The following is a 71,102-nucleotide window of genomic DNA, read 5'->3' as shown; positions in this document are numbered from 1 at the left end:
TTCATACAATAAACAGGATGTCTAAGTGTCTGGCAGTCACAGTACATCCTTATCATGAAAACATAGTGCAGAGTCAGAGCACTGGGCTCCCATTGAGAATATGCACGAGGTGGGAGTCGATTGAGTCATGTCATTTGGGCCCTGAAATATGAAGACAGCCCCTGTTATCTGGCAGTATCAGTGGCGTGCCTTAGGTGTTCCCTGGGTCACAGGAAAGAAACTGGCAGCGAGGAGAGAGAATCCACTTAGCTGGGAATAATTCATTCTCATTTCCAGACCAAGCCTGACAATTGAATTCATCCTCTGAAATTTGGGTAAATGGCATGGTTTTGTTTTCACTGTGGCCTTTGAGCCTGGCTAATGGAGGCTGGTTCTGTTACTTCAGCTGGCTGTCTTTCTATCAGCCAGCCCAGCCAGGTGAGCAATGACGAGCCAGCCAGTACCTGGTGAATCTTCCTTGTTCCTAGATGGTTTTCGTTGCCTGCCAGGTGGGAAACAGAGAACTGCCATTTTCTGCCTCTGTTCTGTCTCACCAGCACAGAACAGTCGATTTTCTGTGGGCAGGGCAACCGTACTACTTAGAAAAGGTTCAGTGCCGGTGATGGGGCCCAGAGGCTGAGGCCTTCCAGCCACGCTCATTAGAGGGCATACCCCTCACTGGCCTTCCTCTCAGCAGGTTCCAGTCTCTCTGCACTGTAGCTTGAATGGAGCCTGTAAACATGGGTGGCATTTACTATCAATGGGCATTTTCATTGCTGGCCATGCAAACAGGATACCACAAGGAAGCCTACAGTCCTGGCTGAGGTCCCTGGGTTTATGAGAAGGGCATTTTGCGGGGTAACTGTGTGTTAAGGATCCACTTTGGCTATCTCTTCCGGCAGGGTCAGTTGGAGGGAGACCTAATCACTCAGTAAACAGAGAGAAGAGCGATGCTTGTACCTAATAAGCCATTGCAAATGGGAAAACTGAGCTCCCACCCGACATGATTCTCTCCGGAAACAAATGGCTTAGATCCAAGAACAGCAACGGGTTTTTAGGATGCCGAGAGGTCTCTGGGTCCCAGGGCCAGCAGAAGCTTCTCTTTCTCCTGGAAGTAGCTTTAATGAGAGAGGAAATGACTCCTGTGAGCTGCCACAGTCAAGGCTTCCTCTTTTGTTTTAAGTAACAGAAGCTCCTGAGGCAAAGTATCATCCTTCTCTCTGGAGAGCAGACACAGCAATTAAAGGGGAGGGCCAGACAAGTGCTCAGAACTGAGGTACTAGGAACTGCTTCCTCAGCCTTCTGCCCCAAGGGGGCTCCCAACCCCCTTCAAGCTTCCTTCACCCTGCCCCAGACCCCTCACCACCCCTCAAGTGCTTCAGTCAGCCTGGTGGCAGAGAGGAGGTGGTGGTCACTGCCAAGGCTTGCTGCTTCCCTTTCTTTCATCTCTGCCCTGAGTCAAGCGCCCTGTGAGGTAACAGAAGAGTGTAGTTCAGCAGGCTAAGCTGCAGCCCAGGCTGGGAGCCCCAGTCATGACCCTGTCATCACAACAGGCTCCATTCCTCATCTTCTGCCCACTCTTGACGCTTTCTCTTACACGTGGGAAATAAAAACACTAGCCTGGCTCCCCAGGCTGTAAAAAGAAATGGCTAATATAAAAAAAGAGGAAATAAAAGAATAATAGGGCACTTTGTGGGTATGCCTCACACAAATACTAAACAAGGCTGGCATGGGTCCTGAGAACTGTGCTGAGGGACTGGGCACAGGGGATCCTGCCGTAGAACGTTGCCTCTCCTGAATATATAGTTGCCGTCTTGCCATTTCTCAGCTCTTTTCTAGGAAAAGAGACTTCAAAGATTTCCACCAGGTACCCACACAGCCAAAGTCTGGGCCACTTGCAGTCTCTCTCATTTTCAATTTGAATACATCAAAGAATCTAGGAAGACAAGTAACCCCCCCACATCCTCTCTATCTCATGAAGGTCTCCTTCTAGGAACAAAGAAATGAATAGGGCTTACTAATAATACGCCCCCACAATTCTCTGGCTTCTGATTGGAAGAATGGATCAAAATGTGATCATCAAAAAAAAAAAATCCATTCTATTTGCTCCTCTATCTCAATCGTTTCTCTTCTTGTTGTTCCTAGACATAAATTCCAAAGGCCAGAGACTGAAAATCCTTATCATTGCTGAGATATTTTTGCTGGTGTAACCTATGGATGCTTTGTATTTTTAGAAAGTCTTTTGGTAGAGACCTGTAATCCCAGATATTTGGGAGGCTAGAAATTTCAGGTCGGCCTGGTCAATATAGTAAGAGCCTGTCTTGGAGATAAGGCTCAGTGGTAGTGTTTGCCTAGTACGCGTGAGCTCGTGTGTTCATTCTCTGGTACTGATATGTGATATCTACCTATTGACCGATAGATACATTAATTGCTTTGGTGATGTCATCTCATTTGGTTTCAGGTTCCTTTGTAAATTTGGTTTGGGTTTGATTTTGTTTGCTGGTTTGTTTGCTTGACCCAGGGTCTCTCTGTGGCTTGGATTTCCTGCCTCTGTTTCCAGCGTGCAAAGATTACAGGCGTTTGCCACCATGTCCAGTATCCACTATGTTCTTATATGAACATCTAAAAATATTTCAAGATGGCCATCCCAGGACTTTGGAGATAAAGATAGGAGAGATGGAAGCTTGAAGTCAGTTTATCTCAAAAGAAAAGGTGTGTGTGTGGGGGGGGGGCATGTTTTAGAACCTGCACAAGCTGTTACTTTATAGCAGTCACAATGGCTACTATTTGATAGGACAGAAACTGTCAAGTGTTGGGGCGGCTGCGGAAAAACCAGAATCTCTGTGGGCTGTGGATGAGAAGGAAAAATGAGGACACAGCAGTTGTGGAAAACACCAGGGAGGCCCCTCAGAGAGTTCCGAAGAGGATTGTCATAGTACCTAGCAATTCTGTTTCAGGGTTTAGACCCAAGAGTTGAAAGCAGGAACTTGAGTTTTCTGCTTACCTATGCACACAACAGCATCACTATTCACAAAACACGAGAGGAAAACCCAGAATCCATACATAGATGGATAAAGAAGCGAGATGGTCTTGAAACAGGAAGAAAAGGCTGGGATATGGTATAACACGGATAAAAAGTCAACATTACACAAAGTCAAGTAAACCAGAGAAAAAGATGAATGTTGTATGCTTCTATTGAGGTGAAGTCGACTTTGTAGACCTCGCTGGGGACTGGGCGGGGGAATGGATAGAGACTTTCGTGTTGCCAAGGTGAGGATGTCTGGCAATGGGCAATTGGTGGCGTTGCTCAGCAATGCAAATGTGTGTGTTCCAACTGGACTGCCGTACATGCACTTATAAGAATAAGATGCCAAATTTTTATACCACATATATTTTATCACCATAACATTTACTACCTTTATAACATCCACCAAGGAGGAGAAAGAGATTTTCTAATGACCTCTGTAGACCCCAGAAGGTGGCCAGAGAACTTCTAGACTGCCCATCTATGTAGCTTTTTGTTTTTTGTTGTGTTTGGGGGTTTGTTTTGGTTTGTTTTTTGACTTGAGATGTGGAGAAAGTTTCTGTGTGAAGAAGTCTTGGAGTCTTGTGACCGGAGGATGGTGTGGGCCTGGTGGTCACCTCTTCTTCTCTCCCTGGTTTCTCAGCTGGTCAAGCTTTCTGTTGCCCACCTCCATGTTCTTCAAGATACCTTCCGGTGCACTCTGCCCTGACTAGGAGGACCCCATTTTGAACTTCCCATGATGCTCCACTCTCACATTGGCTAGGAATCCTTGGTGGGGTTGGGGGGATGGAAGGGGATATCCAGATGGCCTTTTCGTAGGGTATGTTCCCTCCAAATTGAGGCTTTCGCTTCAGAAGAGAAGGTAAGGCTCACAGGCATCAGTAAGTAAACCAGAGGTCACGTGTGGAGGAGATCAAAAACTTGGGAGGATTTTTGAGGTTCCCCTAAAACAATAAAAAAGGGAGCTAAACAGTTGCTAGGGCGGGACGGGGGGGGGGGGGGTTGTGCGGGTCTCTAACCAGCCAAACTTCAGAGAAAGAGACATTCCCACTGTGGAGAGAGCTGCAAGGTTGCAGCATTCAACTGTGTCCTGTTTGCGGGGTTGACTTGTTGTGAAGTCGCTTCACTGTCTCTTTTTTAACCCCCCCCCCACCACCCCGCACGCTCCTTGTAACTAGCCACTCATTTACCCCCCCCCCCCCTTGTAACTAGCCACTCATTTGTAACCCCATTAAGTAACCCTAACTTAAAAAAGAAACTCATTGATTCACCAAATTGGACATTGGGGCGGTCATTTTTTTGGTCTGTCGTGGGGTCCCTTTCTGGGGGTGAGCAGCACCTGTTGCAGCTCCCCAGGAAAAGCCTATCACACAACACTCCTTCAGCTACACTTCCCCGGGGCAGCGTCCTTCCTGGCTTGTATCCCTTGTGAGCCCACTCAACAGGGCAGCTCTACAGGATCCACCTTCCTTCCTGGAGACGGGCTTCAGCTCTTCCAGGGCCGCTGTCAGGTTGCATCTCTCGGCTGCATACTTTCCTTTGTATTGGCTGCTGTTAACTTTATTCACCCGCCTTCTGCTTCCTCCTGTCTGCAGAAGCTTTGACTTGGGACATTCATTTCCCAAAAGTGGTGCACCTCATCCAAATTCGTGAGATTTTCTATCCCAGGCCAAAATCAAAGCTCTGAAGACTTTAAGTGATACAGGGGTCCTATTCAGGCAGACGTGTCCAAGGGAAACCAGGCAAGCATTCCAACCTGGAGTGGAGAAGGCCCCAAGCAAGGAACCCACACCTGCTCCAGGACCCTGGGAAGGTGAGCTTCGGGGATGGGGGAGGACAAGTCTGGAGTTCCAGAGTCCGACAGAGTTACTTGGTAGGAGGAAGAGGAGAGGTGTTAAGGCCCCAGATTGCCCATAGAGTTAGGGATGGGACTCTCCCACGCCCAGCCTGGGGTCTTAACCTCCACCCACTTTCAACTTTTTGCTGCTCCCGTTAGATGGCGCTCAAGACTTTCTAACCATTTGTGAAAGTGCTCCTGGCCTGGAACAAAAAGAGCCGTTGGGAGTGAGAGTGTGTGGAGTGGGCGTGCGCAGGGAAGGGGGTGATGGCGGGGCGGGGAGGTGTGGGGGGGGCGGTGGACGGGACACAAGGCGCGGGCGTCGCCTGGCACCACGAGGAGCAGTCACGGGTCAGCTGGTCCCGGGAGGGGTGCATCCCAGGCCCGGCCCCCGCAGTGGGCCCAGAACTTTCACTGCTTCCTCTCCATTTCCCGCCTCAGGTTTTCTCCTGGGGCCGGTTGAGGAGTCAAGCAGACGAGTTTCGGCCTCGTGAAGCCCGGGGACCGCACATCACGCAGGCCCTCTGAGCTCCTGGAAGAAAGAGGCCCGGCACTGAGCAGTGGAGCTGGGGTTCGAATCAATCCTCCCCAGGCACACCCCACACAGGTTCTGAACCCTCAAGTCCCAGCTCTGCACGGCAGCCCAGGCTCTCTTTCAGAACTTGGAGCAGGTGCTCTCCAGTGATACGGTTTCTCCGTGTGAGGTTTTATAAGTTCGCTGAGTGCCTCTTTCCAACAAACAATACAGGGCAAACTAACTTTCTGGTCCTCGGGGCCGATGACGCCCGAATGAAGTTAAACCACCTTCCTTTTAAAATCATAAAATGAAAGAAAATAACGAAATGTTTTGGAAACCCCCAAAGCGTTCGATGTGACCCCTCATTTTCAAATAATTATGTAAGGAGTGATCATCTTTCCAAGCTCACACTCTACAAGAAATATCGTGACAGTAGGAGAGAGGGTCCTCTGGCCCTTCCTTTCTCTGTCTGTCGGAGCGCTAGGAGCAGAGCGCCTAGCTACCCCCAGGACTAGAGGGAGCGGACACCTTCCTTTGTGAGTTCCCTTGGCTGGGAACTTTCCCGCGCGGTGGGTTCGCCTTTAAGAAAGTAGCGATTGCTATGAATATTTAATGTGGAACTGAAGCCATCGGGCCGAGGGAGAGACCCCAGCCCAGGCTCTGCGGCCGGGGCGCACAGCTCGCTCATCGCCATCGGTCCCGCTAGGGTAAGATGCGGAGAACGAGGGTTTGCGGGAGGAAAAAGCTTAGCGGTGAGAAGACTGGGGACCAGGGGACCTTGCTCGGGTCCAGCAAGAGGGCTCGGGTCATTTCCATAAGAAAGCCGCAACCCAGCTGGAGGCTGAGGCTCTCCCGGGCCTCCCTGCCCCCACCGCCGGTGGCTGCCGGGCTCCGGCTCCTCTGGAGCACAGATCCGGACAAGCGCCGCGGGTGTGGGTTGACGTTGCTGAGAAGTGGCTTCCAGCACTGCCCAACTGGGGACCCGTTTCTAGTCTGGAGGGAGTGGACCGACCGCGAGGGGTGAGTCCAGTGCGCTGAGGAGCCAGCAAGGGGCTAGGAGAGGCTCCGGGAAGCTAGCCCGCACTGGGCACCCCTGGATCACCAAGTCCTGCAAAGGACTCTGAAGCGGGGTATGGGTGGGAGTGCTGGTGAGAAAGCCCCAGAACCCAGGATGTCTGCGGGGTGCTATTCCAAATCCCCAGAGCTTTCGCTTTCAGCGGGTGACCGACCCTCTTCCTGCGAAGGGGTGGAAAGTGAACTTGGTCAGACACTTGATCTCACTAGCGAGCCCGTTCCTTCTCTGTTTACACCGAGTTCTTCGCTGTTTTTTTAATGCACATGATGATAGCCACGATAACCATGAATCTTCAGTTCAGTCACACACACACACACACACACACACACACACAGTACTTTATGACCTCATCTAGAGAAATCAAAACCCAGATCTGTAGTGTTTATCCTTAAGTGTACAAAAAAGCAGAGGAGCGAATGTGTGGAGACAGATGTCTATCTGCACTTTGCCTTCTGCTGGGAAAGTCGCCTGAAAATGACTAGCTTCCTTTTACAGATCCTAAACCACCTGTATTTTGCCACAAAACTAAGTTGGGTCACTAATTAAAGCACCAGTTACATGATCAACGAGATACCAATTATGCCTATTAACGGCTTTATTACTTAGGATTATAGTCGAGAACTTCAAACTCGGACAATACAATCAGGTGATTTTTAAAATCGGCCTGCCTAAGATTTTTTACATCATCCTTCCCCTAAATCCCAGGAAGTTAGAAGGCTACATGATGTTTTAAGGAGTGTGTGTGTGTTTGTGTGTATTCCTTGTCAATGCTGAATTCCTTTCTTTCAGTAAAGTTCGTGGCTACTTTTGGCAAATAACGGAACCTTGATTTCAGATCCTGTCAAGTTATGCAGAGTGTCATTGACCATGGTGGTTACAACTGACTTGGTTTGGAAGTGGACTTGGTTGCAAGGTGAGGGTACACGCTCTTCCAGCATCCTGGTAGTGGTGAAAACCGGAGGTCATTTAAAAGAACAAGTTGTTTTAACTTCTCCTTCAGCTGGGGCACGGCCCTGCCTGGGTGGGGGTGGGGAGAACCGGAGAGCGTGAAAGAGACGGAGGAAACCAGCAGAAAATGAAGTACTGGTGTTATGTGTTTAGTGTTCTATTCGCCCGTGGGCTGGCAAGCTCGCGGGCCACTGGTGAGTCAGAAGAAAGGAGCAGGGTGGCTGTCTGAAGAGGGGCAAGCATCAGAGGAGTTTATCAGTTTCGGGGCTACTGTGTGTGGCCGGGCCTGCATTTTCCAGGAGGCCATCTGCCACTTCTCCCCGTCTCTTTGCCAGCCTCTTGTTATCCCCAAGTGGAGGTCCACGCTCGGTTGTGTGTGTGCAGGCGAGGCACGGAGCAAGGAGGGAATTAAATTGCCCTTCAAGGCCACAGTTAGAAAAGGGGGAGCAACTTAACATGGGTCCTTCTATCTCTCCGAAGCAGGCAAGCTGAGCGGTTGGAGGGGGCCAGTTTGTCCTTGTGTGTCGCCTCTGCTTGTAGTGTTCTCATCTTGGTTTCTAGAGCATTGGGAGTGTTCGGGGCAAAGAGATTGAAGTCTGTCTTGCTCAAGACATCTGCCCAGCACCTCAGCTCCTGGGTGCAAGCCCATAACACCAGGATGCATCTGGTTCTGATGTACCTGCCAGGTTGCCGGGGCGATATGGGCATAGATGCCTAGGCTGTGTGGCCCACCCTTGACCTGCTTGGGATTAACAGGTCCTCTCTCAGCAGCACTAAAGCTTTTGATTATTTTGGAGCTCTGGGTGGCCTCTTCCCTTACGTGAAGCCCGCGGACCTCCTCCTCATTTCTGTTATGTCAGAGTTAATTGCCGGCAGTGGGGTGTCGCTCATAGTGGGATGGCCAAGAAATACTGCAGGCAAGGACAGTGTCTTCAGCAGGCAACAGGTAAGAGGGTGGCATGGAATTCTCTTTTTCCTTTGGTATCCAGAGGGTTCTGAAACCTAAACTTCCTTTGAATGGGATGGTGTTTGGAATTTTCTCTCAGTGGTTCCCCAGGGACAATATATATATATATATATATATATATATATATATATATATATATATATATATATATATATATATATATATAATATATATATTGGTCCTAGCTTAGACTGTTAGTACCCTGAGTGGGGTCCTGAAAGTAAAACTAGTATTGCTTTACAGTGGGCAGCTCACCCCAGTGACACAGCTCATCAAGAGAGCATCCAGGTCAGCAGGAAATTCCCTCTTGTCCCTAAGTGTCCTGAGAACAAATTCCCTGCAGATGCCATGGGAGAGTGAACTGGAGGCTACAGCAGGACTCCTGGAGGGCTCTGGAGCTTCCCTACCAAGTCCATGGTGGAGTGGAGCAGGGCTTGGGGACAGGGAGGAAAAAAAACAGTCTAGTTTTGGACAAATTGAAGACCAGGAATGTCCTGAGGTCAGGAGATGGGAGTGATGTTAGCCCTTGGTCTGACGGGTCTGTGGTCTAATCCACTTGTCCCGAACATTCTAGGATTCCTTGATAGAGCAAAGACCAGAGCTCTCCCAAAGTGACCAGTAAAACTAGTCCTCACCTTGTATCGTCACCCACCACCACCTCCCAATCCAAAGAGGTCCACAGCACCAAAGCTGATAGGATCTGCCTCTCAGAATACCTGGTGGGAGAACCTGGGGTCATAGACAGGAAAGGAGGAGAGCTCCCATCTTTCAGATTAGGATTAGATTAAGGCCAGAAAACCTAATCCATCACTATAACATCCTCTGAGTTGGCCCTTGCACGTGGTTGTTCAGGATGCCGGGTAAGCTGGGGGAGGCTGACCCGTCCCCGGCAACCCAAGTCTATGAAACAAATGTTTTCTAGGAACAAAATTCTGTAGCTTTAAAGGTTTCCCTAGCTAGAGCCCATCTACTTTTATGGGGGGGGGGTCTCTCGCAGCAACCAGAATCGGTTTCACCTCTTTTCTCCTTTGTGGCATGAGGTTGCCCTTTAGGAGGGCTTATTGGATGCTGTCTGCAGCTAGCTCCCTGTTCCTGTCCTCACCTGGCTCTTTGTATGGAAACCCCACATGTAAGCTCTTTACAGTGGTTTTTTTTTCTTCTATTATTTTTGACTAGAAAATTTGACCAGACAGTCTCATGAACTACATTGGACTGATCTGCCAAAAATGCGTCTCATTTGTATTCGCATACAGCCAAGGGTGGGGTCTATGTCAGTCACTGCCTCCTGAAATCTCACCAAGACTTTCTCACTGGCAGAAATGTCTAGAAAATCCTGCTGAGGCCATTCCTGGGGTGGCTCAGCACTGCCCAGGCCTGTGAGAAAAGAAAGAAGGTGAGGAGTCTGGAGGGTTGGCTTCGGGAATGGGGTTCCTCTCTGTACCTCAGGGTAGGTGGGAGGTTCTGCTGGCCCGGAGGTCTGTGGCAATCTCTCTGGGCTTCTGTTTGGGTTGAATTAGGAAAGGGAACACCTTTTCTAGAAAGGGGAGGGACAATCACTGACTGTATTTCACACACACACACACACACACACACACACACACACACACACACACACACGTCAAATCTTTTCCTAGAGTTGTAACCTCACCACCTACCTTGTACCTGCTCCTGGCCTTGAACCCCAGCTCTGAATGTCTGCTTGTGGTGCACTGAGCTCCTCTGTAGTTCCTAAAGTGATGCGGGAGCCACCGCATGGAGGGGGGTATGGGAGCTGCACCTGGGCCTTACCTTTCATTGTGGGGATGTACAGCTATGATCTTTAAGGTAGTCTGTCATGACTGTTTCTCTTTTTCTCCCACTTGACCCATGTAGATTTCAATCCTGCCAGTCTCTCACTGCCAAAGCAATAGCCAAGTAATGGGCTTAATGGCTTGGAGATGCCTACCTAGTCTCTGCGGTTCACCTCATGGTATGAGAACATCTTTTCCACAGCAGCCTGCTCTTTCCCTGCAAAGGCCATACTGACTCAGACACCCACCTAACCCAAGGAGCCTTCTCCATTTGTGAGCCTTCTTCCTCTTACTCAGCAGGGAGGCTTCTTTAAGTCAAACTGCTACCCTCAACCTTACCAAGACAACCAAGAGCAAATTATGTTTCTCAGCAGGGCTTGGGCCTCAGCCTTGCTGAGCTGTCCGGGAGATCAGCTAGAAATAAGTCCCCAAAGACCCAGGCACAATCACGCACCCAAGTCCCTAGAGGCTTGTGGGATAACAGGACTCTTAGGCTGAGGCCCCAGGGCAGCCAGCCACACACCATTGACATCTTCTCCCTCTCTGAATGATCAATCTGCTCCATACCCTGGGACCTGGGGACATGCCTGCTAGGTGTGTGGTTTTTGAAAGAGCCTTGATAGTAAGCTTGCAGGAAGCCTTTGTTATGGCTTTGTTAGAGCAAGCCTTCAGCAGTTCTTACAGACCCTTCACTATCTGCCCTCCCTACCCCTGCAGAGGAGAATCTTCCTGGGGTCCATAGCATCCTACCAGATGCTTGCTCCTTACTTACAATCTCTAATCTCTCCCTCCAGGTCTGGGCAGACAAACATGATTTGTATGGCCTTTGTGATGGGGCTCTCCACCCCCATCCTTACAAATTAGGCATTTTGAAAGTGACCTCCCCATGCTGCTACACATTCCAGTCCAGTAGCAGTCCTAGCATGGCAGGGGCAACTGAGATTGACACCCACAGGGTTCAAAAGAGAGGAAGACACCTGACCTTCCCTGGTAAGGCTCATGGCAGAAAGAGCTCGCTGATTGAGGATGCCAAGCTCTGTTCTACCTGGCTTGCACTTGCCGAAGGGCAGTCAGCTTGCCATAAGTATAACCTCCCCCCCCCCCCCCCAGCCAGGGTACAGGTTTAAGCAGGATCCACGAAGGGTGCTCTGGTACACAGAGGGCAGCAATACAACTGTTTGCACACACACCAGCTTTGTGTGCAGTGTTCCTATCCAGCTACCCTCTACCCACCCCTACCCCAAACCTTCCTATTCCATTTGTTTTCCTGTTTCTTTTCCAGGCCTTTCTACCTGCACACACAGTCACTTGGAGAGAATCAAGTGTATGTACCTCTCCCTGCAGATGGTGTATCTGTAAGGTAAAGATCCCTCAAGTTGCCTTTTTTTTATTTATTTTTGACCCCAGTCAACCAGCTTGGGTTTTCTGGTAAGAGTCGGGGGAGATTCAAATGAAGTGGAAACCTTGTTCTCTGGGGGCTTTTGTTTCCCTCTGATGCCCTAGCTCACACTCCAGAACAAAGGGTTGAGGTAAGTGATTTCTCTTTTGGTCTCCTGGCCCCTCACTTCCATCGCTCCTCTGCAGGATTCCTCTTTGAGACCCCCAGGAGAGCCTGGGGGAGCAGGCCTACTCCTGCTGACCTTGCCAGCCCCTCCTTTTTAAGAAGCAGAAAGCCCATTTCAGATACTAGCTGCTTTGTGCCTTTGGGTGCCCACCACTTCCACTCCCCCAAGACTGCGCAGTTGAGGCTGACAGCTACACACACCTCTCTTGTTAAAAGCATTGAGGACAAGGGCTGGTGATTCATCTCAGAGGTAAAGCGTTTAAAGGAACCCCCTCCCCACACATACCTCGAAACTGGCTCCATCTTACCTAGCATTTGCAGGGCCCTGTGTTCTCATCACTGCAGAAAACAAAAAACACATGGGACAGCTATTAAATAGCTCTTGGAAGAGGTTAAAGGTCTTTCTCTCGGGGTTGAGAATTTTTAAAAGTCCTTTTGGGTAGAAATCTTCAGGGGATACAACATAGAAATTAGACTTGCTGGTGCAATTTTAAAATTTGAAAGACCTCTCTCCTTAAAAGTGTTCGTTGAAAATGGTTCTATTTTGTTTGCCGACTGGCCTTTTTGCCATTGTAAGTCAGGAGAGTCTTGAGGCCAAACCACTAAGACTTTTATTTTCCTTTTGCTATTTTTGGGGTGCCGGTCCACTTTCTGATGAGATCTATTGAATTTTTTTCTTTAACTGTGCAGGTGGGTTTTCAGACTTGAAAATGTAAATGAAAAGCTAACCCCTTCCCTGCCAGCCCATTTCAGGAGTCCTTAGAGCCTGCCAGCTTGGCTTCCGCTCAAAGAGGTGGGCCCTGTGTCTGACCTGGGTAGAATGAGATTTGACACTTTTCATTCTAGTGCTGACTCGGGAGCCTTTGGAAAGCAGTATCTGTTTTGTTTCAGTGTGCAAAGTTCAAACCAATGATGCGGGATCCACCTTCTGCTTTGAGCCTGTCCTGGAGGGCACAATTCATCCCCGAGCTCCTGGACGAGCTTCAACAGAATATCTCTTGTTCATAAAAAGAAAGAAAGAAAGAAAGAAAGAAAGAAAGAAAGAAAGAAAGAAAGAAAGAAAGAAAGAAAGAAAAAGAATTAAAAGATGCCTGTGTTTTCCTCATGCAGTGTCTGGTTCATCATTTGCCCTTGTAAGTTGTCTAGTATCAGGGACTTACAGAGCCACACTCACAGTTCAGATGTGTCCTGAACTGTTCTTACCAGAGGGTGGTGGTGGGGGGGGACACTACGAGCCTTGTGCCTCAACAAGTGACACCTCCACACTTGCTTCCCCATCACTGTAAGAAGGATTCAGCCTGAGTAGCGCACCGCACCCCATAGACAGTCCCTAAACTCTGGAAACCAGAGATCTTTTACTCCTCGTATTCATAGCCAACTCCAGTTATTTAAAGTTTCCTTGTGTCCCCTAAGCAAAGCACACATGCAGAGGGTCACATTACCTCACATTCCCCACTGGACCACTCCACTGACGCCCAACACACAACCAAAGAGTCAAAGAGAAAACCCCTTCTCTTGTATTTTAGAAGGTTATTTCATGGTGTTGAATGTGTCCACATACAGAAACTGTCCAGGTACTTGCTACTTTTTTTTTTCTTCAAGTAACAGGAAAACTGCCCCCTTCTTTTCAAAGAGCTAGCTAACAATGTTTCCAAAGTAGAAGGAAAAATCACGGGGGTCCATTAGTGACTTACATACAGAATATGGCTTGGGAAACTGTATTTGTAAGTAAACAAGTCATTGTTTATTATGTATTTTTAACTCAAAAGGGAAAAAAAGGAGCTGTATTGCCTTGTTAACACCCTAGAAGAGAGGGTAGCTCATTTGCCTTTGCTCCCCTTAAGTCTGGCTGCGTCCAGTCAGTTGTGAGGTTCCCAATTTCGTTTTGCCTGGATGACCTGGGGAGCGCCACATCTCAGGTTTCCCGTTTGCAAAATTTTGAGGACTGCAGGGGGCTGTTTCTCTGGGAATATTACCAGAGCCTTTGTGTGTGTGTGTGTGTGTGTGTGTGTTGAGGGTTTCGCATTTTTTACCACGGTTTTATCTAAAGCTAAGCTCCTCCACATTTTGTGAGTTTTGAAGCAGAGTCAGCATGCATCTTTCCTGGTGGGACATTGGGTACACACAAGCCGATTCTGTCAGCGCACATAAGACATTGGGTAAGGTAGGCCTAAGGATCCCCAGTGTCCGAGCTGAGACCCGGCGCTTTAGGTGATCTGGCAACAGCCCTGGCCACTAAGAGAAGCCAAGAAAAGCCAAGGCCTGTCCAAGCCTTCAGGGCTATTCAAGAACTCCACGCTGGGAAAGGCCTGTCAGGGCCCAAAACTTCCACAAAGCACACAGCCCTGATGCCCCACTGCGTCACAGTCCCAGCAGCCAAGACTCTCACACACTCCCAAACAACAAGGCCTGCCTGCACAAGGTCAGTCTGCTCTGACTGCTTCACCCTCCACTTTTGGAATGTTTCAAAAGAAGTCGTTCGGAACCCTCTTCTGAAGCAACACATCAGCATCACCCTTCACGGGCCGCATCCTTTGGGAGAGGCGCGAAGTTGCCCCTTGAATACAATAAACCTCAGACTCTAGTCCGAGGCCTGGACCACGATCTTTGAAGACCCATGGGGTCAAGAGTCTTTACTTTGTCCGGAGCCCCGGACTCCTGGGCTCCAGAGAAGCCAGGAGGAAAATTTCTGGGAAAGTCCTGGTCAGCAAGGCCCTAAACTCAACTCTCTGTCAGCGAGCAGGAGGCAGACTCAGGACCCCAGAACAGAAAATCTAAGAACAACTGGCGTTTCTCTTTTACTCCCCACCTGCCTGACAGAAAGTGACAGACCAGACCTCCAAACTTAGGCCGTCAGAGCCTTCAACAATTCCTCCAGCCTTTCAAGGAAACTTCCACAACTTTTCCTGCCTGCACTCTCTTTTTTCTCAGACTTCCTCTAGCCAACGGTGGGCATGTGGATTACTTTCTCAACTGTCACAGTCTCCAAGGTGTCCAAGGCCTGAGGATCCCCACAATAACAATAGTAGTACTGAGTTGGGGGAAGAACTCGAGAAAAGAGTAGAAACGTTGAAGAAAAGGGACATTTCAAGAGGTTTCACTTGACAATTATCAGTAACCTCGACAGACAACTCCATTTAAAAAGAAGAAGAAAATTTACTACTGTTCTTGAAAGCCGTTATTTTTTTACGCCGCTTTTAGGAAGATAGATGAACAAAACATCACGTTCCAAGCCATTTTGATCTGTAATTAAATGGCAGGATCGGTTTGTATTCTCCTACGGCTTTTACAGAAGTTGCAGTGATCCAAAGTCGGGTTGCTGTGTCAGAGTGGCATTTTTATTAATGAGAATACAAAAAGCTTGCATATTCTTAGCCCAGCTTGAATTTAGTTGCTAAGCAACCGGTGTATGGTAATTCATCCGCGAAATTTAAATCTTTGAGAAAGGATCCTGCGTTTTGCTGAATGGTCTCCACGAGGAAAACAACTTGTGGGACCCGCAGCAGCTGCCACCATTCGACTACTGGGGCCTTGCTGGGCCGAGCCTCCACCGGCTGCCCCCGCGGCCGCTGCCACCACCCCACCTCGGCTCCCAGCACGGCCCTCCCTCAGGGAGGGAAGCACTTTTGGCTGCCAACTGCCTAGAACCCTCCCTCTCGCCTCCGGTGCTCACTGGTTTTCACCTGAGGCCAACCTTCACCTGACAAAGTCGCCAGTGTCCCTAGGGTTTCCCAGTTCAGACCTGACTGAATTTTCCCATTTCTTCCCTTTGTGCGCATACACACACACACACACACACACACACACACACACACACACACACCACACAGGAGTGGCCAGGAGAATGCCTGTTGCCCTCTTCCCAGACCCCTCTGAGGTCACTGCCAGAGCCCCACTCTTCCTCGAGGAAAAGCGGGCTCATCAAGAAAGCAGCCCACAGCCCACCAGAAGGCCAGGCCGCCGCCACTGGCCGGCAGTGACATCATAGGCTCCTGCTCGCCAAGTTCGCGCCCACATTTTAGGATACAGGAACAAACACGGATGTGAAATCAAGAATGAAAGAGAGAGTAATCTAATTAATAGGCCATGAGCCAGGCTAACAAAATCAAAGAATCTGATTACACAAGTACCCCTCTTGCTATCTCCGCCTTCCCCCACCCCCTGCTCTTCCAGACTCCTCTCTATTTCCTTCCCTAGGCTGGAAAGTTCAGGAGGTAAACACAGAGCCCTCTGATTTCCTTATTGAAATCAAGATCAAGCCTATCCTGGGGCTCCAGCAGCCAGGAGGTCACATGGGCGACCTTCAGGCCCTGGGACTAGGAACCCCGAGGAATTGAAATGGCCAGCCAAGCAAAGCAAAGAGCTCTGGCTGGTCCAGCGAAGCAAGGGGCCCCCCAACTCTCTCACGCACCACTGCTAACAACAACACCTGCACTGATTACTTCTGTCTGTAGCGGGACCGGAGGAGGGGGGGCTTGACCCTCGGTCGTTTTAAAAGGGTCTAAACATTTTGGTTGTTGTTGTTAAGCCTGGCATTACCCTTTTCAGTCCGTCACCTGCTCTGGATCGCTGAAAGACTCGAACTCTCAGCTGCCTTTCTCCTTCCCACAACACAGAAGTCAAGCACAGCCAGGTGTTCGGGTTTGTCACCGAAACACAGCATCTGATCGGTACAGCCAACCTCGTGCACTTCGGGAAAGAACAAAGTTCTTTAATAGCTTCCCATTTTAAAAGGGTGGAAAAAAAGCAGGCCCGCATCCTAAATATCTAATTTCAAGCCTATATGTACTGCCAATACCTGTTGCATTTATTTTAGAGTTGATTAATTACCCTGGAACTTGGTCAAACTAAACTCCATGTGGAAAGAATGTTTCTTCCTTCAATTTAGTTCTGAAAGCTACAAGTTATTGATGGCTCTTACTCTATTTACATACAAATTGGTGCAAATGTGCCCATCTCTTTAAATGCATTTTGTATAGATATATAAAAGTGTCATTTTTGATTTAGCTTGAAGACGTTGATCATTTATTACAAAAATAAACGAATAAATACAACAATATATTGTTGCTTCCAACAGGATAAATACTTTACAAATATATAATTTAAAAAGCAAATTTAATTGTTAAAATTATTTAAAATATTACACTCATTGATAAAACTATGAAGAGTATATACTGCATTTGATATAAGAACCAATTATTCTCTGAATGTTGAAAACCATTCATACAAAACAGATCATGAGCAAACACCGGAGGCCACGGGGAAGCAGAGGGAATCTCTAAGAGCAATAATGGACAATTCTATTGAGAGAGAGAGAGAGAGAGAGAGAGAGAGAGAGAGAGAGAGAGAGAGAAATAATCCTTGGGTAATACTAAGGAGGGAGAAATGCAGAGCAATAACAGCAAAGTTACTTATATTTTTAAATACACCTTGAATTATTTATTGGAGAGAATTGTCAGGGGAAGGTGACTGGGTGGACGAGGTGATCAAGGCTTGGATCATGGCTCAAGAGCCCCAGAGCCACAGTCTACAGTGAACTACGAATGGGCCTAGTTTGAACCTAACCAGGTTGATGGGACAGAACTTTGCCACTTTCCTTTGGGTTGAAATGGGTGGAGGAGACAACGACAATGGAGGAAACAAATGGGAGGCCTAGGAAGCACAAGACATTTGTGCCGCAACGGAACACAATGACCAAATTCATTAAAAAGATCTGGTGATATATAACAATATTTTCATTATTTACATGTGTAACAATATGAGCCTTAGCACAAAACCTCTTGCTTTATATCTTTTCTGTCGTGTTTCAACCACGAATTTCATTTTGTAAATACATTCAAAGGGTTGACTTAAAAGAAAAACTGCAAGCATCAGCTTCTTTTACAAAATGCAAAACGACAAACAATTTGCCTTGCTTGCCCAGCTGCTTCACCCCTAAACCAAGGCTTCTTCCAAAATAATCAGCAAAGGTTCTTTTTCATAGAAAACAGTGTAAAAAGTCAAATTGTTAGCTCCCTTGTCTTCAGCTAAATCAAGTAAGTAGATACCTCCTAAAAATTTAAATAGACCCATTCCCCCTTCTAGTCAAGCACCGCTATTCCTGGAGGAAAACAATCAATCAAAACAAAACAAAACAAAACAAAAAGCACCCCCCACCCCAAAACCAACTCATGATTCCTCACATATGCCAGTGGTGTGCTCCACTCACAAACAACCTGCCCTGTCCACAGTTTCCCGCCAGGTCTTCTTGGCTTACTCTTACAGCCCCTCCAACAACAAGAGTAACAACACCAAAAGAAAAATGATGGTGAGCCTCACCCCACCCCCACACCAAGTTGTTCCCAGGGAAGGGCAATAACAATAGCAGGAGAAACAGAAAACAGCAACCCAGACAAAAGTAAAATGTAGTTTCTTATCTACAACCCCCTTATGCTGAATAAATATGGACTCTTTCAGATTTCACAAATCAGAATGATTGTGAGTTTTAGTGCAATTTAGTGTCAAAAATAATGCCACCTGATACATGGCCGTCTGGCTGGGACTTGGTTTGTGCTATAGGGTGTCTCTGGGAGAAATAGTTGTTCCTTACTCTTATAGTTTCCCAGGGTTTTTAGACCCCTAAATCTAAATTATGGGGGGAAGGTGAGCCTGTGAAGGGGACAAAATTAGGCCAAAAGTGAGTGGTAGCTGAGTAAGATCGGGGAAAACTCTTGTGTAAAAATCACTGCGTTCTCACTCAGTTTTTAAAGAAAAAAATACCATACAGGGAGTCAACCAACCAGAGCCTTTCTCATCTTTAGCACTCACAACCCGAGGCACTACGTTTTCATCTTTCCATGTTGTAAATATTGATACATTAACTTGATTAATGTGACCACTCTGCAGGGGCTGATCTAAAAAGTGACCCAAAAAGCTAAAGCCCTCAGCACTGGAAAAGGTGAAGAACCAAGTTTCCGGAGTACCAAACCACAGAAATGGGCAGCCTGGAGTCTGAGCTGGTGATCATCCAAGTACAGAGCTAAACAGGGCTCTCTGCAAGGTCTTCTTTCATGAAAGGAATAAGAAAGAAAAACTACCATAAACTTAGTAACCGAAATTTAATCACATATAGGTAGTAATGGGGAGTAATTGATATTAAAATACTTCAATGATTTATAAGCTATCCTTTGCAACTATTGATCTTCAGGAAAAAAAGAAACAGGGATATATTGGAGGGTAAGAAGATGAGAGAGGGAGAGAGAGAGAGAGAGAGAGAGAGAGAGAGAGAGAGAGAGAGAACTAAGAGGGGTTGTATTTACCATGATTGACCGGGTGGGTATATTTTCAGTGGTGATGTAGCTCAATTATGCAATTCAAAACAGGTACCTTCAAGAAAATGGCTGGTAGTTATAGATCGCCCAGCAAAAACACTAGAGACACTGAAGCTGAGGGTAAGGAAAATGCTGTGAAATTTATGGATCAACAAGGAGTGAACAACCTCTATTGCTAAAGCACAGATGTTTTCAGCAATCCTAGCCTGTTCTGGAGGTTTCCAAACACACCTTTGCGTGGGGGAAGCTCTGCTCCCCTGATGCTCTAAGACTTAAGGATCTCTATTAGTAAAAAAATATTTTCTAGAGAACTCTTCTTCCCACACAGTGTTGATGCATCAGACACAGACTATTTCATTCTAACAAATTTATTTTCTCAATCAGCTCTTACGGAATCACTACTCAAATTAAATTACAATCAAAGGATCACATCAAAAGATACCCTTATTACCTAACAACTGTCCATATTTTCATTTCATTTTGATTTGTGCTCGTCTGAAAAAAACACGTAATACAAGATCTGGGGAAAAATAAATTACCGTTTTGCAGCAGTTCATAAGTATTCTGAATAAAATATTAAAAGAAGTCATTTAATGAAAATATAAAGCAAATATTTTTAGATCAACAACGGATCTAACGATTCTATATTGCCGTCATTTGAAAAGTCTGTTTATTAAAACCTACCAAAAACACTGCTTGGAAATGGCAGTATTACATAATCACATCCGCAGCACCCATTCAATCAAAGTTGGCAACGGATTGAGGGCAGAAGTCAAGGGAAGTGCGGCGGCTGGTGCTCTCTTTCCACACCCTTTTATCGGAGTCAGTCCAGAAATAAAAAATAAAAAATGTTAATAAAAAAAATATTAGCGGTGGAATCTTTAGGCATGGTCCACCCCGAGTGGCAGTCGGCAAAGCCCGGGTTCGGTGGCGGTGGCCTGGCCTCTCTGGGCGGTCTCAAAGGCTGGGCCTTGGCCCCCGCTGCTGTGCCCTCCCCGCTGGCGACTGGAAGAGCCTGGCCTTCAGCCTCGCCCAGCCCGGGCTCTTTTGAGCTGCTTTTATTTCCAAGGTTACCGCGAGGATGCTTTCTTTTGGCTTTTCTATTCAGTCTGTGAACTTCAGAAATTGTGAATCTTCCCCCCCCCCCCCGCCCCAGACTCTGTTTCTCCTTCCTTCCCATTTCATAGTTGATTTATTTTTTCCCCAAAGACTTTAATATGGCCAAGAAAAACACTGTTCTGGAGTAGAGTCAGACCTGCACAAAACCTGGTGCATCTTTCTTTTCAGGTCGCTCCCAATAAAGTTTCCATGGATCTTTTAGGCAGCCCTTTAGGAAGAAGTGGAAGAAAGGGAGGGGGTTTCTCTCTTGTCTCAGAGGGGAGGACGAAGCAGGTGTTCTCCACCGACGCCATGAAGGACATCTCGGGGTGTACAGTACCTCAAGAGTGCAGTTTCGGTGGGTTAGGCATCTTCAACCTTCTTTCAAAATAGAAACAAAACACTACCAGAGTATAAACGAGATGTCCCGGTTGCCCCCTTTTCCTCTTCCGGTTTTGTTTGTTATATATGCATATAAAACAGTCTTGGTATTTATTATGCTTTAATTTTTTTTTTTTTTTGGTCCCTCCTTCCTTGGACTTCAAAAAGAGTCTCCTCGGTCGGTGTCTCCCTAGTCGTTCTCCCCTCCTCCTAGATCCCTGGCACTCCTGTCTTTGGGCGGAGGGGAGGCGGCCGAGACGCACTGGCCCAGGCCAGGTGCTGGGTCTGCGCGGCGGCAGCGGCAGCGGCGGCGGCGGCGGCGGCGGCGGCAACGGCAGCGGCAGCGGCGGTTCTTGGCGGCGGCTCGGAGACGGCGGCGGCGGCGACCGTGGCGGCGGTGCTGACAGCGGCTGCGGAGGTGGCGGCGGCGGCCCTCTTCGCGCTGCGCCCCCGGCCTTCACTGCACGCTGGTCTGCAGCCCGTGGTGCGGTGGCGGTGTGTCAGCGCTCACGGTACCCACCTGCGAGTAGACATCGTCCGGCGTCTGCTGCTGGATGCCCGGGGGCGTCATGCGTTTCTCTTTTTGGCGCCGGTTGCAGAACCAGACCCGCACGACCTCCTTTTCCAGCTGCAGGCTGTCGGCCAGGTTGGTGATTTCCTGTGCCGAGGGTTTAGGGCACTTGAGGAAGTGGCTCTCGAGCGCGCCTTTGACGCTCACCTCGATGGAGGTCCGCTTCTTGCGCTTGCGGCCCTGGGCTGCAATCTTGTCGATGCTCGTGGGACTGCCGGTGCTCGAGTCCGCCTCCTCCAGCCACTTGTTCAGCAGTGGCTTGAGCTTGCACATGTTCTTGAAACTGAGCTGCAGGGCCTCGAAGCGGCAGATGGTGGTCTGCGAGAACACGTTGCCGTAGAGCGTGCCCAGAGCCAGCCCCACGTCCGCCTGGGTGAAGCCCAGCTTGATGCGCCGCTGCTTGAACTGCTTGGCGAACTGCTCCAGGTCGTCAGACGTCGGCGTGTCCTCGTCCGAGTGCGGGTCGTGGCTGTTGAGTCCCGGTCCCGCGCCGCCGCCGCCGTGATGCGGGGGTCCTTGCGCGTGGTGCGGATGCGGCGGGTGCGGGTGAGCGTGGTGGTGATGATGGTGGTGATGCTCCGCCAGCTCGGGCGTGTCCCCGCGCACCAGCCCGGGATGAACCAGACTCTGGGCTCCACCACCCGCGCCTCCGCCGCCGCCGCCGGGACCCGGGGGCGCACTCAGCATGCCGTTCACCGTGAAGCCTCCGGGCTGGGAGTAGAGCAGACTCTGCGGCGGCGGTTGCTGGCCGCCCGCCATGGACGGGAGGTGAGCGGCTGCTGCTGCTGCCGCGGCGGCAGCGGCGGCGGCGGCGGCGGCCCCCCAGCCCCCAGGGTGGCCCTGGTGAGGGGGCGGCGGCGGGGGCCCGAGGTGCGGAGGCCCGCGGTGGTGCAGCGCGGTGCCGGCGTGCAGGTCTTCGCGTCCAGCGCCACCCTTCACGTCGGGGCCCTGTGGCGGCGGCGGTGGCGGCTGTGGAGGCTGCTGTGGGCTGCCGGCCATGCCCACCGCGCTGCCCGACCACGGCGAGCTGGCTTCCACGGCGGCGGCGGCGGCAGCGGCAGCGGCGGCGGCAGCGTGGGGCAGGGCGGTGACCCACTGGTGCGCGTGGCTCAGCATATGGCCGCCGTTGCTGGCGGCCATGGCCCCCTGCATGAAGTCGCTCTGGACCATCTTGACCGAGGACGGGTCCCCCCGGTAGGCGCCGGAGGTCACAGCGGCGCTCCCGGGCTGCATGCCACCGCCGCCGCCCCCCGCCCCGCCGCCGCCGCCACCGCCCCCTCCGCCACCGCCCGCCCCGGCCGCGTCCGAGTGCACAATGGAGCCGGCCGTGAGCAGGCTGTTCCCCGGCAGGTAGGGGTTAGAAGCCGCCGTGGCCATGCCGCTCCGCTCCCGCCACCCCACCGCCGCCACCACCGCCGCCGCCGCAGCAGCAGCCGCGGCCGCCGCCGCCGCCGCCGCCGCCGCGCCCCCCCGCCTCCCGCCTCCTCCCCCCGCTCCTCCTCCCCCGCCCCGGGTCCCCGCCGGCCCCGCCGCCTTCGCCGCCGCCTCCTCCTCCGCCGCCTCCGCCCCCGCCGCCGCCGCCGCCGCCGCGGCCCGGGGCTGCAGCTGCAAGGCCGCTCGGCAGGGCGCGGGGGTCGCGGGCGGGCCTCGGTTAGCAGCAGACGCTGCAGCAGCCGCAGCAGGAGCAGCGCCCTGGGGAGGGGGGATCGCTTCTCGGGGTGAGCTCCGTGGCCAGCCCCTTCAGGGGGGGTCGTGGTCTCCCCCCTGGCCGGGAGCAATCGGCTCGCTCCAGCAAGGCTTGCCCAGTGGGGCGGGGACCCGTACTTCGGGCGCTCTCTCCGGGCGCAGGGACTCCGGTTGTTCCTCCTGTCCTCGTCCTCGGGCGGGTGCGGACTCTGCCCCGGCGCGGGGCTCCGTACACCTGCTAAGCAAAGGTTTCACGCGAGACAACAAAGGACGAAACGGTTCCTTTCTTCTTCGGCCAAATTGTGGGTGGCCAGCAATCGGGCCGCTCCTTGCTGGTCCGCTGGCTTCTCTCCTCTTCAGCAAGACATTTCACTGTTTCCCCCTTAGCATAGTAAAACTTTTCCGGTCCTTACTGGCGTGGTGATACTGGCGGCTCGCGTCTGCGGAGTGGGGAGGCTGACTCCTGTTCTCCCCCTCTGGTCCTCTCCTTTCAAGTTTTGTTCTGTCCTAGAAAAACTTCTTGCGATGGTGCATTTCTCTGAAGTTGCTATTGCCGGAGCTCTTGGATGACTCTGAAACAAGAGTCCCTTTTCATTTTCCTCGCAACAGTCACGGTCTGGTGCGACATCTTTCCTTTTGGGCAGAAATTAGGAAACAAATATAACAAGGCAAAAATTGAACAGGAAAAAAAAAATGTCGAATTGCTCTGTTACCTTGTTGCTGAAGGTTGGGGTTGGTGTTTTATTTTTCCCCCGGCAGTTGTCTGGAGAAGGAGGAAGAAGAAGAGTGCATTGGTGGAGATGGAGATGTGTGTGTGCATACAGGGGATCCTTGATACACAACCAACTCCTGTGGGCACGTTGTACCGCTCCTAGAGTGCCCGACGGCGGGCGCGGGCGCGGGCGTGCCGGGGCAGAGTTGCAGCCGGAGCTAGCTCTGCGCCCGGGTTCTCTCTTTCTCCCTGTCTCACTTTCCCTCTCCCTCTCTCTCTCCCTCTCACGAGCGCCCGCTCTCGCTAGGATCTGACAGTTCTCTCCCTGTCCCTCCCTCTCAGAGCAGGGACTGTCGAATGTTTACCCTCCGCCGCAAGCGCGCACCCACCACCACACTTTCCCAAATACAAGGAAGTCGAGCACCAGGGCCCCCGCTGATTGGCTACCCGCTGGGTGATTGGCAGGCCTGGAATGACTGGCTTAGGACGCGCGGCCCCCCTTCCGGCCGTTCCGATTGGTTGCTTTTTAATTTAGGCAGAGCGTCGTAGAAGCTGGAAATCTGTCTTCCCCCAGCCTCCCTCCCCCGCGCCACTTTCCCCACCCCGCCCCTCCCCCGCCGCCCCTGCCCCCCCCCCCCATCCGCCACATCTTAACTCTTAGTGTCCGGCCCAAACGTCTGCGTTCCCTCCGCGACTCCCTGCCTTCGTGATTGGTCTGGGAGGTTGAGGAGAAAGGGAAGAGAAAAGGAGGAGGAGGCGGGGAAGAAGGGGATTTGAAGGAAAATGAAGAGGGGAAAAAAATCACGAAAAACAGCAGTCTATCCATTCTACCTAGACTGCGTTGTGTTGCACCCCCACCCCACGCCAGAGATTTGTAAAGCGCGCGCCACGGATGTACGGTTCAAGCTAATACCTATAGACAGATGTGTCCCCAATGGTTTCAAAGTTTCCTCTTCCCTTCCCGCGCGAGCCCCCATCTCCGTCTTGCCGGAGGTGGGAAAGGGAGGCTTGCTTCGCCCAGAGCTCCGGTCGCCAAGCTTCTTGGAAATCCGCCACTGCAACTTTGTGCAGCCGTCGCGCGCCGGCAGCGACCCTCTTTGTTTAAGTTCTCGGATGCCATCATCTGGGAAACCTGCAGCCCTGTACCAGCGCGGGGCCCGCGCGTGCGAGACGGACCGCTTGCTGCGGCTGCTCGCTCTCCCCCACCCCTCTCCCTCTTCTTCTCCCTCCTTTCCTCCCTCCCTCCCACCCTCCTCTGGGATTCTTGCAAGTAGCGTGCGTGCCCTTGTGAGTTTGGAGGGTGCCGGTCAACGAAGCCACTCGAGGTATTTGAAAGGCAATCAGACCGACCGTCCCCCTAGATTCATCGTAAGTGTATTCGACCCCAATGCCTTTAGATTGCTGTGACTGCCACAGCCTGCCCAGAGGGCTCGGGTCCGCTAGCCGCGCCCTCCCCCGTCACTCTACCGCTGACTGGTGTGTGTGTGTGTGTGTGTGTGTGTGTGTGTGTGTGTGTGTGTGTGTGTATTGGTGGGGTTTTTACTCGCTTGCTATTCTTGGGCATGGGGGTGCTTTATTTTCCTCTTTCTTTGGGTCTCAGGTTTGCGCGGTGGCTGTGACCGCTGGCGACAAGTGCTTTCTCAGCCGCAACCCAGCTGAAAGAGTTAAGGGGGCCGGGAGGAGGAGTGCGCCCGGTAGGCGGGAGAAGCGGGGTGGGGGGGGGGGGACGCGGCCAAGCGGAAACGCTGCACAGAGGAACCTCAGCGAACCAAGAAAAAAGAGAAAGTGGCAACGAAAACAAGGGCAAATTAAACCCTCCTTGGGGATTTCCAATGAACTAACCCAATTCGGACATTCAATAAATACACGACTCTTAATGAGGGTGCTTGTGTTTGCACCGGCACCCCCCAGCTGCAGGGCACCGGCCTGCACCCTGCACCCTGCAGCCTGCAGTCCCAGCCCGAGCTGCAGCCGAGAACGTAACCTGGCGGCCAGTGTGCTTCGAATATAAAGAACTGGCCTGCCTTCTCCCCCATGCATAATTCCTCTGCCGAGCTCACTTAGGTGAACTCAGTTACAGTGGAAGCTCTCCAGCTCAGCAGCAGCCTCTGCGTGATCTCGAGATTAACCGTAGACGCGAAGCATTTATGTAGGATTGGGTCCAGCTTTTGCTTGCCGGGTGAAAAGATACCATCTTAGGAACAGATCTAAAAGGCAGCAGTAACCAAAGCCCCAAACAGAACGGATTCCCTCCTCCTTCCCAAAAGGTTCCTTTTTATATTTATGTATGCGTATATGTATATATAAAAGATGGAACACAGATTTCATTGAATAAATCTGAGATCTCCAGGTGCAGACGTTTGAATGGTCGGTGCCAGCACCCCGTGTTTTCCTTTCCTGCCGATTTTGCTTGGATCCGGCTCAAAAACCGAAAGAGTCTCGTGGTTTTGTTTACACTGAATGGGGAGGATAGGAACAGAGCCATGGGGCCGCCTTTCATTAATATACAGTGAGGATTTTGTCTAAATTACTGCTATGAGTTTCACAGTACACGCTTTCAAAAGCCGTCTCAGGTGGCCTGACGAAACGGGATAGCGCCTCTGCAAACAGAGCCACTCTCCTTTTGCGAGGAGGGTGTGCGCATTCGGGAAGCCCCCCAAACGCTGTGCTCCTCAATAACAGAAACGCACTTCTGTTCCCAGGTCTGTCCCTTTTCCCTCCCTTCCATGTACTTAGTTCTCAAATCGCTCCCCAGCTTCCCCCCCCCCTCCCGCCCCACCCCATCCGCCCCCTCCCTCTGCCGAGTGTGATTGTTTTGTCTGGAAAAAAAATCCAAAGTATATAACAAGGGGAGAACAGTTAGTGCTGATTTTCATTTGCATACATTTTCATATATTTTGGTGAAAATAATAGACTAGTGAGAACTGGGCTTAGAGGAGTCAGTGTAAAGGGAAGGCTAAGGATGCGCCGGTTCTGGAGAGTAGAGAAAAACGCCTTCTCCTCTACCCCTCCAGGCACCTTATTTAAAAAAACAACAACCTTTTATTTAAAAGTCTAACCTTGGGAGTTTGCTGGGTAAGTGGTTTTTTTCCCCCCATTTTCTTCCTTTGCTTTCTCCTTTCCCTTTCCGTCCTTTCTGGTGTATTTATTTATGTTCTTGTAGGTTTGGAAGCTTTATTTTCATTGCTTGGGAGGAGAGAGGAAGGGAAAGTGTGTCGGAGGGAGTGAGCAAAAGGAATCTGACGTTGCTAAAATAATACAAAAAAGGTGGACTGGTTCCAGAGGCCCTCACAGCAAGAGCTTTACTCTTCTGGGTGAGAGTGAGAGAGAAAGTGCTATTGATTTTAATTGTTAATTATGGGAGGGGTAACCCCTCGAAAAGAGGTGCCTACTAAGCATGGAGTATATAAATATTTCTTGTTTGGAATTTCCCCCAGAGAATCAAGGATGCAGAGGGAGAAGCCTGGGATCTGTAGCTAGTGAGGGTGACTGAATTGTGAGTCTGTCCAGGTTAAGATGGGGAGCAGTTCGACCAAGTGGGGAGGAGGGCCTGGTAACCACTGGCTGTGGACTAGAGAGGAGAAAGCGGTGAGGGAGACTGTAGCTCTGGTTAAGGCTGAAACTGGGGAGCAGGCGGTGAGCTGCAGCTCCTGGCTCAGTAGTAAAGCCCATCAGAAAGAGGGTGATCAATCAAAACTAACCAGGACATCCCTGCTCTCCACTCCCCAAGGACGCTGGAGCTTCAGCATCCAAAGTGCCAGATTTCATATGTTTTCTATTTGTGACAGTCAGACCTAACCCTCCTTATCACTAACCCCGGGTTTTGGAAAATTCAAGGGTGTACTTACTTAGATAAATATGGCCGAAAGAAATAGCTATGCCAAGTTCAGGCCAGTGTGATTATCTGACTTTAGTAAAATAGTCTGGGTTTGATCGTTCGAAGGGCGGGGAGTGGCGAGGGGTGGGGGGTGGGGGAGTCAAATGTCTGGAATTATACTCACTTTTGTATACAGAACACCTTGCAATTTAGAATTGGTAATTTATTTGGAAACAGTTGATGCTAAATCAATGCAGTGGTTTGTAATGAGGGAGGCAGAGGTGTCAGTTGGGGAGGGGCTGAGAATCACTAGGTTTCCTCCCCTTGTTTACAGCCTTGCTTCTGACTGGGGTTAACTCCGTGTGCTCCATTGGACCAGATGCCGTATAGAGCTGCTCCCTGAAGATCATTTGTTTCCTTGATGGGGAACATTTCTGAGCAGAGCATATTGGTTGCCATAGAGAAAGAAATAAAAGGAAGAACACTAGTCACATTAAGCTATATGTTTGTGCACTGGGCTTTAGATAAAAGGACCTTGATTCAGCCAAAGAGGAGAAGGCAAACTAGAGATTTCTAGGACCACTAAAACTAGCTTTATTTTGTTTTGGACTTTTGCAGTTGAAACATATAAGCTAATTTTATTGGTTGTTGTTAATTTTATATGACACGGTTTACTGAACAAAATAAACTTTGCTTAGCACTACACTGTTGACTAGTCAGCAGGGGGCGCACTGACTCGTTGTAGCAGGCACTCAGGAAAATGTAGCCAGTTCAAAAGCAAATCTGCCCTTACGAACTTGCCAGAAGAACAAACACCCTTACCTTTCTATGCATGTTCAAGGGAAGAAGGGAAATGATTGCACCACACAGGATTTTGAAATACTAGGACATTGATCTCTCCTCACACCAGCCATGCCTGTAAATGGCCCAGGAAGACAGAGAGTGCAGAAACTGTTCCCCCTTTCTCTCCAGGGAAGTGTGACTAGGGCTTTTTTTTTTTTTTTTAATAAAATAGGCTGAAAAACAAAAGCAAAAGTAAAAATAAAAACAAAAAACACAGAAGAACTAAAGAACTCCTGTTGGTTATATTATAGGCAACTTAAGAAACTATCTTTCAGGTTGGTGATGATTATCTTTGTGGAGTCGGACTAGAAAACAAAATGAATTGTGAAGTGTTATATGTTGAATAATGGCTGTTTCAGCAGGACGCAGTCTCATAGTTGTGTATAACTCAGGGGCTTGGGGTTGGAGCAGGTGCCTGGGATCTTTCACTCCAGTTGATACCTAGTAGCCACTTTCGCTCTTACTGGTTTGAGAAGGATTTAACAGCCTTGAAAGGCTTTATAGAGAAAAGAAAATGCAAGCTAGACAGAGGGTAGGGGTAACTGTGGACTTGAACCTTTTTAGGACAGTTAAAGAGGAGAGTTAGATCCAAGGATTTTTTTGGGGGGGGAGGAGGGGGTGAGGGCTGCCAGCGAGAACTGCAGCAAAGGATGAAAAAGTCCTGTAGCAAAGTCGGAAACTTCCTAAACCAGTGAAGGGCAAATCCTAGCAGGTTCTGAGGATTTAGTCAGTTTGTCTCAAACAATAATTTTCCCAAGGCGATTTAGAGAGTTACTAAGACAGGTCTGGGTGACTGGGGTGGGGCGGGGGGGGGAGGCTTCCACAGAGCAGCTGAAGGCACCTGTGAACCGAGTGTCACAAAGCCTGACCTCTCTGATAGCTCTGCTACTGGGGGATGGGGGGTGTCACCACTGGCTTCTTTTCAACTCGGCTCCCAGTCAGCCAGGCTTCAAGTATAAGTTTTTTGTTTGTTTTTTTTTTTTTAAACTGATTTTGGTAGAAACTGTGACTTTGTCTAGGTTGGAAAGACTATATCCCCATAGTATATTTCTATAGTCTTTCATAGAAGCAAGAGAGACACTCACATAAAAAAGCATACGATTTTTCACCCTGGGCCCTTCCACATTCGAGAGTCAGGAAATGCACTGTCAGGTTGGCGCTAGGAAATCCAAGTGAAGAATTGAAGAAATTGTAATTTGAGCACAAACACTGCTTTCTTCCTCAGCTCTGCATTGAGGGACAAAAGACATCCAGGGGAGATCCACAGACTGGGACAGGTCCCAAAACATAGCTTGCTTTCCGTGCCCAGGGTTACTCAAGGAACTTAGGCTGTAAAAGCAGGGAAAGAAACTTTAAAAATGCATTCGTATTGTAAAACACTGGAGAAACCCTCACCATGTTTTTTTTTAAATAGGGAACATTCGTGTGTTACAGTTCTTTGGGGCTGTGATGGTCTAAGCAGCTGCTCCACCTTCCCTTTCTTGAAAATGTTCTTGAAAGAACCGAGAAGTGGGGGGAACCCTCATGGTTTCTAGAGATTGATATAACTTGCAGTGAAAGAAAATAAGAATTCCTGGACAAGCAACAAGTTAATTTGAGATGAGCTGTCACTTTACAGGGACCATGACAGAGGTCTGTAACGACTTGGGGATAGGCATAATCAAGGTGGGGATGACTTAAGATCCAAAGTTCTGGGCAAAATCTACAGGCTTAATTATTGGGGACTGTGAAATTGTTTTTTTGTCAAACAAGAGAATATAGACCATTACCTGGGTCAAATGTGCACAACATGAAATGGATATTTTTCCTCATTTGCTTCTATTTCACAATGATAAGGCAGTCCAGGAAAGCAGCAACATAAAAGCAGTTTCTCTTACCATTCACACTCTGAAATAGTCAGCTTACCCACAGTCTGTACTGTGTGGCCTATACAGAGGGAGAGGGCTCTGCAATAGTGACTTTTGGTTAGAAAATAGACTTTATTTGGCGGACAGTGGATGAGTTGCTTCTTGGTATTGCTGAGGTTTGGGAGTATGTACCCCCCCCCCCATCTCTTTGATAAACAACCAGTTCATCTCATCTGGAGGTTAGGTTTCTAACCTAACACTTAGGTTTCTTCAGGTTGGTTTGAAGGAGTAATTATGAATTCAAAGAAACTATGATGCTTTACTCTAAAGTAAGCAGCAGCAACCTTAAAACTACAGGGCATTTCTGATTGTGTGAAATAAATTGAGAAGGCACAATAACTTAGTTGGTGATCCTGTATGTGCTTTTGAAGCAACCCATTTTCAACTGTTTGCTCACTCGAGCTGTGTGCATGCATCTGTCAAGGCTGGTAATGCTCTCTTCCACTGGCTGGGGAAGCTGCAACTAATGGATTATTCTGGCCTGCCCTTCACCACCTTTCCTGTGCTCCCTGGCACCACGGACTTTTTCAGATTTCAACTCCTAGGATTAGGTAGCACAGAGCCAAGCTGATTGACTAGAGGTGATGGTGAAAATATGATTCATTAGCAACAAACACGGATATGTTCTAGCTTGAAAAATATTTCAAGGCAAGTGTGTGTGTGTGTGTGTGTGTGTGTGTGTGTGTGTGTGTGTGTGGTGTCTTATACAAAAACAAAGCCCAGAAATATGAACTCAGTTTTACTAAAGGGGGATCTGAAGTTTGTGTTCTTACATTGGCCCTAAAAGATTTGAGCTGCTCTCTGCCTGAGGCGCTGCTCCATCAAGTATTCGTCTAGTCTCACAGCATCTTCTCTGGCACCAAACCAGTAGTGCTGGGATGAAAGGAGAGGTGGTCTGGCATCCTAGAGAACAATTCTTCTCTCTCTCTCTCTCTCTCTCTCTCTCTCTCTCTCTCTCTCTCTCTCTCTATCTCTCGGTCTCTCATGACATTTGACCTTCGATACTGTCTGAGGAGCTGGGTGTGGGTGTAGATCTGGGCATTTAGACTGAAGTCTAGGCTGCTTTTTTTTTTTCCTCTTTCATCTCCAAGCAGTGCTTCCGTGGTTTCTTCCATCCTTGGATGCTGTAGCTTCCTTCCATTTCACAGTTCTGTTCCTTCTCTGGGGTCCTACCTAGCTCAGTGCTCAGTGCCTATCTGGGACTGTCCTTTATCGGTGTTTCTAAGAAAGTGTGGTTGTTGCTATTCACTTAAAAAAAAAAAAGAGGAAGAATGTAGTAGCAAATGTGTTCATTGAGAGTTGGTGCCTCCAATATCCCAAAGTGTGCAAGAATAGAATTTCAGCTGATAAACTAATTGATAGAAGTTTAGGTGGCAGAATGAAGTGACCTTGCTCACAATGGCTTCCTGCAGCTCAGGGTTACATCCAACTTAAAAGTTGTAGGTCCAGGATTTCTTTTAATACTCACTTCTCTGCCTAAATTTTCGGCCAGAATCCTAGTTAATAAAGCCCGAGGGGGAGAATCCCCGGCTCAGAGTGGCACTTGATAACCATTAAACGTTAATTTAAAATCAAACCAGAGCACAAAATTCACCGAGAAGTCACAGCTTGTGCTGTCAAATGGCGAGGACTGTGTTCCCTTTATTTTTTACTCTCCCCCATCAAAACCGATCAAGTAAAACTTTGCTTGGAGTAAACACCATTAAAGTCCTCTGAATTAAAAAATTGTACGATTTTATTGGTAGGGTCTTGGCAGCAATCCCCACTCAGGGTTGGAAGGCAAGATGAGAACTTTTTTTTTCCAGAAAGGTTTGCCTTAGAGACTTGAACTCCCATTTCCATGTGGACTGGGAGCCCCATTCCACAGGAAGGGGGTCCCCCCCACCAGCCATTTATGTGATTTGTGGGAACCGACAGGGACACTTGCCGAATTCAGCAGGAATCTGTTCGGCCTCAGGGCTAAGTCTGTCTTTCTTAGATCGTATTCTAACGGCATTTTTATTTTATTTAGGGTTCAGTTTGCATAATAAAATTAAAAGACTCCCATTACGTCCCCCTTTCTGCCTGCAAATGCCCAGAAACGTCTTTCAGAATGTTATTTGAACACAGAGAAGTCTGCAGAGGTCCTGTTATCATTGCTTTACTATGGAAAAGAAAAAGGGAAAAAAACCTAAGCCTCAAAGCGAGCAAGGGCCGAGGTAAAAGGAGTGAGGTGGAAAAAAAAAATGCTGGGGGAGATGGGAGAGGCTGGGGCGGGCAGAAGAGAATTGGGAGGCTGGCGAGGTTGCAGGACCAGAGACATAAACGCTGAGTCACCCAACAGGTCTTTGGACACACCGGAGAGAAACACAGAAGTCCAAAAAAGACTGGGTGCAAATCGCACCCGTCTTCGGGGCCTCCTTCCCCGCCTGGCCACAGGAGCGCTGCCTTGGAGCTTGGCACCGCCTGCCTGCCTTTGTCACCCGCTCAGAGCGCGGCCGCGAGCTCCCGCGGCGGGCTTTGTTCCCGCGGAGCCGGGCAGGACCCCTCGCACCGCCGCCTCCCCGCCCGCCCCCGAGCTTGCGACAGTGGGGGTGGGGAACGAGAAAGGGGGACCGGAGAAGCTCCGATGGGCAGGCAGGGCGTTGGAGCCCGGGATTTCGTTTCTTTGCTCCTTTCGTAATTGAGCTGTTCTCCCCTCGCGGAGGGGGCCTTGGTTGAGCAGGAGGCTTAAGAACTGCAAAGGGGGCGCCTGCTCTTAGTCCATAGCAGAGCAAAGAACTCTCCGCTCTTCTGTCCACCGATTTGTATGGTATGCATGCATGCATGAAAGCATGCAAGCATGCAAGGATGGATGGATGCATGGTTGGATGGATGAGGAAAACCACTGAATTGGGTCCCACGTTTTGGGCTTCTAGTCCGGGTTTTGGCAGCTGCAGGGCGTCTCAGGTTGGTTTGGTTGGTTAACCTCAAGGTCGTGCTCTCCACGGGTGCTTTGGGGGGCGCTGTGGATATACCTTGGGGTCAAGGAGCTGCACAACCAGAGTGCGCGGATCTCTGTTGTGGAGGCCTGTGGCGAGGGACAAAGAAGTCGACATTGGGAGCAAGCAGAGGACAGGCGCGCACTGGTATCCACACATCCATTTGCACACCGAGGCTCGGGTCCTTCCGTTGAACTCTCACCCCCACCCCGCCTCTGTACCTAAGGCTCTGGGTCCGGAAAGTTTACCACCAAAGAGCCCCCCTCCCCTCCCCAACCCTGCATTTAGCTAGTGGTGTCACCCTCTTCCCAACCGTCCCCAAAGGTGTGGGCAGATTGCAAGAGTTGCGCCTCTGTTATTGTTTGTCAAACAGGCCCTTTCTCTTGGGAAAGGGTCGAGGGGCGTGAGGCGGATCCTGGGCCAGGATTACATTAATCAAAGCATTATTTCCCCAGAGAAGCCGAGCACAAATGAGAATAAATCCTAATAAAATTGGATCGCAGAAAAACGGAAGCTTTGAGTAATCTGTGCGGCCTGATCAAATTCTCAAATTTATAAGAACGGGGTGGGGGGTTCTCTAATTTTTTTTTTCTGCACACCTCTGGCCACAGCTTGACTGCTAGACGTGGGAAAGGCAGCGGGACGGGGCGGAGGGTTGTCACTACTTCAAGCTCAGTTGAACTTCTGCAGTGAGGAGCAGACAGGGCCACCCGGGTGTAGAGTATCACAAAATCTGGTCAATTTTTACTGAGAAGACACTTTTCTGCTGGCTTATACTTGCAGAGAGCCAGGGTTCGGTCAAGCCCCAATCGGTGTCCGTCCTTGTGAGGTCTTGAACTTCCTTTGGGAATGTGGCCCCCACTTTTCCCTGTGATAGAGGTGGCAGGATGGGCAACACCCAGTGGTCGGGGCAAGACATTTACAGGGAGCCTTCTCCCCAGCTGGCGCTGCCGGCGGGTTCTAAAGTAGCCTCAGGTCACTTTTCACAGCTAGTGAAAGTGCGTGCGTGTGTGTGTGTGTGTGTGTGTGTGTGTGTGTGCGCGCGCGCGCGCTCTATTCGGTGACAGGCAGCTTGCCCGCTGAGATTTCTAGTACGGTCGGGCCATATCAGCTAAGAAGTAAGGTTCATATTTTATCCTCCTGTGTCCCCTAAGTGGTAGAAAACTTTTCGGCGTCTTGTGTGGCTCTTAGATCGAAGAGAGAAAAGAAACAGCCCCCCCCCCCCGACACACACACAAAACCAACCCACCGTGGTGACTTGGTCCAGCTGAGCGACTTGCCCAGCAGGCCATCTCCCTTTGCATTCCTAACCCTGGTGTCTTCCTACTGGAAGACAGAAAGAAAAAAAAAAAAAAAAGGATTGCTGCCTGGAATTGTGGCCTTCCGTGGTGACTCGTGTAACTAAACCAACGGGGATATCTCCAGAAGGACCTAGCCTTGTTTCTCTGGGGCTGGCGGTCCGACTCGGCGGGGCGCCACCATGAGGGCGCCCTCTGCAGGCAGGCTGGGAGTGGGACGTCTTTCGTGCCCCGCCGCGCGGGTTCCCTCCACTGCCCTCCTCGTGCCAGCCGGATCCCCATGCGCGCGTGCACAACCCCAACCTGGCGATGCGAACCGGCACTCAGTGCCCTCTCCAAGGCGAGTTCCCCGCAGCCGCAGGAAAAAGCTACCAAGGACGCACCACCCCCTCCCCAGACCCACGCTGTTCCCTCCCGCTGCTACGCGCCTTCCACTGAGAAGCCCCTGCCACCACCTGCCGCCGTACGTCTTCGGTCGCGGCCCACGCTCTCCAGAGACCCCAGTGCCTCTCTGTCCCTTTGCGGGACTGTGCCAGGCGGGGCAGGGCCGCCGCCCCTCCGAGGGGGACGTAGCCCTACGGTCTGGCAAGAGGCGCTGCTGGAAGCAGTGTGCGTGCGCACGTGTGTGCGTGTGAGTGAGGCGCGCGCGCAGGGAAGCTCCGGGCAGGGCAGGGCAGAGCGTGGAAAGGCAGGACAGGAGGCGCAGCAGGATGCTCCGTGCTAACTAGTCGGTTTCCGCCAGTGTGGGTACCTAAAGTCCTCTGTCTGCCCCAGGCTGGTTCTCTATCTTTCGATTTTGCGTCCTCTCTCTTTCGATTAGGTCATCGCTGCAGATCCCCAGAGATGTCCCTTGTGGTCCCTCGTGGTTCCGGGGCTGTTATGGATAGCCGGCCCCACGTGAGCAAAGGTAAAGCCGACAGGGACAATATTAACTGGAGATGTAACAGAATCATACAGCTTGATCTTTCTTGCTTTACACTGGGGTTCATGCATCCAAAAGCCACGTTTTAGGGAGTCCTTAGGGTAGCTACTTTCTCTCTGTCTTGGTCTTAAGGATTTTGTTTGTTTGTTTGGTTTGGTTTTGGCGGAATACGGAGGAGAAAGAACATGGGCTTCAGCCCATAATCGTGGTCTGTTGTGCACCTTTTCGACTTCCTGGCTCCTTTCCAGTAATGGGCAATTTAAGGAGGAAGTAAGGACACCTACCTCTTTTCAGTTCTGAAATAATGACTCCCCATTCTTCTAGTCTGTGATTTCCATAATTTCATAAAGAACAAGGGCTATCAAATATCTCTTCATGGGAAAAAAAGTGAACTAGTTAAAGGAAAGTTGGGGCAAAATAAATTCCTCTCTCTTAAATCATTAACCAGGAATTGTTTCGCTCTCCTTTCTGTGTCCCTTCCAGTTTGTTCACTCCTCAAGGGGAGACAGAACAGGGACCTTTATAAACACATTAAAGATTTCCTTCTCTTCTGGGCTGTGAAGCTACATGCATTTTTGTACCGTGAACTTTCTGAAGATCACAGAAAGAAACTTCATGGCCCTTGCTGGCACTTACCCTCTGTTGCACAACAATTTGCACCCAAGGTTTTCTAATAATTAAGAAATATCAATGACATTTTTTTTTCAATAGGGAAAAGATTCCCTTTCTTCTGTTTTGAGCTGCTGCTGTTAGCCCTAGAAGTTTGGTCTCCTGTACATGAGCATGTCCTACTATGCAAATGTATTCAGCTGGGATGGGTGTAGATCTTGTTCTGTACATAAACATGTATGCTTGTGCATATGTATATTTGCATCACGTGTGAATATGCTATACATCAATTTCTTGGATCTACTAATATTAGAGGACTTTGCTAGGGTGTAGTTCTTGGAGACCTTCTGTTCAGCAGAAAACCTCTGAGTAACTGTGGCACACACTAACCCACCCCAAGAGGCCATTGCAGCCAGCATCTTGATACAGTGTCAGCCAGTCCTTTTCATGAGATAATTTAGAAAGGACCACATTTTCACAAAGCATGTTAATGGTGGGATGTTGGTGTTTCAGTGGATGAGCTTTTGCGTGTGAAATTAAAGTTAAGTTTCTCTTTGAATGGTTTATCAGGATCTCTGTCCACAGGCTTTGCTAGGAGAAGGTAGATGCTGAGGGGATGGTTCCTCTTTTAATTATTTAAAGCAGATGTTAACATAATATTTTAAAACCGGCCTTTTTGGAACACAGGAAATAATCGTGTCTGTCAACACCCACCTTTGGGACTGTGAAAAACAAAACCCAAAATACAACTTAATGGCTTTCATAAAAAAAAAAAAAGTACTCAGTTAACAGTTAACTAAAATATTGCCTGGCACCCCTTCGAAACTCCTCCTCCTCTTAAGTAGAGTACAGTTTGGTAATATACTCCACATATTTACACATGATGTAAATATACATATGCACAAGGGTAGATGTTTATGTACAGAACATAACAAAATATATACATACCCCAACTGAATATATTTGCATAGAACATGCCCATCCATGTGCAGTATACCGAAGTTCTATGATTAACAATGCATTAAATAGCAGCAACTCAAAGCAAGAGGAACTGGGTGTATCTGATGCTGAAACAAGTCAAGATTTCTTTTCAAATGCGAATTGGGCTTTTGGTAGCTGACACCCCAGAAAAGAAGAAGAGATTCCTATCACTATGTTAAGCCCATTGAAAAAGTACTCTGCCCTTAAATAATGTGTTTTGTGTAGAATTAAAAAATGGCAGCACATTTTTAAAAAGGCACATTTAAAACATAAACATTCCATCTAAAGTCAGATGATTTTTTTCCTTTTGTCCCTTTTTCATACATTAAATGCTATCATCTTAGATCAAACATTAAATCCCGATACGAAGAAAGAAAGAGCAACAATTTTGTTTTACTCCCCCCATTGTAAAGAAACCACACTGCGGTAGTGACTATTATAGGCCTCGCTGTGCACTAAAAGGTGGTCTGTAGGCGAACACTGTTCAAGAAGCAAATTTGAAGTATGTATTTGCCCTTGAAATAATTTGCATAGATGTGGGGTGACGTATTACATACTTGCTTCTTTTAAGTGGTATTTTGAATCTTCAGATTTTTTGGACGCTTTATTTTTGTTGTTGCTGTTAGGGATTACCGTCAAAATGAATATATTGACATTCATTGGCAGGACTCCAAACGTTCATTTGTGTTAAATAAATGTAAAGAAATGTCGGACCTGAATTTTCTTTTTTGAGGTCTATTGGTCCTAGTTGAACAAATCAAAATGATAAAGTTTTGAAGTTTCCTGAATCTTGTGATCAGGGACATTTTTATGAATGATTTTTACACTGATATTTTAAAATAATCTTGAGTCTTTATGTTCAAATAAAAGTACATTTGCCTTGCAAAATATATATGTTCATGGTGACAGTGATTCCCTAGTGTAATTTGTTATTATTTGTTTGGAAGAGCACTTAAAAGGTTTATGACTCATCAACGATCCCCAAATATTAGTGACAAAAATGTGAACTAAAAATTAGTTTAGTCCAATATTTTTTTAAACTTTTATCCTTAATCTCTTTAAAAGTTCAAAATTAAAATGGTGGTAATAACACATCAAAATTAAAAACAAAACATTTTTCTCTAGTTAGCAGTTTAAGATGAGTTTCAAAAATGTTCTTTTTTTTTTTTTCTAAAATTGAGCAAGTTTCCTATCTGCTGCTGTGGTGTGATCTGAGGACACGGGGCTACATATTAACTTAAGACTGAAATGTTCATTCAAACATTCCTCTGAAGAGTCATTCACCACAACATGGGAAAATAACCTTTTCTGTCAATTTAATTAATGAAGTGGGTAAAGAACTAGTTAGCAAGCTCAAATTACACATGTAGAGAGATTTGTAAGAATAAAGACTTTGGCATTCATGGCCTAAAAGCAGGCAACTATAATATAGCAAATAAAAAACCCCAGAACGTAGGCATCCAAGATTCCATTTCATTAAAAAATTTGGCAGTTAAAGAAAAGAAGGAAAAATGCTTATTAATTCAGGGAAGTATAAAATGTTGACAGATCTCAAGTTTCATATCCAACTAGGCTCGTAGAAAACTGCGGGGTGTTGGTGGAATATAAGTTATTCTGTCAAACCATTTTTCATAAAGAATTATCTTCTCAATACCCTCAAATTTAAACTCAGATTCATAGACTAGTCTCTCTCTTTCCCTTCCCCCTTTCTCCCTCCCCATTTTTCTCTTCCATAGCTGTCTCTTGCGTCTCCCACACCAAGTCTGTAAGCATTTGGGGGAGATGTGTAGTGGGGCTCAGCAATACCTAGGGAGGTATGAGATCTTCAACCTCCATCCTTCCACTTCAGTGGTACAACTCAGTTATCCTAGGATCTGGGGCCTCTCAGAGCCTTACTTTACTTCCTCATCCAAGTAACAGCATCTTTTAAAGAGACAATGCCATCTTCAGGCATCTTATCTGAAGAAGGCAAAAATAAATGGGAGAATTGAGTAATTATTTGTATAATCCAGGTATGTCTGCCCTCCCTCTCTTCTCACCATTAAAAAAATTAGTGAAAATTGTGCAATCTAAATCTGCTGTCGTAGTGAATTCGGATGATCTGGACTAAGTCTGTCAGCTATCCAGTGGTGACTCGTCCTTCTAGCAACGTCCACAAAGATGGGCATGCACCCTTGCACAGATGGATGTGTACCCCTGCATATATGGACGTGCACCTCTGCACAGAGCTGAGACCAGTGTGTCTGCCAAGACTTATATAAAGAGGGTTGAGGGGCCCAACTTACCAGACCTTGCCATGGATACTGGTTGAATTGTTGGGTAGCCGTCCACCTTCCTGCTTTGACTCGTTGAGAGTTCACATGCACATATCACACCATGCTTTGAAGTAAAGGACCCAACTGGGAACACTAAAATTGTTTATATTAAGCTGTAAATTATTTTTTTTCCATTTTACTTGTAATGAATTAGGGTCTTAGTCTCTTTGGATGATCAGACTTGGAAACATTTGTTGAACAAGTCTTCCAGGCTTTTCCTGTTTGGGGGGGCAGTTCTCGTCGTGTAATCTGGTGATTTAAAGACGTAGCCCCCTTACACTTTATGGAGGACAAAGTTGAGAGGAGGAGAAAAGACAAGGTTAATTATCGTGGGTGGCAATGGGGCTGGGGACAATTTAAAGTGGTGTGTAGAACAGCATGGCATTGAACCGATACGGGTTTAGCTAAGGAACATTAGGAGACATTAATTACAGGCGCCTTTAAAAGTCTTATCTAGTTGCAAATATTGTTGAAGGAAAGGGCACCTGGACTTTTTGTTGATAAACTTTGCTTTTATTCTGAAAAAAAATTCCTGGAGAATCATGTCCCTTTCGTTACTTTGCAGTCCTCTAATTAAACAAGCTGAACACTGTTCCGCCACACACAGCGGGAACACTGCAAGGTAAACAGAAATGTGTGTTAGAGGAGAAGAAAACCCTGCAGAATTCATGTCTGGTGCAATCTCTGGAGAGAGGAGGCCGAGTGGACTATGAACTGGTAATGCTGTCTGTTTATTTATAAAGTTGTTGTTTTTTATTATACTAATGGAGATTGCATTAACCTGGAAAAATGATGATACTCTTCTGAAAATTTTAATGACTCCTGTTTTCAGTTGTACACAAACGTTAGAGAAATACTAGGTGACATATACGCCTGCCCAGAAATTAAATGTGTAGAAAGAGATTAGCAAATAAGTGCACGGTGGCTCCTGTAATGAGTAGGTGTTTAGACATCAAGGTGGTGTGCCTACCAGATTTATTAACCACTTAATGTTTTTTTCTTCCATGGAGTTTTTAAAAACATTTGCACTATACAGCTATCAATGACTGTTCCTCATGCCAGACCATTCCCAATAAAATGATCCATCCACAGATTTAAGGCAAAACAGAACAACACACATACGGTCAGAAATGTCTCGCAAGCTCAGTATTTACAAGATTTTCTTTAAAAAAAAATACCTATAGGGCTATTTACTTTGCTTTCTTTTCCTTCTCGTTTAAGAGGCCAGGCTGGTTCTCCCCATTGGCCATCGGCCTCTGTGGAGGCTGTGGAGAGGTGGCCATGGAATTTCTCTATCTTTCACCTGCGAGTTACACGCATTATTCTGCCGCTCAAAATAAGCATTCCCGATGAGTTGCATTCAGTGAGCGCCTTTCACAACATTAGTACAGAGCCGAGGTACAAAAGAATATTAATCTAATACATTCCAAAATTCAAATACTTGTGATTAATAAGCATTATTATCTATAAATAAGGCCCTAATGATACTTTGGCAGTGTTGTAAACACAAGAATCAGAGGCAATTATTGTCATTATTCTTCGGCAAGCACTTCCCATGAATACCAAATGGGGGTTGCTGTCCAGCTACTTGGCAAGTAAGGTCCCTGTAAAGAAGCAGATGTTGGCCAATCAGGACTGGCCACTATCAGCTGCCTTTAGCCTGAGCCTTAAAGAAAGAAGAGAAAAAGCAAAGCCCCAAACTCAGACACTAAAAACGGTTGTCTTGTGATTTTTCAAAACCTCTCTTTATTATAAACAAAAAGAGATAATGGCTGCCGCCCATTCCTGACGTTGCAACTATGGTGCTATGTGGTAGCAAAAGTCTCATTTGTGAGACTCTCAGGCCTTCAGTGATGAGGGTTCTTCGAGGAAAATCAATTGTGAATAGGAAGTGAATTGGATCAAGGAAGGAATCCCTCAGAGGAGTATGGCTGAGACCAGGGCTACACCTCTTCTCCTTGCCCAGGCCCCACCAAAGTTCCTGCCCCCCACCCCCACCCCCATCTACTAAACACTGCCTGCCTACCAGGTTTCTCTAACTCTTGTGTGGTTTAGGAGTAGCTCCAGTTGAACTTATGTCTCATAGAAATCTCTTCACGGGGCCTGGGCTGTGTATCTGCTCTACACTCCAGGTTTTAGACATCAATGCAGGACCAAGTGCATACATGATCTGTTCTTTGCTTGTAGTTCAATGATGGTGGGTAACAGCCAAATTGATTTATGTGGATATTAAAAGAAAATATATATATATTGATATATATCTTCATGTATATATCTCTTCATACACAATATATATACGTATATCCCCATAAAGGATCAGTGCATTTTAACCACTGGGTTAGGTTTGTTTTCTATTTCTCAATGCTCGTCTGAGCTTTTTGCTTTAAATGTGGTACAGTTCTGAGTAGCAGGCCTTGAGAAGGTGTTGGATTGGTCTCTCAGGGTATTATTGTCTTTAGGGTAACTCAGAGAAGGCAAGGGCTGGCCTTGGTGGGATTGGGGAAGCGGTGTTGTGAAGGGCAACCTCTCTCCTGACTATGGTTGTTGGCTGTCAATTCAGCATGATTGTGTTCTTAGGGAGAGTCCTTGGTAGAAGGAGTATCAACCTGCTGGATGTGAGATTATCTCATTTGGGCTCATTCCCAATAGACATCTCGTTAGCGACACTTTAAATTGGGTAAGATTTTCCCTTTGTGCCCTCTGGGAATGAAAAACAAGTTAAGGTCATTGTTTTCACAGTGGACAGAGAGGGGAGCCTAGGATCTGTGAACATAGGGAATATTCATTAGGCCATCTCTAGAACTGTCCTTGTTACCCTCAGTCTGAACTTTATCAGAAGGGGCAGGTGACTTTGTCAATGTGGTCAGGTCACTGTGCCCGCGAACACATGCTAAAGCCAGGCTACAGAAGGCAATCATGTGGGTCCTCACCTGGGTCCTGTCCCCTTTCCTGTCCCTTCTCTTGTGTGTTGAATTCCTCGGCCTGGGTTGGAGGACCAGATTCCAGTCCTGTGTGCTCAAGTTCTTTCCAGGGTGTGAGAAAAGGTGAACTCTTCTGAGAAAGCACCTCATTTAGGAGCAGGGTGATGCAGGGGTTTCCACCATCATAAAGCCCCTGCGGACAGAGGCACTAATAATAATATTACTAGAGTTTACTAAATAAATGATAATGAACCAGGCATTAAAGCTTGAACCTTATCTGTATTCTCCTACTCGAATGCTGTTCAAGGTGGACTTTGTATTGAGGATTGACAGATGCACCAGCTGAGTGACACAGGGCTCTGCCACCTGTCAAGGTCATGGTATGGTGATGCTGCGTTTCCAAGTTGTAGCTTGTCTGCTAAAGACGCTGTCTTCCAATAGCAACGGTTTACTATTTTCTGAATTTGTGTGTAGGTGAGGGGACATGTGTGCCTCTGCTTTCTGTCCTTGCTTCTGCATCGTGGAGTTCTCCGGACATGGCTCCTTCAGGACCTCTCTATGTTAGTTTGCGAAGTGCTTCTGTGTCATTCGGTGAGTTCAGGCCCCTCACCCCATTTCGTAGCAGAACAAAGGTGGCAAACGTTCCTAAGGCCACATGACCCTTTGTGACTATGTCCTCCCCATATCCCTGCCCTTTGTGATAACAAGAACAGAAGAAGGTTCCCATCTTAACTTGGCACAACTCTACTGTGGATGCCGCATTCACACAGAAGCATGGCAAGTTAGACTAAGCCTCTTGGCAAGAGCATGGGTGTATCTACACTCCCTCTTGTACTCCCCGTCTGGACAGAAAAGCATTGGCTTCTGTGTCTCCCAGCACCCTGGGGAAAAATAATTACTTACTGGTGGAGAGCAACACCCCTAACCATGCATTGATTGCTGGCACAGGAGCCTTTGACCTTCTTGTGAGGGAACCTGAACCAGTGGTGATGGACAAGCCTTTAACACCAGCTTGACTAGTGAGTGACTATGGCACATAGGTAGGACCACTGCCCAAACTTCTAGGAGCCGTGACATTGCTTGGGAAACAGTGGCAGTGTTTCATAAGCACCTGGCATTGCCCACGGAGGGCGGATTCTGAGCTGGCCTTGCCTGCATCTTCTCTGGACTGTGAGCTACTGGTTCATGCACTGACCTGGTGTGCAAAACCTGGATCCTGGCTAGAGAAAGAAAATATGTGCTTTCATCTGGAGCCAGAGAGGACATATGTTCAGCTGTGGAACTCTGTGAAGCAGGGGTACACCACTCACGGGAACGGGGACACGCAGTCTGTGAAAACTTCAATTACGACTTCATTTTTACATGAGATTTTTCACGGCTGCCCTGGGCCTGGGAGGGCAAGATGCTATTTGTAAAGGTCAAAGTGAAAAGTTGCTTGCCTTTCAGAGAATGCTTCTTACCTAGCTGGTTCATTATTTAATAGTCTGTCTCATTCCCAGGAACGATTGGAGGCAGTCCATGGTGATGAGATGAAGCAGGCCAGAGTCAGGGGTGGCTAAGGTGTGGTAGTAAACACTTTCCTTCTCAGGCTCCAGCCGCACGGAATTCCAGGAGAAAAGGATCTTCTTTCTCCTTAACAAAAAGACAAAAAGTTGTGCAATGAGGAATCATTCTTGGTTATTTATAAATACAAAAACAGAAAAACAAACAACAAACAACAACAACAACAGCAAAACTTCAGAAACAGAAACCAAAGCAATGCACCCCCATCCCAAATAACCCAAAACATTTTCAACTTGGTTGCTGTGGGACTTGAAAACATTTCTTAGCCATCTTTGATACACACACACACACACACACACACACACATACACACACACACACACATATGTGTGTGTGTATGTGTGTGTGTATAACATCAAAAAATGTTGGGAGGGGAACTTATTTGGTACCTTTTGGGTACCTTTTATTGGGTGTCTCAGTGAAAAAGCTCATCTTGGGTCAGATAAATTTCATATCAGAGAAAGGCCTTACGATCTTCTTTGAAAACCATTAGTGCTGACCATTGCATGACATTTTACTCCCTACGCTGACTTCCTACAAGCTACTTCGACAGTTTGAAAAAAAAAAAAAACATAGATGACAGTTTTTCCAGGAAATCAGCACGTGATCGATGCTCCACTTCTGACTGTTTATGCTTTTGTGCAGGGCACAGGGGCTGAGGAGAGAGAGCACAGGGAAATTTCTCAGGCTCAGGGACTAGAAGTTTCTGCACCCTCTCCCACAGCAGCTCAGTGCTGAGATTACTACAGTGTAACACTTTTGGGGTTCAGCTTTGCTCATCTGTTCAATCTGGGTGTGGGATCGAGCTGACCTTTAAGTCTCTGTCTACCGAGATTCTCAGAGTGTTGGGAATTTTCTGTCATTTAGAGAATCCGTTAATGGAGGCATGACTTCTTGTCTGTGGTTAGATTCGAACTGATAGGGAACTTGTGTGCAAAGAATACAGAGCACTCCGCTGTGCAGCATAAATCAATAAGTGGAAATGTAGCCATCGACAGCATTTGTATTTCCCCCTATTACAAAGCGGTACCATCTCTTTGAATACAATACACTTTTATGCCCCATTAAAGCGTGCTTGACATAGCTTTCAACTACTTGCAAATGCTGAGAACTTGAAAAACATAACATTTACAAAAGATACATCTGGTGCATATTTATATGACTTGGAATAAGGAGTCATTTAAATACTGCTGAGCCATCTCCATATTAGGAGAAAAGATATTCCAGGTCCATATGTGAAATCGCTAGTGAAATATGTATAGGTTTCAATTTCTCCTGCACATTTTCTTTCCTTGACACATGTTAGAAATATGGAAATATTGATTAGGGATTAAATCATCTTTTTGAATCATTGGAATCGCTTTCTCTCTGAATTTTATAGATTGCACCATTAGGATGAGTGTATATTCCCGAGCTGGTAAGTTTTGAGAAAGAAAAACTGCTTTCTCTGGGGCAGAACTTCTTAACTTAGGGGCCATGAATCTGTTAATCATTAAGAGATGAGGTTTAGGGCCTCTGAGAAACCCCTGAGTTGGTACACGTGCGTGAGTGTGCGCGCATGTGTGTGTATGTGTGTGTGTTTTATTCTCTTGCAGAGAATGCTTAATTCTTAGCAGTAACTAGAAGGGGCTTACGACCCTTTGCTAGTGGAAAAACTTTACCTCTAGGAAACCCCAGGAACTGCAGTTTTTAAGTATCAGGCAAGCCCACCCTGGTCTCCGTGGGCCTCCTTAATAGAAGGAAAGGTGGCTTGATGTCCTGAGATGCTTTGTCCTTGTCAGACTGGAGATTCTGGAGTTGAGCTTGGGAGGAAGTGGACTCCATTTTTCTGTATCCTCCATCGGCCAACACCATCATCTACTTTTGTTTTGTGAGTCTGCACTTCTTCTCAGGCTGTTCCTGGGAAGGTTCTGTGTAAAAACAGGCGATGTTGTTTGGCTGAAGAGTGTAAGAATACTGTAGAGATGTGACTGGGAGAAAAGACCACTGAAACTGTAGAATGCCTTGTGGTACAGCATATGAGACACAGAGCGCTCCCCTCCATCTCTCTCTCTCTCTCTCTCTCTCTCTCTCTCTCTCTCTCTCTCTCTCTATCACACACACACACACACACACACACACACACACACACTTTAATTCATGTCATGGTTTCGCTTTCAACTGAGAAAAGTGAGAAAATCAAGGATGCTGTGTTCTCTATCACGTAAAAGAAAAAAAAAAACCAAACTGACTGCGTAAATGATTTCAAATCTCCTTGTCAATTTCCTATCTGTTGTCAGTCTGGATGATTTCTAAATCAGAAGAACTTGGGGATCTGTTTTCCCATCAGTTCTGAGCCTAAGGAATTTGGTGATGGAGTTCTGAGCCAGGAAATGGTCCTGTTTTGTATTCAGAGGCTCTGAGGCTGCGCACAGACGCCAGGGTTTTGATAGATTCCCTAAGATTCCCCAGGGGATTTCAACCTCAGAGGTCAGATAGGATTTCTCAGAGGGGCACTAGGAGAATGACAGAAGCGGCCAAGGAGTTTTGTTATTTCTCTGCAGACTTTGGTGACGTGATCAGCCTCTAGCACGCACACTTCTCATGCAGAGAATTCTTCCAGTAGACATCAGCAGCCTTGGCCTGGAGGCTATTCTGCATTTCCGCGGATTTGGGGTGGCACAGCTCCGATTTCTCAAAGGCTCTGGAAGTTTCTCACCTTGCGTTTAGCTACTGTGTTGTCACATAGACCCAACTTTCAGAGATAGTGGGACCCCATTGTTGGGCAGTTCTTGAGAAGCATCCATTTGAAAGGCCCCCTTAGGTTGTTATAGAGCCCTTGTGATAATCATCATATCTGTGTTTCAGCTGAGTGTGTGGCCCAGCCTTCCGTGAAGGCTGTACCCTAGATCCCAACCTCAGAGGTCCCAAACCTTAATTTTCCTGTTCTTTTCTCTTTCTCTAAACCTCTGTCTCCTATTGCAGATGGGGTGTTGGCTTCTGGGTTAAGACTTTTGGGAAGACGGCTCATGGGGAGAAAATAAAGTTTGAAAGGGTCTTACAGGGCCCTGTATCTGTACTGATGAACCTTGTTTGATGTCTGGCTTGTGTGATACATATTAACAATCCTCAGAGACCAGAGAACCTGGGGGCTTATTAGTAGTTGATTTATTTATTACTAACACATATTTCTAACATTTGACAACTTTTCATGATCAATTAATAAACGCGCGCGCGCACACACACACACAGAAAGAGAGAGAGAGAGAGAGAGAGAGAGAGAGAGAGAGAGAGAGAGAGAGTTCAGGATTGAAATGTAGACTAGGATCATAAGGACTTTGGGAGAAGTAACATAAGCGAGAAGCTCTTTAGGAAAACTGCTTTGTAAGTCAAAATTAGGCAACAATTGCAGTGACTCAGCACTGCTCTGCAGTCAGAGATCGTGGTGCTTCTGACAACATGGAAAAGGCAGCCAATGGACTTCTGGGATGCCTCGGGGAATGCTCCCTGGCCCCTAGTCTGCGTTTCCCACTATGCATTACCATCGTTTCGGTTTTGAAATAAGGGTCATTGTTAACAGAGGTTTCTGTCCCACCGGGTCCCACAGCCATTTAGTCCCAAATAAACACACAGAGGCCTACATTAACTATAAACTGATTGGTCTTGTAGCTCAGGTTTCTCATTAACTCTTATAACTTATATTAGTCCATAATTCTTGTCTATGTTAGTCATTTGGCTTGGTACCTTTTTTTGCGAGGCAGTCACATCTTGCTTCCTCTGTGATTGGGTCACGACTGTAGAATGTGCTTCCCTCTTCCCAGCATTCTCATTGCTCAGCCTATACTTATCTACTTCCTGTCTGGCTACTGGCCAATCAGCGTTTTATTAAAATACAACGGACAGGGTACAGACCATTGTTCCACAGCAGGCCATCATGGTCACGTTGCTCAGATTGGATATTACTATTATTCCTCTTCAGAACTTGAGTGTGGAACCCCAGCTCAGGGAGGTTATATGTTTTTATAGAAGAAAGCATGTCCTTCAGATTGGTCATCTAGCTGTCAAAAATATCAAGGAGTATTTTTTTTTAAATCTCACAAAAGATGGGTATTTCATCAATTACTTATGTGAATTCTTGAGCAGTTTTGCAAAGTAAATAGGAAACAGTTCATCCACAGATGTTTTACCACCATGTTCTTCTGCAGCGAGAACCCCAAGACCAGAATTCTAGATTCTTCTGTTGGTGACATTGAGAAAATATGTTCACAGCATTACAAAGATAAGCCAGGATGGTGTCAGTTGTCAGTATTTTTATTCTGGGGTTAGAAAACATTATCATTGTTATAATAAAAACTTTTTTTTAAAAGTCCCAGTTGTTCTCACAATATTCTTCAAGGGGCTAAGTTTTCTCTTTTCGGGGTGCTTTGAGCCAGCAAGAGTTTGTTGGTGCTGAGGGTTGTTAAAGGAGACAAGAAGTTTTTTTTCCCCCAGAGGTGTAATTCACTACAAAGAAAGGTGTGTACCGTGAAATTATCCCTCCAACTTTAGGATTCAGGGGTCAGTGAGTGGAAGACCGACGGTTTGCATTGCAGATACAAGTCTGAGAAGCAGCCACGTTGTCAATAACTCCTATGAGGAAGTACCACAAATTGATTAACAGAGAAAAGTGCATTGTGGAGCACATGCTTCAATGGCTGGTCCATTTGGGCTGAAGCGAGTGAGTGATACAGTCAGCTAAAAATTCTAGTGAGGCGGGGGAACTAGTCAACTCTGGAAACACATTCAGCAGGGCTAAAGTTTGAAACATGAATTGCAGGGTCCAAGCAGCGACGTCAAAATCAAAGAATAGTGTGAAGAAATATGGGCACAGCCCCCATGCCTTTTGCAAAGTCACAGAACAGATTGGGAGCATCTTTTGAAAGGACTTGAGATGAATGTGAGCTTTATGGCTAGGAAAATAAATGGAAAGACTTTAATCAAAATCTAGAGGTTTACAACCCCCCCATGTATGTATGTATTTATTTAGAAATATACATGTGTTTTGAATAATAAAAGGCTTTCCTTTCTCTGAGTTTTGCTGGGTGTTGAAAGTAGCTAATATATTTTTCTGCACTCTTACCTGGCTCAACTGAGGCAGCCTTTAATGCTTCTTCCTTTGCCTCTGATGTCCATTTCTGTGTATTTTCTAAGCAGCCAGTACTTACGTATTTTGTGCAGAATTATTTTTGGTAAGGACCTCTTTAGCCCCCACCCCGCCCTTTGCAGTAGCTTGAATGCTAGTTCCCTATAGTTTGGGCATTTGACTACTTGGTCCCCAGTTGGTGGATGTTTGGGGAGGCTTAGGATGTGTATTCTTGCTGGAGGACACATGTCACTTTGGGGTTTATAAGGCTTGTGCCTTTTCAAGTTGGCTGTCTCTGTTTCCCGTTTGTGGTCCATGCTGTGAACTCTCCGCTGTTCCTGCTGCCATGCCTGGTGCCTGCTACCACGCTTCTCTGCTGCGATGGTGGTCCTAAGCCCCAAGCCCCAAATCAATCCTTTCTTTATTTGTTGCTTTTGGCCATGCTTTTTTGACACAGCAGTAGAGACATAACCGATACCCTGATACAATTCTCTCCTCTTAAAAGCTATCTACTCTTTGACACTTTTCTTCTTTGTATTAATTACTCTGTTTCCCTTCTTCTCAGTGATTTTGCTGGAATTTCTTCTCTGCCTCATCATCCCTCTCTCCTCTCCATATTCCTTAAGCATCTTTTGACTATACTGTGTCTGTGATTTTCTCGTCTCTCTGTTCTCTTTGTTTTTATGGATGTAATACATTGTGTTCTTTCATAGTGGTTTATTTTAAAAATCCTAAGCTACCTATAAATTCAAACCAATATACAACAATGGAAAGTTACCTTTTCATGCAGTTTTTTTTTTATTAACTTATCAAGTGGATTCATTTCAAAATGTCTTTTCTGTAGTTCCCCAGATGGGCCTCTCTTTTCATGGCCATAGACATCTTCCTCCATTGCTGCTTCAAATCCTACTTTATTTAGCAGGCTTTGAGCTTGTGCTATGGTACCCTAGGTTGAGATTTCTGCATTTCTGACAGTGATAGAGGGCTTAGTGCATTTTCTTCATAGCAACTATGTGTACGCCCGTGGAGGTTTGGGTGTAAAATATACATCAAGTGCTGAAGACTTGGTCTCAAGTTGGTAGGCTCCTGAGAGGTCATGAAATCATGAGGGCTCAAATATCACTGTGCAGAATGTTCTATTAGTGGATGAGGTCTGATGAGAGGGAGTGCCTTGTAGGGAGGGTATCCTAGTTAGGGTTTCCATTTCTGTGAAGAGACACCATGACCACGACAACTCTTTTTTTTTCTTCTGTTCCATCAGTAATCACAGTTATTTTAATGAGGTGAAGGTGGTCAGGCCTAAGCATAGTCCATAGCTGTATTAGACTCTGTCCTACTGCCAGGATAAAGCACCGTGGTCCAGTCAGCTTACAGAAGTGAAGACTCATACTTCCAGGGGGATTGGAGAACTCAATATCAGTCTTTTGAAGCCTCAGAGTTCATCCCCAGTGACATACTTCCTCCAGCAAGCCCATACCTCCTATGCTTCCCAAACAGCCACCAACTTGGGACCAAGTATTCAAACGCTAGAATACATTAGATATTTCATTTAAATCACCACAGAAGTATAAATCTCACAAAAGACTATTGAAAATGGAGAAGTTGTCAGGCAAAGTGAGCAAGCCCCAAATTGCACACTTTTCTCCAGACTGGACTTAGGAATATTACTCCCATAAGTAATATATACAGGCTCTCTTTTGTACATCCTAACTGGCATTGGTTATTTTGTTTTTTGTTTACTAATAGCCATTCGAATGAAGGAGACAGTATTTTGTTTTGTTCTGATCTGTGTGTCTCTTTTGGCTAATGAAGTTGAGCCCTTCTATTACATATCCCAAAGCCATGAAACCGCTACAGCAAAGAGAGAAATGCACCTTGGGTTATTAGTGCAGCTCTGATTCCTAACAGCCAAGATAGGAAACAGCCTACGATTAAATAACATGGGCAAAAATATTCGAATGACTTTTCTTTTTTTGCAAGCTTGTTTAAACTTTGTGAAGCAGTTGTTAGGACAGCCTTTGCTGCTGGGGCAGTACTGGTCTGAGCATCTCCCATAGCCTGTGAACTATAAAGGTGACGGGCCTAGCCACAGGTGAGTTCTAAGGATTTGTTTCCCCTTATTTGTCTTTTCAGGGTTTGTTTTGATGGCCTTAGGGGGTAACCACACCTGTTCAACTGACCACAGCAACTCTTACAAAAGAACACAACGAATTGAGTGTCTTACAGTTCCGAGGCTCAGTTCATTATCATCATGATGGGTGATGGGACCCACCATGCAGGCAGACATGGTGCTGGAGAGGTAACTGAGATTTCTACATCTTGTGCAGGCCATAGGAAGTGAAATGAGACACGGGGCATAGCTTGAGCATATGTAAGACTTCAAAGTCCACCTCCACAGTGACATACCTCTCCAACAGTCCTACTCCAGCAAGACCACACCTACTCCAACAAAGCCACACCCCCTAATAGTGCCATTCTCTTTGGGGGCCATCTGAAGGACATATATTGTCTTTGGCACCTCCCCTTCTTCTTCTTCCTCCTCTTTCTCTTCTTCTTCCCCTGCATCCTACCTTCTCTGAGTCAAGCAGCTTTGTGCTGTTCTTCTACTGTGATCTTTATGGCTTGACGCAGGCCAAAGAAATGGGGCTCACTGACTGTGGACTGAAACCTCTGAAATTATGAGCCAAACAATTTTATTTGCTCCCTTATTTATTTTGGTACCCCATCATAATAATGAATGCTAACAGAATAACATGTCCATAGCCATTAACAAAGAAACAAACCAACAACTTTCTAGTTGGACTTTCTTTGGACTACCAGATCTCAAGTAATGACAAGAAGACTTCTTATTAAGTATGAAAGCTTGGCCTTAGTTTAGGCTTATTCCCAACTTGCTCCTAAATCTTAAATTAACTGCTCATATTCATTTATAGTCTGTCACATGGCTCGTTACCTCTCCTCCATATAGTACATCCAACTTCCTCTGTGTCTTGTTGGCAAATCGCCCACACCAGATTTTAACTCAGAGTTCCTATCTCTGCCTACAAGTTCCATCTATCCTTTCTTGCCTGACTATTGGCCATTCAGCTCTTTATTAAACCAATCAGAAGGTGTCTTGGCAGAGGCACATCACTATAGTATACAAAAAGATTATCCCATGATAAAACTTGCCTGGTAGAAGGTAGATCAGAGTTGCTGTTGTGTGTATATTGTGTCTTTAACTCAGGCTCTACGGTTACGACTGTATATATGCCTTGGGTGAACCACAGAACTCTCTGCCTCACTCTGCATTCGCAGACACAATAGAACCCAACTCAAAGGGTTTTGTCAGGATTTTGCATTGGGCATACATCTAGCAAGTGTGTATTTCTTCTGTTCTTGCTAGGGTAGAGCAAGCTAGACCCGGGATAGGCTGGAAATGAAAGAAATAATGCCACTTGTAGTGTATCAAAGCACACACACGCCACTCATCTTATTATGTTTTGACAAAGTCCCTGGACACTGTACAAGACCTGATGCCTCTTTGTAAGAAACCAGGACGTCTCTTTTGGCTATGCAAGCATGAGATTCATTTGGGAAGGAAAGTGATGACCATTAAGAAGCCACTTGGATCTGATGGGGGCGATGGCCACTGAGAGGTCAGCTCCATTGTGGAAAACTGGAGCCATCCAGTCTTTCAGAAAAGAGGAGGTTTATGCTTATTTCCCAAGTTCAGAAAAAAAAAAAGCAAAGCAAAAACAAAACAAACCACACAACCGTTGCTTTTCTTCCCTCCCTGTTGTTCTTGGCAAGACCCAGCAAGTCTTTAACTCACAAATAATGCCGGGCCAGGTCTTCAAAGAGCGCCTGGGCTTTGCTTGCTCTGGGGTTTTCAAACCCAGTCCCAGTTCTGCTGGGGTGGAGCTTGAGGGGTCGGAGGGCAGGCACAGATGGGCTTCTCTCTTCTACTGCCCCACTTAGCATGCAGTGTGGCACTAATGTTGATGAGATCTGGTTTTCTGAGAAACAGTCCGTTAAGGTGGCTGACACTTTAATGTGCTTAAAGGAGCAGCTCTGAAAGTGACCATGGGTGGAAAAGATGGGGGCGGCACTGAGCCTTTCTGCTTGCCTCATGGTGAGGTGGTACCTGATTATTGCATGCAAGTTCAGCTAGACAGTTCCCTAAATTCAGATGGGCTTGCCGTGGGGAAGAATGACTTTCCATCACTTCTGGGTTTTGACACCCAGTCCTTCCCTTTTGTGGTCACCTTTACTCTGACGTGGATCAGAATTGAAGTCTCAGAAGGCTTTGTGTACTGCAAGAGAAATGTAGATTTCTTCTTTGCTGTGTGACCACAAGGGACATTGGTGTCTGTTAGGAGACAATAGGCTGTGTCTTACTGTCCAAATTTCAGTGGATTAAGATATCAGAAATTTATTCCTTACTCTCCCTGTAAGTCTAGTGTGGGTCAGAATGAGGTCTGTTTATCAATGCCATTTAGGATTCTGGAGTGATGGAGGCTCCTTCTTTTCCTGCTTCCTCTTTCACTACAGGGAAAACTTGGTGGATATTGTCCAGGATCCTGATGCGTCTGCTCACTGGTGACATCTGCCCCTTCTCTTATTTCCTGAGTCAACATAACCACTCCTCACTTTGAAGTGACTGGAGACATTCTCCGTTACAGTGAGACTAGAAGAAAGAAGAGAAATGTAGTGACCTGTGCCACGACTCTCCTTAGCTTCTAAATTACGCTACTCTGTGAGGGGTTCTCTTCTTTATCATGGCGAGTGCTGTAAGTATGAATTTCCACTCCCAGACAGTCCAGACATTGCTAGAAGAGTGTTGTCCCATGAGTCCACACAAATCTCCATGAACTGAACTCTTCTGTCCTTGGGATTTCACAGTGTAGTATCTTCAAGGACTCCTGGGACTTTGGAATGCTTTCAGTGACAATGGTTATGATGAAAGTAATAGCTAAGAATAACATCAACAACAAATATGCATGAAGATAAGTCAAGCTCACCATGTGTCCCTGAAGCAGTGGCTTGAGTTCTGCTTTGTTTTCCTATTATTTTAAAAGTGTCTTTCAAGTCATAATCAATAATACTGTTGTAGAGGTTGGAGAGATGACTCTGAGGTTAAGAGCACATACTCCTGCACCCGATCCAAGCTTGGTTCCCAGCACTCACATTCAGTGACTCACAACTGTTTGTAACTCCCACTCTCCCTTCTGGCCTCTGTGGACCTCTACAATCATGTTCAGAGACTCAGATGTAGATATGGACACAGAGACACATAGACACAAATAGACACAGACAGACAGATGCACACAGACACAGGCATGGATACAAATAGACAGACACAAACACACACACACACAGATAGACACACACACAGACACAGACATAGACACAAACAGACACACAGACACACACACAGATAAATACACACACAGACCCAGACATAGGCACAGACAGACACACACAGAGAGACACACACAGAGAGACACACACACACAGACACAGACAGACACACACAGAGAGACACACACACACACAGAGACACACACACAGAGACACACACACACAGACACAGACAGACACACACACAGATAGACACATACACAGACACAGACATAGACACAGACAGACACACAGATAAACACACACACAGACACATACAGACACACACAGACAGATACACACAGAGAGACACACACAGAGACACAGACAGACACACACACAGATAGACACATACACAGACACAGAAATAGACACAACAGACACACACACAAACATAGATAGAAACATACACAGAGACACACATAACTCTAAAAGTAAAATAAACTTTATAAAACAGCATGCGTATGATTACTTTAGCATTTGATTACTAGAAATGAAGACTGAGAAAGCATAGAAAGAGAGGCCTTCTGAAGCTGAAGTCCTCAGTTCATCTTTTGAGATTTGAAGGTCAAGATCGTGCTTACTCCACTGGTAAAATGCTGGTGTTCTGATTCACCAACATCACCACGCTCACCATGATCGTTATCACATAATCACTACCTCCTGCACAATTACCACCACGACAACCACCAATACCATTATTACCATCACCACTACCATTACTATCTTCACCATCGCCACTCCCACTGACTCCAATACTGTTACCATCACCACCACCACCAACTCCAACACTAACACCTCCAACACCACTTCATTTCACCATTTCACCCTCACCATTACTCTTACCACCAGCACCACTTCATTAATCCCAATATCTTGCCATCCTCTCCATTACTACCACCTTCATAACTACCACCACCACCACAACTTTCAGTATCATCACTATCACCATCAACGCCGTCACTGTCACCACCAGCACCGATATTACTTCTTCCAATACATTGTCAGCACCACCGCCATAAGAGTACCCCGGATAAAGAAGCCAAAGCTCAAAATGATACTTGATTACCCAAATATTCAGAAAGGGACTGAGTATCCTTGCAACACTATGTTGCCCAGGTTGGCCTTGAACTCTTAGGCTCCTGATCCTCTTGCATCAGACTCCCAAGTAGTTATGGTTATAGGCTTACAGAACCACATTTGGCTTCACTGTAGAACTTTGTATGTCTTTCTTGCTCAGATTGCAGTGAGATTGTAGGTATTCTGCACTGTTGAAGGCAGATGATTCCCATCTGATACTGAGTCACAGATACCAAGCTGCAGTTGTAGTCTTGGTCGAGGTAAGTATCATGGCTTCTTCCACTCTTATCTATGACCTTCATGGCTTTAACAGCCCATCGCAAGGCTCTCAGACTCTGGTGCCTATAAACATCCTGGCTCACTTGGGGACTGATGGCAAGTAGAGAGAGTCTGGCTGAAGGCTAATGCCTAAGAGTTATATCCTTCTCCCTTCAAATATAAACAAAACAACGGTGTTATTGAATTACCAATCATGTTGGATATTTGTGAGGAATCCCATGTTTCCATCTCACATAATAGATTTTATTCTTCTATTGGGGATTTGATCTCTGAAGTTCACCTCTTTGTGGTTCAATCTCACCAAATAGAATTCTCTCTATCTTTCATTCTTCACCATTAGGAGGAATATACAGCATCATTTTATGGAAAGAAACAAATATCACAAAGCGAAAGGCAATATTTGATGGCTAAAAAGCCCCCGAGTCTCTTAGGAACACTCCCTCGCTGACAAATGAGAAAGGGAAACGATTAGGACTCAGTGCATTGGGACAATAGACACCCACATTCTTTCTCCCATTTCGTTACGAAATAAAAATAAAACATAGTCTTCTAAGCGAGATGGGGAGAGTGCTTACCGAGCCCTGCAAAGTGAGCCACAGACAAGTGCATTGGTGTGGTTTGAGAAAATATAGAGAGGAAATGAGAACTATTTATTTTACTGAACCACCCATCCCCCTGCAGATTACAGCAACTGTGTCCAGGACTGTACAGGCGGAGACTACCCAGCAGGTTAGGTTTTGTTTATTTAGTTTCTGACTGGCAGCTTCAACTTGAGTTGTTTAAAACGGCAGCTCCCCGAATATGTTAAGAGAGTTTCTTGACTATAAAATGAGACTGTCTCAGATTGTATTTTCAGATAAAAACGTACTTAGCCTGATTATTTGAATAGGCAGATAATATTTTTATACCCCCCCTTTTTTGAAATTCCTTCAAACCTTTAGGTTGGTTAAGAATTGAATACGCCGTAGACAGCAAGATCATCTATTTTGGTCATGCTAATTTGGAAAGTTTCACTGCTCTGTTTTAGAATGAATTTCAGGAGAAAACATTTTTATAGGCATTAATTTGGAAATCAGGGCTAGCTATTTTCATTTCAGGCTTCTGCCTCTTAGCTATGTGAATCAGAGCCTGCTATTTAAGCATGTTGTGTTCAGTTGACTCGTTAGTGTTTTCCTTGTGGATGTAGAGCTGTAGTACATATTTAACTTCTGCTGCGACTTTGTAAAGCGAGGGATATTTGTAATGCAGCATATTACACCCAGATGGGGACGCTTTGCTCGAGAGAGGCACACAGTAGCTGGGTTGTCACAGTTTAGCCATTCGGTTTTGTGGTGCTGGAGCTCAAACACAGGGTCCCATACACCAGACAAACCAAATGAGCGCTCTACCCTAGTTACACCCCCAGCCTGAATGCTTACATTTTAATGAGTTCCTCGGTACTATGTCTCAACCTTTATCTGAATAATTTTATGTGCTTTTCTAATGCACAGCGGTAGTTCTATTAAGTAATAATTATAATTGCCATGATTTTACAGATGAAAAAACTGACAGTCGACGCAGGAGACTTAACTTTCCTATGAACCTCTAATGGTCAATGTGTGACCCAGGATGCTCCCTTGATGCCAGGCTGGGAGTTACCAACAAATGTGGGAGGTGCCTTTTAGAAATGACAGTAGCCTAGATGTATATGTGTATGCCTGTCAAGGTGTTTGTAAGTCAGTGCTCAAAGCCAAGGCTCGCTCGACCACTGAACTCCGTCCTCAGCCAGACGAAGGTATTAAATCATTGCTTTAACCTCAATAGAAGGTTCAATGTGTGAGTGTGAGGCTTGAGTTTCTCCATAGGGAAAATCCTTCCAGAAAACAGTGGGATTCCAGTCAGCTTCCCATAGAAAATCTAGTACAGGCACATTCCCAACACCCTTCCCAGGACGCCTCACAGAGGTTCATCCACAAAATTACAAAGTCTGGGATAGAGCCCATCTTTATTAATATTTTTAAATCGTTGCTTTGGTTTCTTCCTCAGCCATATCAAGTTCAAAGTCACAGTAAGGGTGGGGGCAGCTGAAGCTGAAATGGCCTGAGTGTTTAATGTAGCCTCAGAGCGGAAATTGTTCTCAGAGATGGGAAGCAGGCAGAATATTTATAGGAATTTGAGTACAGGATACCAAGCCAGCGCCAAAACAGTATTCCAGCCATATTTACTGTTTTTAAACATTAACTTGTCAAGACTGGTTAAAGGAAAAGGAAGAGAGGGGAGTGGATTAAACTTCCTCTGTCTTGAGACATGTCTATAACATTAACCTTCTCTTTTTCTTGGGGGAGGGAGGATTGCCTCTTTCGGACTTATCATCTTGTGTGGTAGTGGTGGCAGTGATGGTATGAAGCCCTCTAAATTTTGGAAGCCCATCTTCAGCTCAACATGGGACCTGTCTTTTCTGCATTGTGCGTAAAACACAGAATATATAGAGAAATCTCTAAATAAGTACTTGATTAGTATTTTGCAGTTGCAATGGTGGAACCATTTGTTTTGCCCTTCTGATGTAGACAGTGATTAAAAAATCATGAAGGTATAGACGATGGTGAACATCATTTCAAGATTACAGAATTATATTTTAAAACTGAAGGGTTCAAAAACTGATGCCCTAATTTTTTTTCCCAAGAATTAGCAAATCTCTCATTTTTGCCCCCCTAGGAATGCGTCTCATCTGTAGTTAATCTTAGAATTAACATATAGCAAATTACCGCCATGGTGCCTTCCGTGAGGAACGTGCCTGGTGGCTTAGTTGATTAGAACCCTGCGCTAATGAGGTCACAGGTTCAGTACCCAGGAGACAAATTCACCTCACTCTGGTCTCCCTTCTGAACCACAGCCTGGTCTCCAAGTGGACAAGTGGGCTTCTGGGAAGAATCAGCACAATTTTATTATTTTTATGTGTGTGTGTGTGTGTGATTGTCTTTTGTGGGAAAAAATAACTCAAAATTGATGCATTTAATTAATTCGGAATAGTTCAGCGATCCTTTAGGGTAACAAAATGGTACCCTGGTGGCTGCGAAGACTTCTTACAGGACAGTGCCAGGGTGTCTGTTTCTTGCTGAGGAAATTGATTGATGAGCATTGAAGGAGGAGTCATCTAGAGGCTGGAGGTGGAGGGTTTGCTTGAGCTGCATACTCAGAAGAACCTTTAGGAGAACAGATTGCGTTGTCAATAGTCACTTATGCAAAAGACGGATCGCCAGATCTTTCATTTGCTATATGCACTCAGGCAGCCCATGGGGTGGTCTCTCTCCCGGTCAGGCTCCCCTTACCATTTATGTCTAGCTTGGAGGAATAAGAAGCTCTCATTGATAGGTTCTTTCCATTTCCTACTTCCTTCTGCATTTCAGGTATCATCTTTCTGTCCTGTGCCAAGGATAACTTTCACCCAGTTGTGACTGGATGCTTTGCTATTTTCTGAGGTTGTTTTCCAGACTTCAAGAGACTTCCTTCCCTCACTAATCCTTCCCAGTGGCTTTTCGTTGAGAGGTCTTCCTGAGTCTGTCTTCATTTTGAGATGAGACTGCTGAGTGTGCCCTTGAATTCCTCCTACTATTCTACTCTAAAGAGTTTCTCATCTCAGCCTCTGCCTTCCTACGAGCTGGTACCCTGGATGTACAACATCACATCTGGCTTTAAAAAATTACAAAAAATTAGTAATAGTGCCCCTCTCACCTAGAAAAGTGTATTGTGTACAGTAGCCTCCACTTTAAAGGCTATAGTAAAGATTTGTTCTATCTGAAACCTACAACACAAGGCATAAGAATGTGGCTCAAATGTGTGACCTGGTAGGATGAGAAGCAGGACAAACAGAAGGTACCAACTGAGGACCAGGGTCCTCTTTGCCAGACAGTGGATGGAGAAAGACACCAGTGGAGAAAGGGAAATGGGTCCACAGTGGAAAGACTGGTGACTTTGGGAGCATCAAGGGAAAGAATGAGGTTAGAGGCAATTGGACAGAAAGCATCTCCATCATGGCCACGACAGTCCCGAAGCAAGTCCCTTGGGTTGTGCTTGGGGAAATCCACATCCAGAAATCATGGCAGGTCTTTCTGAGTCAGGGTGGAAGAGGAAGGGACCAGCAGGACACAGGGATATCCAGGTGAAGGAGTGGAATGGGCGTTGGATCTGGATGCCTCATGGAGGGGTCCAGTGGTGGGAACAGTGTGGTATTTAGCCCTGTAGCTGAAGGTGGAGGGAAAAGGCATGAGAAGGCCTCCCCACATGGCCCTTCATGGAATATTTTCTCAAATGGTACCTGTCTCATGCCCTTCTTACCCAGCATACTAGTCTAGGTCAGTATTCACGTTTCTTCGGAATGTTTGGTAAAGGATGGGAGAATCAACTGGGACTCATCTTCACGAGCACTCCTGGCAAACTTTCTCAGACTTGAGTTCCTGAGGGGAAGGGTCCCAGTGGCCACACTAGGAATTGTTCGGACTTCTTCCGTTGGCTTCAGAAGACCTAGCTGTGAAAGTCTAGTGATCAGGAAGGTATTAATAAATAACTACGTCCTCTCCCAATATCACTTGTAGGCAGCCAGTTTGGGGCAGTATGTGCTCACTGGGCAGACAGGAAACCACCTTCTCATTTTCCTCCATTGCCAGAATATCCCCAGTAGATTTGATCAGAGCTCTAAAGTTTTGATGTTGGGGCACAGGCCAAGTGGATCAATGGGAGTTTCAGCCCACCCCTGTTCCAACACAAATTTGAAGCCGTGATGATTTTGATTGACGTACCTGCCCACAGATAAGCATCCTCTCGGGACCGTCAGCCTTCCCTCGAGCTAGGATTGTGTCTTATTTTCTGATGTTCCGAAGTGTGTAAGCATTTTGTGATACACACTTACCATTCAGACCAGTTAGTTTAGACATCCAACCATGTCTGCCTTTCCTGACAGGGTCCCACTGGGAAACCCGCGGGGCAACCAACTCCTTGCAGTTTAATCATGCAAATGTAGAATATAGTACCTATCCTTTGTCTGATTTCAAATTGGAGAACCACAGTCCGAGGGTCTGCTTCTCTGTCAGATGCTGGGCTATGAACTTGGCTTTTGAAATCACCTGTGAGTTTGAGACAGACAAATGTTGGCTAGGGTATTGGGTAGATCTGGGTTCCTCAGTCTCTCTCTCTGCTCCAACCACAGGACTTTGGAGTAGAGATCTCTGAAGCTCACACCACTGTCTTTCACATGGGTCGGAGGGGGGGTGTGTGATATTATCTACCCTGTAACATAGTGAAAGGTTCACAAAGCTCCTTTACTCTTTTCTCTTTGTTCGTTTCTGAGAGAGGGTTTCTCTGTGTAACAGCCCTGACTGTCCTGGAACTAGTAGACCAGGCTGGCCTTGAACTCACAGAGAGCCGCCTGCCTCCAGCTCTCAAGTGCTGGGATTAAGGGCATGCACCACCACGGGCCCGGTTCCATTCTTAATAACAGAATGACTCCTTCCCCAAGTAGAACACTCTTCAGATGATGTCTTGCCCACTTCCTATTAGCAGGACATATGGAGACATATGAAATTCTTCTGTTTGATTCATCCTAAGTTGGCTTCTTACATTATTTTTTTAAAAAAACTTTTTATAGGTTCTTGGTGAATTTCTTATCTTGCACCCCAATCCCACTCCTCTCCCTGTCCCTCTATATTCGCCCTCCACCTGCAACCTTCCCCCAAAGAAAACAAAAAATAAAAATAATAAAAAAATAAAAAAATGAAAATTAAGCAATAACAACACTCATCTTGCTGTGGAAGCTGCAACGTTTCATGATGTGTCACCTGTCTATCCTTTTGCCCAAACTGCATTACTTGACAATGTTCGTTGTAGTGAGTCATCGGTCTGGTCGGTTGCCTTTAGCGTCTGCTAAACTATCAATGCTGGATCCTTAATGGGGGTCCTACGCAGATACCCTGTTTGTTGCCCTGTGTCATGGAGGTCCTGCAGCTTTGGTTCTGCAGGAGTGACCTCTTCACATGCTCCATCAGTTCTTAGATGCAGTAGATGTTTGGGTGGTTTGACTCAAAGCATTGGATTTGGACCTGGGTGGAAGTTGAGCTGGTGAGCCCAGTTGTTCTATACCCAGACCACCAGGGCCAGCTCTCTTGATTTGCTCAAGTGAGAGGCCGGCCCAGCTCTCCTGCCTGTGGTAGCTGGCAAGGTACAGAACTGGGTCTCTCACACTCATGCTATCAAGGTGGTTCTTCTGTACCCATACCATCAGGGCCAGCTCTTAACACTGCCCTGGCAAAGATGGGGCCAACTCACCTGAGTGCCAAAGCCCAGCAGGGTTGGGGCTGGCTTTCTCATCCTCACACCCTGGGCGGGCACGGGCTCCACTGTGCCTATGTCACTAGGGCCAGCTCTTCTGCACTGCCCAGGCAAGGTGAGGGCCGGCTCTCCCAAGTACTGCAGCCCATTGAGGGATAGCGATTTGTTACTGTAAAATGGGAAAAAAAAGAAACTTCCAGCACCTCAAACAATGAGTTTTCAAAATGCCTTATTGGGCACCAAATACAAAGAATATTCTTACGTATGTTCTTATAAATTAAGCACCATTCATCACATACCCACATTAGGAGCCAGAGAAGCCAGTATAGCAGTTAGCAGGCCTGGGGACATTTCCTATGCGCACCATGGGATGGCATAGGCAGGGAAGACCCTTTAGTTTTGTGTCCCACTTTTGGGCTCCAACTTGAGCAGTGCTTGGTGTAGTTTTTGCTCTGGAACCTGTCAGGTCTCCCACATTGCTGGTCCTTGTAGGAGACTCCTCTTGAAGTCCACGGGGGTCCTTTGAGTGAAAAACATGCAAATCAGAATCAGGCCTGATGTAATCTTGGAATGAGGGATTGCTCACCCAAATATTAGCTTTTTAGCCCGGAAACTAGGTTTTGATCATGAGATAAAAGAATTCTTCCTTCTCCTCTGAAAGGCACAGTACACCAACAACCAAAGCATCACCATGCATGCACCCAGGAGAGGATAAATCAACTAATTACTGAAAAGACCTAATTAAGGCCTCAGATAGACAGTGTGGGGCTCGGTTTTCTTTTTTTTTTTTTTTTAAACCTTAAACATACCAATAGGATAAACATCCCAAATCCAGGGCAACTTGCTAAATGGAAAAAAAAAAAGACAGTGTTACTCTCTGGAAATATCACTCATTCAAAGCGGTAATTTAGAAAAATATATCTATTAGAGATAGTTAGAGATCTGTTTTTTGGGGGGTTGGAAATGCAGTCACCGATGGAACACAAAGCTGCAATTTGTCGACGAGTTAAGTAAATCAAATCACTCACGTCCCCCCCACCTTCCTTCAATGGCTCTAAAAGTTAAAGGTAATTTGCAAAGAAAATGCTCAGTTTGAATTGGTTTGTAATATCTGTTAATGATCTCAGAAAAAAAAAATCCACGCACTCACAGTTTCCTCCCCGAGGGAACTCCAGTGTGCTATTGGGAAGAATTTCCAAAGTCTGAAATGTCATTAGCTAGCTATTTCCTTGAACTAAAAAGCCCAGGGAGAGGAAAAAAAAATTATAGAAGGTATACAGGTGCACAGGACAATCACTCTGATGAATAACGTCGGTGTTTTCCACGATGTTTCCTATCTAAAAAACACAGCAATTGAAAGCCGCGCTTCTAAATTCCAGAGCTGTGTTTCAGGTAGCTCAGCGTAGTCCTACCTTCTGTTTATTTCACGTGTATGTTGAGCTCTTCCATACATTTATAGCTTGTTGATGTAGAAACAGTCGTGTTAGGAACCATTTTGATTCTATTCCTTGCTGCATTTGCCTCCAGGAAACACATGGTGTAGCCTAAACACAGGCCTCCAGGTGCTGCCTCCCAAGGTTAGAAACAATAGCCCGCTTCACCCCAGCATCCTGCATCCAGCCAGGTGCCTGGAGCGGAGGCAGGAACGCCGCTGTGCAGACTGGAGAGCTGCTCAGGATTAGGTCACAGCACTGCGGAAACACTATCCAAAGGGGGACCTTTCTCCTTGACCACCAACTGGGGGTGGGCTTCTGCCTGTCTGCATAGGAGGCTTTGTGCTGCACCACCACCACTCTGTAGATGCAGCCCCGGCTGCTGGAGCCAGCTTTGGGTGGGGAGCCAGGTTGGATTTTCTTTCACTGAATTGTTCCCCACACTGTGACTTGTTGACATGAACTTTACACACATTAAATAAGAAAGTGCGTTGTATGGAGTCTATATTTATTACTTTTTAGTCCCGTTTTCCATACTGAAACACAGGAGCCCCTAGTTCTGTATTTTTGTTTAAGTATAACATTTTATTTTATACACACACACACACACATGCACTTAGATTTTATTTAAGTGTAATACTTTTTATTAATTCTTTGAGAATTTTATATATACATACAATATATTTTGATTATATTTGCCCCACACTCTTCCCCCAACTCCTTCCACATCGGCCCACCCTTCCCAACTTCAAGTCCTCTTTTTAATTTTTGTTTTTAATAACCACTGTTTGCAATTCGTGCTATTTATGTACTCATAGATTTGTTGTCACCCACTGGAGCATGGTCCACCTACCTGGGCTTACGCCTTAAAGGGAAACTGACTCTCCTTCCCCTAGCAGCTGCCTACAGTCAATAATTCCATGCTAGAAAGCAAACTAGCTTGGTCTTGGGCAGGCAACCATGGTGCTGTGAGTTTATGTATGTAATGGTCCCGGTCCTGTCATGTCTACAGACACTGTTGACTTTTTCTCACCTCTAACACTTAAAACCTTCCTTTCCCTTTTTGCAAGATGTTCCATTTGTGGATGGATACTCCACTGACTTTGGCCGGCTGTGAGCTTCTGTGTCCACTTCCTCTCTATTGTCCTTATTGTTAATAGTACCCTTTTCACGTTGAAGCTTTCTCTCCCACTCCCCCCTTCCCCTTAATGTACTACTACTTCCTAACGCATTGAAAATCATTCTCTCCTTCTGTGTCTGGCATGAATCCATTCTTCCTGTTCCTTACCTATTTCATGCCCATGTTGAGTGACATCACAAAGCAAGAAGAACATTTGGAATGTTCAAGTGAGGGCTTCACTGGAGCTCCACATGGGGAAGGCGTGAAGATCATGAATGTGGGCCTCAGTGCATTGATCTGGACCTAACACATCCCGTAGCCACACCCACCATGGCAGGACAAGAAAGATCACATGATTGATACTCCCAATTGCTCCTATGACGCAATTCCTTCCCAAAGGTACCCACATCCTTGTGACCCTAGGGATTTGTTTTGCCTTATTTATTCATTTTTCTTGAACTTCATGTAAATGGAGTCACACAGAAGATATATAGTTTTTTTTTAAGTTATTTTGCTGTGGTACAGAATTTTAACATGGGATCTGTGTTTGGCTTTCTTCTCTCAATATTATGTTGGCTATAATTGTAGTATATTTTCTTCATAAAGTGCCACATACTGCACAGTGTGTCCTTCTTCCCCTTTATGAATATTTTGACTGTTTTGAGTTCTAGATGATTTCAGGGAGCTCGGCTGTGCGCTTTCCTGAGCGCATCTTGCTGAGTGTGTGCATGCATTATGTTTAGTCTATATTTACACTGGATGGGAAATTGCTAAATTGCAGGGCAGAACTGTTCGATGTTAATATAAAATGCTGATATGAGTACCTTTCCAAGGAGACTCTGTCAGTCTCGAGCAGTGAATGTAATTGCTCCCTCCACAGCCCAGCTCATGCTTGCTAGTCGTTCTGGTGGCACGCAGTCGACTGGCATTGTGAGCTTAGTTCAATTTCCTGATTCTTTCTTCCAGACAGGGTTTCTTTGTGTAGCCTTAGTTATACTGAAAATTTCTCTGTAGACCGACTCACAGAGATCAGCCTGCCTCTACCTTCTGAGTGCTGGGATTAAAGATTGGCAATATCCTGGATTCTTAAAAAAATATTGGACATATTTTTTCAGGTGTACTGGGCATTTGTTCCCTTTTATGAACATTCTTCTCAAGTTGCCTGCTGCTTGGGGTGTGTGTGCGTGTGGGTGCACATGTGTGTGTCCGCATGTTTATGTACCCATGAACATGCGTGTGGTAGCTAGAGGAGGACATCGGGTGTCCCTTTCTATTCCTGTCTGCTTTGTTCCCTTGAGACAGGGTGTCTCACCAAGCCTCAAGCTCACTGTTTGGGCTTGGTTGTCTGGTCTGTGTCTCCGGGAACAACCTGACTTAGCCCCTGCTGTACTGAGGCATGGAAGGTAGAGCTCAGTTTTTATGTGAATGGGTGCTGGGGTTTCAAATTCAGGTTTTCATGCTTGTGGGGCAAGCACTCTTACCTACCGAGCCATTGCTCCAACCCAGACTGCTTATTTTCGTATGGAATTTTCATCTTTTCTTGCTCTTTTGTAGGAGTTATGCATACATTTTATATATGCATCTTTTATGGGTTCAAGGGTTGGGAATGTTACCAGTCTTCTGTACTTGACTTATCTTTTCTTTATGGTTTCTGTGGATGGTTAATTTCTTTTTGGTTAGCACTTCTGTTATCTCGAGAGGGCTTTTCTTATCCCAAGGCCATGAAAACACCCGAATGGTATATTCCAGTAAGTTTGCTGCTTCACATTTTCTGTTTAAATCCACAGTCTGCATGACCTTCGTTTCCCCCTCTGCCACCATTCTTTCCTACCTCTTCTTTCTCTCCTTTCTCTCTTTTCTTCTTCTATCTTTTTTTTCTCCTTATAACCGAGATTGAACCCAAGGATTTTGTGACTGCCAAAATGTTCCATACCACACAGCTGAATTCCTGGCCCATGACGCCGGTCAAGTTGACTTCTATTATCAGTTATCAGTATCTATCCAAAGGAAGACATTTCCCCAGAGCTTTGTGTTGACCTCTTTACCCGAAGTGAAACCTTCCTCTTGTGCGCAGCCATGTGCCCTTTTCTCTTCCTTCCACCAGTGTGACAAAGTATTCAGTGGGTTTCCCTCATATTTTTCAATTCCATGACAATTTTATACTCATAGATAATGACTTGTAGTCATTTTATGCCCCATTCCGGGCCCTCTCTTGCTAGAACTTACCTTGTATTCAACACAGCCCCGGCCTCTCTCGTATCCTTTTTTTTTCCAATGGAGTTTCGAAAGCTAACCTGTCTGGTAGTTTCGACTGAACCCAGCCTGGCTGTGGCGGTTCCCTTTACATATGGTTGCACATGTTTTCCTCATTCGTGCAATACGTACTTTTGTGACGACGCTTGTGAATGAAGGGTGTCCGCCATTTTCCATAAGGTTCTCTTCCACTGTGTCATCAGGTTCAGCTCATAAACCGCGAGACGGATTTCTCTCAGATTTCATTCACAGGGAGCCCCCTGAGAAGGCTGATCATCTAGCGGAGCAATTAAACCTGTCTGCCGTGGCCTGAACAGTCACCATAGCCTTCTCTCCTTTCGGTCTCCTGTGTGTGTTAGCTTAGACTTGAAATGGGAAGCTCTGTCTTTGTGTAAGGTTTGCATAGGAAAGTAAATAGGGGGCTGGAGAGTCGGCTCAGCAGTTAAGAGCGTTGTCTGCTCTTCCGGTCCCAGCACCCACATGGCGGCTCACAACTGTCTGTAACACCATTGCCAAGGGATCCGACACACTCACACAGACATGCATGTAGGCAAAACACCAATGCACACAGAACAAAAATAAATAAAAGGAAACAAATTTTAAAAAAAGTAAATAGTATTGGACTGAGTTTCTAAACGGCGCTCAACAGTATATTCATGTGTCCGAGGTTGGAATTAGTTATTCCATTTTGATTTTGAAAACCACGATCAACGGCCATGTGAGTTTAAAAGAAAACCTAGGACAGAAAAAGCCTCCTGGGACAAGTGATAACACTCATCTAAAGCCCGTGGTCCTCAGGGCGAATCTTCAAACTTGGCTTTAACTCTAGCTTTTGAACCCTCAGGTATTGCTCCTGAGAAAGATTTCTTGTTTTTAAAACCTGCTCCAGTCCTAGGCCACGTAGCTCCCCCTTCTTACGAGCTCTCTTCCTAGGCCAACCCTGTTTTCACCAACAGCCTGGCCTCTGAACTGAACAGTTGACTGTATCAACCCCTTGCTGCCAGCTGTGAGGTGGTTTGTATTGTTTCCCAGGGTGAATGTAGGCTGCCACAGGCTCACCTGTGACCTGTTATTGCAGTCTGTGTGGGCGGCTTCACCACGGACCTTCGATGGGATGATTTTATGTTCTGTGCTGCGGAGGATGAAACTCAGGACTTTCTGCCTGCCAGGGAAGTGTGTGGCCTCTAAGCTACACTCTTGGCCCTGGACTGAATAATTAATAAACAAAAGAAATATATTGCTCATAATTTTGGGAGAGGGGGAAGCCCAAGATTAAAGTGCCAACAGTAACAATGTCCCGTTTGGACTGTAGAAATGGTGTCTTGTTGTGGAATTCTTGCATGGTGGAAGGTGCAAGTGAGCCAGTTTGTGCCTTGTTGTAAAATGAGGGCACTATTCTCCTTCATGAAGGTAGAGGGCTCATGATGTCATCACTACCCAAAGGTCACACCTCTTTATAACATCATACTCACTATTGGCAAAAGCAGTATCCTAATTAATTTCCATTGCCAACTCACACAACCTAGAGTAACCTGGGAAGAGGGAACGTTAACTGAAGTATTGCCGCAATCACATTGGCCTGTGGCCATATCTGTGAGGGATTATTTCAATTGATTGCTGTGGGAGGGTCCAGCGCACTTTGGTCTGCCCCATCCCTAGGCAGGTGGACCTTGGCTATATAAGCAAACTGAACGTGGGCATGAGAGTGAGCCCAGCACGCAGCCTTCTTCTGTGGTTTCTGCTTCCTCAGCGTTCATGCTCCGGCTTCCCTCAGCGATGGACTGTGACCTGTATGTGGAAGGTGAAATAACAACCTCTCCTCCCCTTAGCTGCTTTTGATTGTGGTGTTAATCATAGCAATAGAAAGCAAGCTTCAAAAATCACCTCATGCTTTTCAACAAGAGGCAAACATGGTCCGTTGTCCTCTTAAGAGTGAGCAGCTGAACATCTGAGAAGGGATGGATTAGCATTCAGCCATCCCACTCATAGCCCAGGTTAACCTACTCGTAGCCCAGGCTATCCTACTCATAGCTCAGGCTACGAGTGACAATAGACCGACTCTGTCCTAGGATAAAGTGGGAACCCTGAGAAGACACCAGTCTTCAAACTTCAGCGCCTGGCTGGGTCTTGTCTGCAGCTTGCTTTCTCGGCTCCTCTAGCCTTTGGCTGATCACTCCCTCACTGTAGTGGGGCTAGCTCTGTCCACGCACCAGGGTTCTGAGTGTCTCAGCTTCTGTTTGTGCTGATCTTTCTGCCTGAAACTTCCATGTGTTTCTCTTGGGTAATCTACTCTTTGATTATAAGCTCAGGCTCGATACCCCTGACTCCATCGAGCTGGGGCAGCTGGCTCTGTTTCTGCCTATGTTTTTGTCCGTAGGAGCAGACAGCTATGGAGTTGCATGTGACAGAGCTCAAGCCCCGGTGATCTGTGGGAATCTGGAACTTTGGGGGTGTGCATGTGTGTGTGGGGGTAAGTGCTCAACTAGCATTTGTGGAGCCACAGAGCACAAACAATAGCAACCAGCTGACAGCTCTGAGTTTCATGTTGTTTCCTTTTAGAAGAGGCAGATGTAAGGAAGAGGTCAAAGTGGCAGAGTCTCTCCATGGAGGCTTGAGGCCAAGGCTGGGGAAATGTGTGGCTCAGTGTTCTCCCTGTGTCATGGAGCACAGTCCAGCGATTAGAAAGTCCTCTTGTGACGGATGCCACCTTGTATGGAACGGATTAGCAACAGGGATCTTCTGTGAAGGTAGATTTCTCCAGAGCAATTTAAAAACTCAAACAACAACAAAAAAATCCTGCTTAAAAGGCAAATTGAACCAGATCCTGCCCCTGTCTCTTATTAATAAAAGAGTTTACACAGAAACTCTTTAAGAGGGTGCGTGAGGGATTCACAAGGATCATTAAAGTCTACTAGACATTCACTTTCACTGTGTAAAATTGGCTGTGTCCTCAAGATGGTATCACATAAAAATGAGCTTTCTGGAGCTCTTCTCTGTGAATGGGTCCTGGCTGCACAGTGGGGCCATTCATTTTATTTGGCCCATTTATTGCAAGTACATTCTAAATTTGGCCTTAATTATTTTTCCTTTCACAAAAAATATTTTGTGGGATCTTTTTGAACCCTGACTACTTCCTTCTTGCCCCCTTAAAACAGAAGCCAGGAGTGTTATTTTTGTTCTCTTCTAATTAAAATAATTGCTCGGGCTCCTTTTAACTAGCTTCATGCAGTTATTAGCCTAATACATGGATGGGTGCCACGGGGTGCTTGAGGAGTGAAATGAAAAGTGATCACGCAGCTTCACATGAGAAAGAGTCGTCCGTGGTGCCAGGGAGAATGGTTTCCTTTCAGCCGGCCTTTCAGAAGGGCCTTTCGTAAACCTTCCCTCCCACACCCACACGGAAGACTATTGAGCGAAAGAATGGTTCTGTCTCTTTCTGAAGGTGTACAGCCAGCACAGTCCGATCTGAAGAGGACCACTTGATATGCTGAGCACAGTACAAAGACCTGGGCCTGGCTTTAATCTCTACCCCTGCTTTGTCTTTCAGAATAGCTGCCAATGAAGGACGGTCCTCTTGCCAATTGGCACTTATCAAAGGACGTTGAGGGAGAGGGACAGAGTGCCTAGATATGAGCCTTCACCAAGCCTTAGGAAGACCTTTCTGCAACAGGAAGCGCTCGGATGAAGAAATGATGCTTTGGATAGGATTTTCCTCCAAACTGGTGCTGTTCAGGGGTTGGCAAGAAGGGTCCCTGGGATCTGTCTTCCCCATTGCTTATTCCAATCAATAAAGTTCTGTTGGATGTAGACCTGTCCATTGTTTTCTGTATCCTTTATGGTGCCAGTGCACACAGCACCAAGTGGCCATGGCAGAGACTGTATGGTCTAAGAAACCTAGTGGAGCAAAAGTTTTGGCTCCTAATATCTGTCATGTAGTTCAGTATCTATTAAACACAGATGAAGAGATAGATGTGTCAGGATTTTTGTCTTTTCGTTCCTTTTTTTTTTTTTTTGAGATGGTATTCTGGACAGAACACATGCTAAGCGATGTTCTGTTTTTCACACGTATTTTTATAAAGGTATTCACTAAAAGCATGCTCTCGAACCTTGGCGACTCAGTAAGTTTTTTTAAATATTTATTTATTTTATTTATTATGTATACAATATTCTTTCTGCGTGTATGCCTGAAGGCCAGAAGAGGGCACAAGACCTCATTACAGATGGTTGTGAGCCACCATATGGTTGCTGGGAATTGAACTCAGGACCTTTGGAAGAGCAGGCAATGCTCTTAACCACTGAGCCATCTCTCCAGCTCCCACGACTCAGTCATTTTTATGAGTAGGAGTGGCATGGAGAAAGAAGGAAGCAAAGATTTAGGGCAAGAAGTCAAGTTTAGAGAGAAGGTCCTGCCATGGTTAGTCAGCTCAGTGGCAGACACAGATAACGCCAGACATTTGCTCTGTCTGCAACCCAAGGAGGGTTGGACATGACAGGAGCCTGTGGATGGGTGGCATCTTTACTAATGATGTCAGTGCTCTAAGGTCGAGCATTGCACAGC

General features: G+C 46.6%; 1 protein-coding gene and 3 long non-coding RNA genes across 17 annotated transcripts; 2 read left to right on the top strand and 2 right to left on the bottom strand.

The window, feature by feature from the left end:
- Nucleotides 1-5,293: 5,293 nt before the first annotated feature.
- Nucleotides 5,294-12,763, top strand: LOC125397777 (uncharacterized). Of its 11 annotated transcripts, none has more exons than XR_015735466.1 (7): nt 5,294-6,065; nt 7,269-8,327; nt 9,389-9,477; nt 9,602-9,741; nt 10,221-10,317; nt 11,421-11,498; nt 12,594-12,763. It is a non-coding gene; the product is annotated as an uncharacterized LOC125397777 (long non-coding RNA). The 11 variants fall into 11 exon arrangements; XR_015735463.1 differs by having other exon boundaries at nt 7,223-8,327; XR_015735465.1 differs by lacking the exon at nt 5,294-6,065 and adding an exon at nt 6,072-6,378.
- A 6,601-nt stretch (nt 12,764-19,364) lies between these two features.
- On the bottom strand, nt 19,365-22,443 carry Pou3f3 (POU class 3 homeobox 3). The gene has a single exon (XM_087898111.1). The coding sequence runs from the start codon at nt 22,437-22,439 to the stop codon at nt 20,949-20,951; it is 1,491 nt and encodes a 496-aa protein (XP_087754237.1). The 5' UTR covers nt 22,440-22,443; the 3' UTR covers nt 19,365-20,948.
- Nucleotides 22,444-26,341: 3,898 nt separating this feature from the next.
- On the top strand, nt 26,342-70,351 carry LOC125397778 (uncharacterized). 4 transcript variants are annotated; one of them, XR_015735460.1, is made up of 5 exons: nt 26,342-26,535; nt 39,678-39,829; nt 50,831-50,996; nt 53,231-53,469; nt 70,092-70,351. It is a non-coding gene; the product is annotated as an uncharacterized LOC125397778 (long non-coding RNA). The 4 variants fall into 4 exon arrangements; XR_015735461.1 differs by lacking the exon at nt 50,831-50,996 and adding an exon at nt 42,508-42,624 and having other exon boundaries at nt 26,346-26,535; XR_015735459.1 differs by lacking the exon at nt 50,831-50,996 and having other exon boundaries at nt 26,358-26,535.
- LOC125397779 (uncharacterized) lies at nt 61,274-63,458 on the bottom strand. The gene is made up of 3 exons (XR_007231188.3): nt 63,151-63,458; nt 62,038-62,258; nt 61,274-61,907 (listed from the first exon to the last, which is right to left on the bottom strand). It is a non-coding gene; the product is annotated as an uncharacterized LOC125397779 (long non-coding RNA).
- Nucleotides 70,352-71,102: the final 751 nt, after the last annotated feature.

This window comes from Myodes glareolus, chromosome 18 (assembly GCF_982192425.1).
Source record: "Myodes glareolus chromosome 18, mMyoGla1.1, whole genome shotgun sequence".
NCBI lineage: Eukaryota > Metazoa > Chordata > Mammalia > Rodentia > Cricetidae > Myodes > Myodes glareolus.
The sequence above is the reverse complement of the archived record's forward strand: the minus strand, read 5'-3'. Positions and strand labels throughout refer to the sequence as shown.

Excerpts from the sequence above, each read along its gene's own strand:
- Pou3f3 (XM_087898111.1), bottom strand. The coding sequence starts at position 22,439 with ATGGCCACGGCGGCTTCTAACCCCTACCTGCCGGGGAACAGCCTGCTC.